Source organism: Solanum dulcamara, chromosome 6 (genome assembly GCF_947179165.1).
Source record: "Solanum dulcamara chromosome 6, daSolDulc1.2, whole genome shotgun sequence".
NCBI classification, from domain to species: domain Eukaryota; kingdom Viridiplantae; phylum Streptophyta; class Magnoliopsida; order Solanales; family Solanaceae; genus Solanum; species Solanum dulcamara.
The window spans coordinates 63,808,035-63,880,123 of NC_077242.1; the positions used below are offsets into that span (position 1 = coordinate 63,808,035).

General features: G+C 36.1%; 1 pseudogene; it reads right to left on the minus strand.

The window, feature by feature from the left end:
- Positions 1–29,235: 29,235 nt before the first annotated feature.
- Positions 29,236–44,135, minus strand: LOC129892895 (uncharacterized; annotated as a pseudogene).
- Between the last annotated feature and the right edge of the window lie 27,954 nt (positions 44,136–72,089).

Below are 72,089 nucleotides of genomic sequence, written 5' to 3' on the forward strand. Positions count from 1 at the left end.
GATGTCCTTCCTGGTACCCAGCCTATCTCTATCCCTCCATATAAAATGGCTCCTGCTGAGTTGAAAGAGTTGAAGGAACAGTTGAAGGACTTATTAGATAAGGAATTCATTAGGCCAAGTATCTCACCATGGGGTGCGCCCGTCCTATTCGTGCGAAAGAAAGATGGGTCCCTTAGAATGTGTATTGATTATATGCAACTAAACAAGGTCACCATAAAGAACAAATACCCTTTCCCCAGAATAGATGATTTATTTGATCAACTTCAGGGTGCCACTTGTTTCTCAAAGATAGACCTAATATCGGGTTACCATCAGTTGAAGGTGAGGGAGTGTGACATCCCAAGGACAACTTTTTGGACCCGTTATGGCCATTTTGAGTTCTTGGTTATGTCCTTTGGGTTCACCAATGCCCCTATAGCTTTTATGGATCTCATGAATCGAGTATTTAAGCCATATCTTGATATGTTTGTAATTGTATTCATTGATGATTTTTTGGTTTATTCCAAGAATGAGGAAGAGCACGCCTATCATCTTAGAGTCATCTTGCAAACTTTGAAAGACCAGGTATTGAATGCAAAGTTTTCCAAATGTGAATTTTGACTTGCATCAATGGCTTTTCTCGGCCACATTATATCTAGATATGGTATTCAGGTTGATGCTCAAAAGATTGAGGTAGTGAAAAATTAGCCCAGGCCCACATCCCCAACAGATATAAAAAGGTTCTTGGGTTTGACTGGCTATTATCGAAGGTTTGTAGAGGGATTATCATCCATATCATCACCATTGACCAAGCTGACCTAAAAGAAGGCTAAGTTCTAATAGACCGATGCTTGCGAGGAGAGTTTCCAGAAATTGAAGACCAAACTGACCATTGCTCTTGTTCTAACTTTGCCTGAGGGAATAGAGGATTTTGTGATCTATTGTGATGCATCTAGAGTTGGTTTGGGCTGTGTGTTGATGCAGAGGGGAAAAATGATAGCTTATGCTTCAAGACAGCTTAAGATTCATGAGAGAAATTACCCAACTCATGACCTTGAGTTGGCAGCTGTGGTATTTGCTCTTAAAATTTGGCGCCACTATTTGTATGGAGTGCATGTTGATGTGTTCACCGATCATAAGAGTTTACAATACATCTTCAGCCAAAAAGAACTCAATCTGAGGCAAAAAAGATGGCTCGAGCTACTCAAGGACTATGATATGAGAATCCTCTACCATCCAGGTAAAGCTAATGTTGTTGCTGATGCTCTTAGCAGGTTGTCTATGGATAGCACTGCCCATATAGAGAAGGGGAGAAAAGAATTGGCTAAAGAGGTGCATAGACTAGCTCAATTGGGAGTTTGGCTTGAAGAGAATAGTGAAGGTAGAGTTAATGTTCGGGATGAGTCTGCATCCTCACTCATGGCAGAGGTAAAAGAGAAGCAAGACCAAGATCCTGTCCTTCTCCAATTGAAGGAAGTTGTTCACAAATAAAAGGTGATGGTTTTTACCCAAGATGGTGTGTTGAGGTACCAAAATAGATTGTGTGTCCTAGATGTTAAGGATGTGCGAAAAAAGGATTAGGGCCGAAGTGCATAGTTCTAGATACTCTATTCAACCTGACTCTATAAAGATGTATCATGACTTGAGAGAAGTTTATTGGTAGAGTGGAATGAAGAGAGATATTACGGAATTTTTTTCCAAGTGCCCAAATTGCCAACAGGTTAAAGTTGAGCATCAAAGGCCATGTGGGTTAGCTCAAAACATAGAAATTCTAAAATAGAAGTGGGAGATGATCAATATGGACTTTGTTACAGGTTTGCTGAGGTCCCAAAAACAACATGATTCAATTTGGGTGATTGTGGATAGGATGAAAAAATCGGCTCACTTCTTGGTAGTTAAGACTACTGACAGCGTATATGATTATGCAAAATTATACATCCAGGAGATCGTCAGATTTCATGGGGTCCCCTTGTCTATCATCTCAGACAGAAGAGCTCAATTCACTTCCCAATTTTAGAGATCCTTTCAGAAGGGACTGGGTACAAAGGTAAATCTTAGTACAACCTTTCATCCCAGACAGATGGCCAAGAAGAGCATACCATCCAAACATTAGAGGATATGTTGAGGGCATACGTACTTGACTTCAAAGGAAATTGGGATGATCACTTACCTCTCATAGAGTTTTTATATAATAACAGTTATCATGCGAGTATTCAAATGGCTCCCTATAAAGCTTTGTATGGGAGGAGGTGTGGATCACCAATTGGGTGGTTTGAGGTCGGTGAAGTCAAGTTGATTAGGACTGATTTTTTTTACCAAGCTATGGAGAAGGTGAGAGTTATTCAAGATAGGCTAAGGACAGCCCAAAGCTGTCAAAAATCTTACACTGATGTGAGGAGGAGAGACTTAAAGTTTGAGGTGGATGATTGGGTGTACTTGAAAATATCACCCATGAAGGGTGTCATGAGGTTTGGAAGGAAGGAAAAGCTTATTCCTCGATACATTGGTCCTTACCAGGTGGTGGGGAGGATTGCGAGTGTCGCTTATGAGTTGGAGTTACCCTCGGAACTAGCCGTTATCCATCCGATATTTCACGTTTTGATGTTGAAGAAGTGCTTGGGCGATCCCTCATTGGTAGTCCCCATTGATAGTATTGGAGTTAAGGATAGATTGTCATATGAAGAGGTTCTGGTCCAAATCCTTGATCACCAAATTCGCAAATTGAGGAACAAGGCGATTGCCTCAGTCAAAGTCTTAGGGAGAAATCAATATGTCAAGGAAGCCACATGGGAAGCGGAGGAAGATATCAAAGCTAAATATCCGCATCTATTTGTGCCCATCGATGAGAATGTTGAAGGTAATGTCCATTTTCTTGATTTGAATTCGTATGTGCATTTTGAGTTCCGATAGTAAATTATTTTTAGAATTTAATTGGTTGAATGACTGAATTCTGATTGTGATTTGTACCTCGATTCCATCCTTGGTTTACTCATCATTCAAGGACGAATGATCCCAAGGGGGAGATAATGTAACACCCCCAAAAAATTTCACTAAGATTTGGACCATTCTTCGTATATGTATAGGATCGTACTAGACAATTGTAAAGTGCATGCGTGAGTTAGGAACAATTCCTAAGAAATTGGAGAGAGTCGGAGGTGATTTAGGGTCATAAGGGATCCCTAGAACCAAGCTAAGTCCAAAGAATTCATCTTGGCTAAGTTTTAGAATGAGTTCGTATAAGGGGTCAACTTCTAACGACCATATATTTTGAAATGTGACGATCTGGGTGGCCTATGACCTATTAAATTAAAGGTCTTTGAGTCTTCTTTCCAATGCCGCCAAGATTGTAATTTTTGGAGTTCGGAGTCAAAAATTATGACTATCCTAAGATGTACTAGTACTATAGGAATTTTAGGCCTGGGTTATAACTGCAGGAAACTTGGACTTGGCGCGACGCGTCACTATAGCACTAGGAATCAGCCTCAGTAGTTTGGTCCCTAGCGCGGCGCGCTACTATTGGATGTGCAGGGTTTTTAAGCCTATTTTCCAGAACCCATAAAAAATTAGGTTTGGCGCTGTAAGGGCGCGACGCACCACTATAGCACCATAAAACAGCCTCAGTAGTTTGGTCCTTAGTGCGATGTGCCACTATCAGATGTGCAGGGTTTAAGCCTATATTTGACTTGGTGCTGCAGTGGCGCGCCGCGCCACTATAGTGCCAAGAGTGTTTTAGCCCATTTTTCTAGATTTTTGGAGAAAGGACAAATTGGCTATTTCCTAAATTATATATACATCAGCCTTGGGATGTTTTGGACCATTATTTTCAGTCCATTCCTCTCTCTAAAAAGCTATAGAAATCCCTTCTCTTCTCCTTCAAATCCATTTCCAACAAGGATTGCCTTCAAGAACTTCAAGAATTTAAGGTTTCTATTGAAGACCCAACATCAAGATTTCTTCAAAGTCTTCACCAAGGTATGTAAGGCTACTTAAAGTATGGGTTGAGTCCACCCATATGCCCTACATCCTCTTTGAGATTGATTGTTCTTAAGAATGGAGTTGGCTGATAGATTTATGTCCAACTAGGTATTTTTCATCTATTATCCTAATTTTTATTATGTTGATGTTGTGGAGTCAAGAAAGTGATGTGCTACATATTGGTATGAGTTGATTGAGATGAGAGGTTGAACATATTTCGTTGATCTTTCTTAACTATGTTGACTATGCTAAATATGTTAATTTTCTTAAATATGTTGCTCACCTTAAATTGTTGATTTAGAATTTTGGAGTTGTGATGAGTCCCAAAGAATTGTCAAATGAATAGAGGAACGATTGGATAGGTTTGTATATTATTACAAATGCATATTTAACTACTCTTGAAAGATACGATTGAGATTGATCGAATAGTATGATTGGAAGAGGTTTGATTGTGATAGAATTGATGATTTGACAAGGTTCCAAATGAGACTTGTTGATATGATTTGATTGAGTTGATTGGATGGAGTTTTATGAGCATTGAGTCTTAGGAGGAGTATCGAGCACCGAATTGGGTAAGAGTAAGTAATAACTTGAATCCAATAACTACGTCGCCAAACGTAGGAGGGGATTAAATCGTTAAAGTCGGATGCTTCCCCAAAATTATTGTCCTGACATGTTAGGACTTGGTTGGATTGGATCCATGATTGGTTGATTCGTTCATACCCTGGCAAAGTATGAACGGACGTGGCAACAACATCGATTTGTTGTACTGTCACTGGCTCATAAGTGATGGTTGTTAGATAAGAGAAACTCCCATATAGGTCTCGATAGTATTCTAAGTCGGATTGGGTTGAATGGTATGTGATTTGTCCCGTCTAAACCATATTCATGTTTAGGCTTAGGACACTTGATTGAGTCGTTCTTCTTTCTGAGTTGAGATTCCTAGTTGGTTTGATTCTCTCTGATGTTGTTTTATTCGGCCATTTTACATACTCGTACATTCTATGTACTGACGCCATTTGGCCTGCATTGTTTCAGATGCAGAGACAGGTACTCGAGATCATCAACCAGTGCACCGTTGAAGATCCACTTACTTCCAGCTAGTTGGTGAGTCCTCCTAGTTTCCGGAGGATACCGAGATTTATCTTGCAGCTTTGATTTGTTTCCCTTATCTTGACTTTTGGTAGCCATGGACTTGTCATTGGCACCTCCTAGATTATTGATAGAGGCTTCATAGACTAAAGTATGGAAATGTTGATTTGTTCATTTTGACTAGTTTATTCTAGCTAATTATTGATTTGATAGTTGTTTGGCCTTTGGCCCTGGATTATGGATAGTAGTCCTATAATAGAGTCTTCTGCCGATAGAATGTGAATGAATGAAAGTATGACTGAACCAAGTGGTTCGCTTGAAGGCCTGAAATAGCTTTTGAGTGTCGGCCACGTCTAGGGTATCCTCCCGGGGCGTGACACAATTCAAGGACCCTTAAAGTTTTTGGTATAGATTTAGGGTTGAACTACTTAAAGCCTTACGAGAGCATGTTCAAACAAGAGCATTGTAGATTTCACAGCATACGGTTACATGACATCATACCTGGTATGATATTGTACAGTTAAAAATACCAATAGAACAACATCGACTTGGGGAGATTCACCAAGTTATTTAGGAATTGTTTTTCTTGATAGTTGAAATCGTGTAACGTGATAAGGAGTTTAAGAAATTTGGTCAAATGATGGACCGAGCTGATATATGACCCAGATATTTTTAATAAGCAAGATATGCTCCCTCCTTACTAGCTAACGAAGTATTTTTAAGGTTAAGAGGTTTTCTTGAGGGTTGGTTAGGCCCTTAAACAACCCTACACATGAGCATTTTAATATGCTTTGAGGTAGTTGACTTCAGTAAAGAGATTGGGAATACATAACATGATAATTGGGCGATCCAACATTCACCCAAACAAAACCAAGAAATCTTTCTATTGAACTTTAGTACAAGTCAAAGATTTGAAAATAATGAATACTTAAGACATTGGAAGCACCTTAACTAATCACTACTCCCATGGGAATATTTTCTTATCTGGATATGTATACAAGCTTGTCAGGTTTGAGTTGAGAGAAGAAACAACATACTAATTAGAATGTGCTTATATCGTTTATTTTGATATGTCGTTGCCTATAAATGGGTTATCTTCATCCAAGAATATTTCCAATTGTCCCAAAAAGATAGTTGTTGAGAAAACTAATAAAGCTATTTTTTCCAAAAGAAGAAGAAGAGAAGAGGGAGTAACGGGAATGGGGAATATTTTTATTTTATTGCAATGGCTTACCAACTAGTAGTAAAATTCATATACTTCCTCTTTATGGTAAAATAAATGGTACGCCCACTTATCAATGGTGAGGCATGAAATAGATGATACACCTAAGGAAATTAAATAAGGTATTTCCTGAATTTTTCATGATTATTGCCCATACGAGAAGTAGACTTTTGGCAATGATTTGACACCTGACGCCTAACTCACATTGATACCTTTGTATCATATGGAATCAATGGAGTAAAGAAAGATAAGAAATAGTTAGTGGACCTACTGGAAAGACTTTTATACAACCCAATAGTACACAAATATTTTTGTCAAAAAAAGGGAGTGAGATACTTGAGAATATATATATTGACTATTAAAAGTTGAATAATGTAACGGTGTGTAATAGGTAGCGATTATCTCGTATAAATGACATATTTGACTAGTTACATGGAACAACATAATTATATATACTGATTTTTTGGGGGGTGGTTATATAAGCCCAAAGTCAAGGAAAAATATATTAAGATCGGAACTCGATATATGCATTGAAAAAAGAGTTCTTTGTGATATCTTTCGGACTTACATATGCTCCAGTTGCATTTATATACTTCAAGAATAAGGTGATCAAGACATTACTTGAAAGATTTGTGCCAAAGTAAAGTGATCATATTTGTGTGTTTTCTCATGGCTAGAATGAACACAAAGATTTCCTCAGTACTTTATTAGTTCAAACATTATAAGAATTCACCCTTTTGAGCTTTACAGTCTTCAACAAATGCTTGTTGGAGGATGTCTTTAGAAGGATAGTGTAACTGACCAAGTTAGCACCAAAAAAAAATTAATACTTTTGTGTATGGAGAAATTTGAGTAGAACTTACTGAAGCTCAATACTAGTTAACCACTATACTAGTGTTAGTGCTACTATTAGGTTCCGGAGGATTCATGGTGCTTTGTGATGCTTTGAGGGTGAAATTCGAATAAATTCTCATATAAAATGATCTTGTGATAGCTTAGTTTCGAGAAAGCTAAGTTAGTAGGAGCAAAACTATCTCACTCACAATTTGAAGATAGTCTCAATAATATGGGCTGTAATAGTTTAGATGCGCTATTTATATAATGAAAGCAATGAGATTTAATCAATCTATGAGTGCTTGTTATTTATGTTCCAGTAGAAAGATTGGATATTTCAATTTACACCATTGGAGAAAACTACTAAATGACTGTAAATTTTATTATTTGGTGTCATCTGAAAAGGAAAATGTCAAGGCAAATACATTGAGAAACAAATCTATGGACTATTTGACATGCAATCTTACTAATGGACTTTTGACGTAAGATGTGTGAACCCTTGATGATATAGGTATTAGTTAGTGTGAGAAACTTAGATAAATTGTTGTCTTATGTTCAGGCCAAGTTTTTATTGGTATAGCATATCGAGGCCACCTAATACTAGGATGAGAAATTGTGTGAATACCGAAATAAAATCCTAGTGAGTAAAGACACGAATATGAGTATAGATTGTTATGTTGCTTTTGGAATAAGAGGCCGTTTATGATAATAGAATATTGATGGTATGCGAGGATATTCTTGAGGAAATCATAACTTTAAGTAATTGTAGATCTTGGATCCACTAAGACGTATCATCACCCGAACAAATTGTACTAGCGGGAACATATAAAGAATGATATTGCTAGCTTTTTTGTTTTCTAGTTGGTTGGCTTGTGAACATGTTAAAGAGGAGTATAAGTAACCTATATGACTACTACTATGAATTGAGGTTGCGAAATGAACATTGGAAGGAGTTGCTATTGAATTTATGATCGAACTACCGCGAACCCTTGGAGGTTATGACCCTACAAGACAGCACACTCCTTACCATTCAAATATAGATAAAATGGAGAAACATTTGCAAACTTTTGACCAAATTTTTATTTTACTCCACGAGTTACAGTGTGCATCATATCTAACAGAGTATCACTTTTGCTACACGCTTTTGAAAAGCTCTCCAAGAAACATTGAATACACGAATAGATCTTAGTATTGCATTTCATCTATAGACAAACGGACATTTTGAGCGTGCATTTTAAATCTTAGATGATATTTTAAGAGCTTGTATTCTTGATTTTTAATGTATTTGAAATGTTTACTTATCTTTAGTGCAATTTGCCTACAATAATAACTTTCAGTCAAGCTTTCAGAAGGCCCTAAATGAAACCTTGTATGATAGGTGATGTCATTTTCCTACCAAATGGTTCGAAGTTGATGAGGATAATGTATTAGGATTTGGGATCATACTTGGAATAGGTTGCTATGTACAAGGTCATTTTAATCAGACAGAAGTTGCTCATAGTTCGAATAGATGATAGCCTTATACATATAAGAGAAAAGGGTATTTAGAGTAAATAGTTGGAGATCAAATTTTCCTATGATTCCCTCCACAAAATGGGTGTGAATCAATTCAAAAGAAAATGAAGGAGGAGGTAATTTGAGCTCAAGATATGTAAGACCATATAAGGTTTCTCAACCAGATGAGAGAAGTGTTGTACCGGTTGAAATTTCCTTGTAAGATGTATTTTACTCATCCAGTGTTCTATGTTTGCGTAAAAAAATGTATATTATACACCTCTCATGTGCTTGAACCACCGACCTTGCAAATTGATAAGAACTTAACATATGAAGAGGAACCAATGTCTATTATTGACAAACAAGTAAGAAGGTTATGGTAAAAGGAAATTGTATCCACAAAAATCTTATGGAGAAATCATACCATCCAAGAAGCTACTTGGTAGTCAAAAAAAATGATATGCTAGTTAAGTACTCCCATTTGTTTAAGTTTCAAAGTACGGACTTATTTTAAATTCGGGGACCGAATTTCTTAAGGTGGGTAGAATGTAATACCCTACATTAAAATAAGGTCATATATGTCATTTAATTTTTTAAAAAAAAAAAAGAAGAAAAAAATAAAAAAAGGAGCCAGATTATTTTATTGACCACAAAGGTATTTTAAAAAGAGAATAACAATGTGCCCTAGCCTATTAACCTCACGCAACAAGAAAAGAGGGGAAAGGGGCATCTTTTAGAAGTTCTTCTTTAGAAAATTATTTTGTATCTACTACTTTGAAAAGTCAGAAGAAAAAACTATGGGTCTGCCTCCATTCCAGTAAAGCTAAAGTATTGGAAAATTTAAGAAGAGAAGTAGAAGAGGAAGGTAAATTTTCTGAACTTAGTTTAAAGATTTAAATTTGTAGATTCCATGGTTATAGAATTGTTGTTGTAAATTTAGGAAAATAAAGATAGAAGAAACTGTTAAATTCTTATGATTTGAGTGAGTACGTTAAATGTTTGGACTAAACTTTTGTATTTTGGCATATACCAAAGAAGAGTAGATGGACAGTAAGGTTAGTTTTGTTTATTATAGTGTGAAATAATTAACAGCAGGGCTGTTTTGCGTGATTTGAAGCACCAATTAGATATCATTTAATAGATTGAGAGTCAATCATGGAACCTCAAGGGTTGGGTATTTAATTTAGTATTAATTATCCTAAATGAAGAAATTAACACGAGATCGATATGATGTGAATTTTAGATGGATTAAAGGAATTCATATGGATTGCTTGAGGTGACGAGTTTGGTAATTCATCATGAGTAGTAATCTTACCACATTTTGTCTTTTATAACTCTCATGATTTATACATGGTTTATAAAGTGAATGTATTACCGAATATTTTAATTTCCATGTGAGACAAATCTTTTACTTGATTTGATACCGAAATAGTTATTTGAGATAATCTCACTTTTATAAGACAAGTTTATTGATAATTGAGATGCGATTACCGTTATTGAAAGGGTTTGACACTTGGAAAATAGTATTTTGACATGTGTTTTTGTTAAGATTTGATATAATATGATTTCATAAGACTTAAATGCCTTGCACTATTTAGAAAATGCTTCTACTATTTATAAAGAAAAAAGTATAGATGGGAGTAGACATTGATGAATCCTGCAGCTAACGGCGGGTTCGTTAGACCTGGTGCATCTTGTATTTATCGATTACCGATAGAGCCCTCGCTAGTGGGAATGTAGAAATAGCATACCGTTACTGATATCCCTAGAGTAGGGACCTACTGATATGAATAGCATACCGTTCGAGTTATAATTAATAAAAGTAAAAATTAAGTTCAAAGCTAATGACATTCAAGTTGAAGTTCTAAATTCAAATATCCTAAAATTCAAGTATTTAAGTTATTCAAATTAGTTCTAAAGTCTATAGAGTCAAAATTTATACAAACCTAAAAATTTCTAAGTTTAACTTTAAAAATCCTAAAGTTCAACTTCGTGACCTTGAATATCTAACTCTACTTAGCTTAATTAGTTCTAAAGTCTAAAGATTTCAAAAACTATTCAAACCTAAAGTTCAAAATTAGTATCTAAGTTATTCTAATTATATTCAAGTAATTTTTCTAAGTTTCAAGCTTCAAACTTTCTATATTCAAGTATTTAAGTTATTCTAATTAGTTCTAAAGTGTTCAAAAATTATACAAACCTAAATTAAAGTTCAAAATTAGTATCTAAGTTTAACTTGAAAAGTCCTAAAGTTCAACATTAGCTTAATTAGTTCAAAAGGAAGCTTAACTTCAACAAAATTTTTAAAGTTAACAAAACATTCGACTTTAAAGTTCTAATTAAATTCAAGTTCTAAATTTAAGTGTCACGACCCGAATCCAGGTGTGATGGCACTCATCTCAACCCACCGAGATAAGTCAGCCTAAAACTCAATGGAAGGTAAATGCGGAAGTAATTGAGATAAAACAAGATTTAACTTAGTCAAAAACAAATAAATAATCTCAAAATCCCCCAAGACTGGTTGTCACGTATACAAGCCACTAATACATTATCGAAGTATGAAAGAAAATACAGTCACAATGTCTTTATCTCTAGAATAGGACTAAAACATAATAAAAGAGTAAGATGTGTCCTCTAGATGGATGTAACAGCTACCTCAACACTCGAAATGATAGCCTCGGATGTAGTAGAAAATAGTAGGAGATCAAGCAGGTCTGGGCTCACAACCTACACAAATGTGGAAGAAATGGATGAGTACCAAACAACACGGTACTCAATAAGTGGACCACTAAAACTAAGCAAAGCTCAATAGATACAAGTACTCCTGTCCTCTCAACCGAACCTCCTTAACTACAACCTGTATGAAACCAGCCCAACTCTATAGTTGTACAATAATAATAGTAATACAGTCCACGAATACTCATCAATAGTCTCATCAATGAATCATATCAAGTCAAGTTCAGCATATATAGAGCAATAAATGGGTAAACACGAATTCACAAATATCAACAAAATGTGATGCAATGCAATGAGATGATGCATGTCTGTCCTATCGGTACACATCCGTTGAATTATAGTCCCAAACCCATGGGAGACATTTCTGTCCATGTAACCTGCCATGGAGCGTGTGGCCCATCCCCTTAATATACATATCTTGCCATGAAGCATGTGGCCCACTCCCTTTGTTTCATAATACCTACCACAGAGAGTGTGGCCCGACCCCTTTATTTCATAATACCTGCCACGGAGCATGTGGCCCGACCCATTTTATTTCATATCATTTTCAGTCTTAACACAATATGTCAGAACCAATGAAATCAATTCATGTTCATATAATTCACGATAATAACATGACAACAACAATAATTTTTCCTATGTCACATCAATATAGTAATTTCACATGTCCAAAATAAATCCATAATCACAACATATCAATTCTACCAATTCATGTCATTAGATCACCATTTTATATCCCTTATCTCTATTTTTAAGGCCAATCATACAGTCAATAACCCAGTCTAATTCTCATTACTTCCAGTACACATAACACGGAAATACAAGCATTTACAAACTTAAACTGAGGTTTAGAAATTCACTTGCCTTAATTAATCAAGCAATTGCTCCGGTACTTAAGCCTTCCCTTTTTGTTGGGCCTCCAAATAAGTATAATCTAATCAAATAAATAATCACAATAATATTTCGAAACTAACAACACCCATATTATTATATGTCTAGCCTTGACCCAAAACCTACCCAAATCTGTAATCAAGTTCCTAATGTTGATGTCAAATAACATGTCAACTCTCATAATTCCAAATTTTTAAGCCTAGGGTTAGGTTTTAATTTCCCCAATACCATAAATTTAATGGAATTCATAAAATATAATATACCTAATATTTAATTGTCTATCTCAATATATCAAAATTCGGGCACTAACGTATTCTATGTCATTGAAGTCAAATCTGAAATTTTCTTTCCGATTATGTTCACTCATGATAAAATAAACTCACATGTCAAATTTCAGCTAAAACGGATCGTTATTCGACCCCCAAATAAAGATTTTATGTGAAGAACCCTAGGTCATATTTTCTTATTTTAGCATTATTTCTCCACCAATATACCCTAAAAATATGTTCATAATCGTATAAAAATTTAATGAAAAGGATGAGAATAATTACCTTGATGCTTTGGAATGAAAATTCCTATTTTCTCTTCTCCTTTATTTTTCTTTTTCTCTTTCTTTTCTTTCTTCCTCCGTATTTTTTTTCCAGTTTGTTTTCTTTTCGTCGGCGTCGCTGTTCTCTTGTTTTTTCTTGTTACATCTGATGGCATTAGGCCATCAGATTTTATATATATATATATATATATATATATATATATATATAATTCTTTTTTTTCTTTTCTTTTATTATTTAGTTTTTTTTCCTTTTCCAAACTAATTATATATTAAAATTTATAAACCCTACTAACCTATTTTAATAAATATAAGAAAAGAGGTATATGGTATTAAATAAATTAACACTTTAGCCCATCAATTAAATTAATTCTCTAAAATTATCCTTCAACTAATTAACCAAAGTTACCGAATAGTCCAAATAACCCATTTAAATTTTACGGGAAGGGTCTCGTATGAAAGGAGGAGGACTCGTTCTCAAAATGACCTAACGGGTCATTATATTATCCACCACTAAAATCATGTTCGTACTCGAACATAAAAAAAAGGAATATACCTGAATATTCAAAAAGATGGGGATATCTTGCACGCATATCAACCTCCGTCTCCCAAGTTGCCTCTCCGACTGAACGGTGCTTCCATTGTACCTTTACTGAAGCTATCTCCTTGGTTCTAAGTTTACGAACCTGCCTATCTAGAATAGCTATAGGCTCCTCCTCAAATGTCAGGTCTGGATCCAACTCCACTGAATCTAGTGATTACACATGGAACTCATCCGGAACATACTTCCAGAGCATAGAAACATGAAACACGTTATGCATAGCCGATAAGCTAGGTGGTAATGCCAACTTATAAGCCACCTCTCCAACTCGCACTAAAATCTCAAATAGGCCAATGAATCGAGGGCTGAGATTTCACTTCCTCCCGAACCGCATCACACCCTTCATGGGAGACACTCAAAGCCAAACATAATCACCCACCATGAACTCCAATGGTCGAACTCTCCAGTTTGCATAACTCTTCTGCCTACTCTGGGCTATCAAGAGCCTACCCTGAATCCTATGAACCTGCTCCATAGCATCTCTAAGCAAGTCTGTGTCTAAGGAATCCATCTCAGCTAACTCAAACCATCCAATAGGGGATCGACACCACCTACCATACAAAGCCTCAAATGGAGCCATCTGGATACTTGAGTGATAGCTGTTGTTGTAGGAAAACTCCGCTAGGGCCAAGTGTTGATCCCATCTAGAACCAAAATCAATAACACAAGCTCGGAGCATGTCCTCCAACACTTAGATCATCCGCTCGGACTGACCATTGGTCTGTGGGTGAAACGATGTACTCATATCAAGTCTAGTACCCAAACCATGCTGTAATGCCTGCCAAAAGTATGAAGTAAATACTGAACCTCGATCCGAAACAATGGATACTGGGACACCATGAAGCCAAACGATATGGCTAATATACAACTGGGCTAGCTTATCCGCTGTGTACCTCACCTTAACCGGAATAAAATGGGCAGACTTTGTCAGTCTTTCAACAACCACCCATATAGAATCATAACCACCTACGGTGGGAGGTAAACCCACAACAAAGTCCATGGTGATTATTTCCCACTTCCAAGTGGGAATAGGCATCCTCTAACTCACACCCCCAGGTCGCTGGTGCTCACACTTTACCTGCCGGCATGTCAAACACTTGGACACGAACTTTGCTATATCCTTTTTCATCCCACACCACCAATAGTGTTGGCCCAGATCATGATATATCTTGGCTACTCCCGGATGGATGGAATACCTTGAACAATGGGCCTCTTCCAAAATAAGTCTAGTCAGGTCACCTACCTTAGGCACACAAATTCTGCCGCCAATCCTCAATACTCCTTCCAAATTAAGTACCGCCTCCTTAGCTTCACCTCTTAACACCTTGTCTCGAATGATACATAACTTCTCATCCTCAAACTGTCTCTCCCAAATCTTCTCAACCAAGGAAGAACGTGCCTTCACAAAGGCAAAAACACCACCATCCTCTGAAATCTGCAATCGGACAAGACTATTAGCCATCCTCTGAACATCTCTAGCCAATGGTATCTCTTCAACTCGGATTGCGCCAAAACTCCCCATACTAGAGGACTTCCTACTCAAGGCATCCGCCACCACATTGGCTTTTCCTAGGTGATACAAAATAGTCATGTCGTAGTCCTTCAGCTACTCAAGCCATCTACGTTACCTCAAGTTCAGATCCCTCTGACTAAATATATACTGAAGACTCCTATGATCAGTGAAGACCTCGCAATGCACACCAAATAGGTAATGATGCCATAACTTAAGCACGAAAACCACAATCGCTAACTCCAAATCATGAGTAAGATAGCTTTTCTCATGGGACTTCAACTGTCTCGAGGCATAGGCAACCACTTTCCCCTTCTGCATCAACACACCACCTAAACCAACACCGGAAGCATCACAATATATAGTAAATCCCATACCTTCCTCGGGTAGCGTCAATATAGGAGCCGAAGTCAATAAAGTCTTTAACTTTTGGAAGCTTGCTTCACACTCGTCGGACCAATGAAAATCCATAGCCTTCTGAGTTAATCTAGTCAAAGGAGCTGCAATAGTGGAGAAGCCCTACACGAACCGTCTATAATAAACGGCTAACCCCACAAAACAACGAATCTCAGTAGGAGAAGTAGGCCTTGTCCAACCTCTAACTGCCTTAATCTTAGCAGGATCTACTCTAATCCCCTCTTTGGACACCAGTGTCCTAAAAATGTAACAGAATCAAAATAAAATTCACACTTAGAGAACTTTGCATACAACTTTTCTTCCCTCAACTTCTGAAGTACCAACCTTAAATGGCGGACATGATTTGCCTCAGTCTTGGAATACACCAAGATGTCATCAATGAATACTATCACAAAAGAATCTAAGTACGGGAAAAACACTCCATTCATTAACTCCATGAAGGCTGCGGGGGCATTCGTCAACCCAAATGACATCACCAAAAACTCATAGTGACCATAACGAGTCTGAAAAGTTGTCTTAGAGATATCTGACGCCCTAATGATAACCGGACCTCAAGTCTATTTTGGAAAACAATGCCGCTCCCTGTAGCTGATCAAATAAATCATCAATACGAGAAAGAGGATACTTATTTTTAATAGTTACCTTGTTCAACTGCCTGTAATCGATACACATCCTCATAGTCCCATCTTTGTTCTTTACAAACAGAACTAGTGCACCCCAAGGAGATACACTAAGTCGAATAAACCCCTTACTCAACAATTCTTGCATCTGATCCTTCAACTCCTTCAATTCAACTGGAGCCATGCAATATGGAGGAATAGAAATAGGTTTAGTGCCAGGATCTAAGTCAATAGCAAAATCAATGTCCCTATCCGGAGGAACACTAGGAAGATCAGTAGGAAATACATCAAAAAACTCCTTAACCACTAGAACTGTCTCTATAGTAGGTGACTCAATACTGGTATCCCAAATAAAGGCCAAATAAGATATACCCCCTCTATCAATCAATCTCTGAGCACGAACATATGAGATAACCTTACTAGGATAGGAGCCACTAGTACCCTTCTACTCAATCCGCGGGGCACCAGGTATCGCTAAGGTAACAGTTTTAGCATAACAATCGAGAATAGCACGATGGGGAGAAAGCCAATCCATACCCAATATCACATCAAAATCTACCATCCCTAGAATAATCATATCTACCCATGTATCATACCTGGCCAAGGAAATAAGACATGATCGATATACTCGATCCACCACTAAGGGTTCGCCCACAGGTGTAGAAACATGAATGGGCACGGATATACAATCACATGTCAAATCAAAATCATATGCAAAATAGGCAGACACATAGGAAAATGTAGACCCTGGATCAAATAATACAGATGCAGGTCGATGGCAAACTGGGACAATACCTATGATAACTGCGTTGGAAGCCTCAGCCTCAGGTCTCCCTAGAAAAGTATAACACTAAGCTCCCCTACCACCTCCGACCTACCCAAAACCTCTACCTCTTCTCTAAGGGACTACAGCACCACCAGCACCCCTACCAGGAGTGCGACCACCTCTACTAGTCTGGGCTCTACCTCGACCTCTGACCGGTGGTGCTGGTTCTCTAACTGAAACTAAAAAACTAGGCCGGGTTCCTCCTCGACCCTCAGATGTACACTGCCATGAAAGATGATCCAGATCACCACAAGTATAACATGCTCTCCTGTGCGAAAACCTCTGCGATGAACTTGAAGAATTTGTATAACCACCCCAGCTAACCTGTCTTTGCTATAACTCCTGGTAACTCTGACCTATACTATAGGAGCCACAAGGTATCTGACCATCCTCAGAAGTTGGCATAGATGCATGAACTGGTCCTCTATGCTGGAAGGAACCACCTCCTCTATAAGACCCTTTACCTCCAGATGAGGTACCCAAAAACTGACACGAAGCACGGGCCCTCTTAAGGTCCCCAAACTCCTCTCTCTCCATTAACTCTGCCTCCTTGGCAGCACCCACAATAGACTGGAAGGAAGCTCCCTCATGGGTGGGTCAAAAAACTGTTGTACCAATGGTATAGTTCAATCCTCGCACAAATCTGCGAATCCGCTCTGTCTCATTAGGAAGGACAGCCATGGCATGTCTGGATAACTGGTAGAAATGAGTCTCATACTTAGCAACTGTAAGACTCTCCTGCCTCAAATTCTCGAACGGTAATTGGCTCTCTTCCTTCACACTCCAGGGGATGAAACGGTCATAAAAGGCACTAGCAAACTCATCCCAAGTCATTTGGGGTGACCCAACTGGCCTGGAACTCGTATATACTCTCCACCACTCTCTGGCTGGTCCACGTAACTGAAGTGTAGTATAACAAACTCTGTGGGTCTCATCTAACCCTATTGCCTCTAACAACTCTCGGCACATGGTCAAAAACTCGTGTGCATCCTCAGTCTTCCAACCCTAAAACTGTAGTGGGTCCATTTTTCGTAACGTCTCATATCGGCGTTGCTCGTCGTCAGTCAATATGAATACGGGTGCACCCTGGGACCCCCCTACCTATACTCTATCCTCATCTACTCTAGGTCCTATAGATGGCTGATGCTACCCTGGGGTCTGAGCTCCTGCTCTAGTCTGAGAACCCTCAGGTGTACTATTTTCCCTCACACTCTGATTAAATCCTTCGAGCGCATCCAATACTCGCATCAAAGTGGCCTGAAGTAATGGTGCAATAGCAGTCTCTGGAGGGACCTATTCCTCTCTAGCATCAATGTGTGGATCAAGAAAAGCCTCTTTAGCACGACCTCTAAAAGGTATCGCTCCTCGGGCATGACCTCTGCCTACCGCCACACCCCGAACACGGACTCTAGCTCGGCCTCTATCTCTACCCCTAGTAGGGGTCCCAATTTCAACATTAGGAAGTGTCTTCCTTCCCCTACCTCTGGCCGTAGTCTTGGTTCTAGCCATCTGTCAGAAAGGACACATGAAAATTCAGTACCAACACAATACGTATGATACAAAGTGAAAGAACAAAGGGAAAATTTCCTAAAAGTCCTCATAGCCTGTTGAAGATAAGTACAGACATCACCGTACCGATCCTCAAGACTCTACTTAGATTCGGCTTGTATACACATGAGACCTATGAACCTGGGGCTCTGATACAATTTTTGTCATGACCCGAATCCAGTTATGATGGCATTCATCTCAACCCACTGAGATAAGTCAGCCTAAATATCAATGGAAGGTAAATGCAGAAGTAATTGAGATAAAACAAGGTTTAACTTAGTCAAAAACAAATAAATAATATCAAAATCCCCCAACACTGGTTGTCACATATACAAGCCACTAATACATTATCGAAGTACGAAAGAAAATACAGTCACAATGTCTTTGTCTCTAGAATAGAACTAAAACATAATAAAAGAGTAAGAGGTGTCCGCTAGATGGATGTAACAACTACCTCAACACTCAGAATGATAGCCTCGGATATAGTAAAAAATAGTAGGAGATCAAGCAGGTATGGGCTCACAACCTACACAAGTGTGGAAGCAAGGGGTGAGTACCAAACAACACGGTACTCAACAAGTGGACCACTAAAACTAAGCAAATCTTAATAGATACAAGTACTCTTGTCCTCCAAACCGAACCTCCTTAACTACAACATGTATGAAATCATCCCAACTCTACACTTGTACAATAATAAAAGTAATATAGTCCAAGAATACTCATCAATAATCTCATTAATGAATCATATCAAGTCAAGTTCAGCATATACATAGCAATAAAGGGGTAAACACGAATTCACAAATATCAACAAAATACAACGCAATGCAATGAGATGATGCATGTCTGTCCTATCAGTACACATCCGTTGAATTACAGTCCCAAACCCATGGGGAATATTTTTGTCCATGTAACGTTCCACGGAGCATGTGGTCAGTCTCCTCAATATACGTATCCTGCCATGGAGCGTATGGCCCGATCCCTTTGTTTCATAATACCTACCACAGAGCGTGTGGCCCGACCCCTTTATTTCATGATACCTGCCGTAGAGCATATGGCCCGACCCATTTTGTTTTATATCATTTTCAGTCTCAACACAATATGTCAGAACCAATGAAATCAATTCATGATAATAACATAAAAACAACAATAATTTTGCCTATCTCACATCAACATAGTAATTTCACATGTCCAAAATAAATCCATAATCACAACATATCAATTCTACCAAATAGATCACCATTTTATATCCATCATCTCTATTTTTAAGGTCAATCATACAGTCAATAACCCAGTCTAATTCTCATTACTTCCAGTACACATAACACGGAAATACAAGCATCTACAAACTTAAACTGAGGTTTAGAAATTTACTTGCCTTAATTAATCAAGCAATTGCTCCGGTACTTGAGCCTTCCCTTTTTGTTGGGCCTCCAAATAAGTATAATCTAATCAAATAAATAATCACAATAAGATTTTGAAACTAACAACACCCATATTATTATATGTCTAGCCTAGACCCAAAACCTATCCAAATCTATAATCAAGTTCCTAATGTTGATGTCAAATAACATGTCAACTCTTATAATTCAAAATTTTTAAGCCTAGGGTTAGGTTCTAATTTCCCCAATACCATAAATTTAATGGAATTCATAAAATATAATATACCTAATATTTAATTGTCTATCTCAATATATCAAAATTCGGGCACTAACTCATTCTATGTCATTGAAGTCAAATCTGAAATTTTTTTTCCGATTATATTCACTCATTATAAAATAAACTCACATGTCAAATTTCAGCTAAAACGGATCGTTATTCGACCCCCAAATAAAGATTTTATGTGAAGAACCCTAAGGTCATATTTTCTTATTTTAGCATTATTTGTCCACCAATATACCCTAAAAATATGTTCATAATCGCATAAAAATTTAATGAAAAGGATGAGAATAATTTCTCTTCTCTTTTCTATTTCTTTTTCGCTTTCTTTTCTTTCTTCCTCCGTATTTTTTTTCCAGTTTTTTTTTCTTTTCGTCGGCGTCGCTGTTCTGTTGTTTTTTCTCGTTACATCTGATGGGATTAGGCCATCAGATTATATATATATATATATATATATATATATATATAAAAAAAATTCTTTTTTTATTTTCTTTTATTATTTATTTATTTTTCCTTTTCCAAACTAATTATGTATTAAAATTTACAAACCCTACTAACCTATTTTAATAAATATAAAAAAAGTGGTATAGGGTATTAAATAAATTAGCACTTAAGCCCATCAATTAAATTAATTCTCTAAAATTATCCCTCAACTAATTAACCAAAGTTACCGAATAGTTCAAATAACCCATTAAAACTTTACGGGAAGGGTCTCGTATGAAAGGAGGAGGACTCGTTCTCTAAATGACCTAATGGGTCATTACATTAAGTATCCTAAAATTCAAGTATCTAAATTATTATTATAAGTTCTAAAGTCCTAAATCTCAAGCTTCTACATTCAAATATTTTTCTCTAAGTTTCAAACTTTAAAACTTCCTAATTTACAATCCAATATACAAACAAACTACAACAAACTAAATGGAATAAACTAATTAACTAACTAATAAATCATAAATTACTATCCAATTTATAATCTAATTCAAAAATCCCAAATCTAACTTAAACCTTAAAATCAAAACTATAACTAGATTCACTAATTTTATAATTCAATATACAAATAAATTACAACAAACTAAATGGCATAAACTAATTAACTAACTAACATCACAAATTACTAAAAAATTTACAATCTAATTCAACAACTCCAATCTAACTTAAGCCCTAAAATCAAAACTATAACTGCATTCACTGACTTCACAATCAAAGATACAAATGAACTACAACAAACCAAATGTAATCAATTAATTAACTAACTAACAAAAGACAAATAAAAAACAATTAGATTTTTTTATAAAGTTTAAGCAATCACCTCTTAAAGATGAATAAACAATCCTAAAGCACCATTGGACGGCGGCAGCGCAGCGGCGGAGGCGTGGGACTGGAGAGGGATAGTGACGGGGTGGTGGGACGATGGTGGGACGAGGGGCAACAACAGGAGTGACGGATTTGTAGAGAGAAAAGAGAGTTTAGAGAGAGACAAAAGAGAATAAAACTCAATCTGCCTCCCAGATATTTTAATAAAAGCAACGAACTGCGTAGCTGTCCGTCGCTTTTGGTTCCTTTGCTTTTTTGCCTCTTTTTAGTAGTGTGATAGAGACAGACTCTGTAGTCAGTTTTGAGTTTAAATTGCATTAAGAAACCATTAATTTTGTCTATCTTTCTCAATAGATATGAAGGAACTAAGTAGTAAGTATTAAGTGAAATTTTGTCCCCCCAAAAAAGATCTCAACTTCTCTATTTATGAATTTAAATAAATTTAATAAAGTATAGAGATCTGATGGACCGAGCTGATATATGACCCAGATATTTTTAATAAGCAAGATATGCTCCTTCCTTACTAGCTAATGAAGTATTTTTAAGGTTTAGAGGTTTTCTGGAGGGTTGGTTAGCCCCTTAAACAACCCTACACATGAGGATTTTAATATACTTTGAGGTAGTTGACTTCAGTAAAGAGATTGGGAATACATAACGTGATAATTGGGCGATCCAACATTCACTCAAACAAAACCAAGAAATCTTTCTATTGAAACTTTAGTACAAGTCAAAGATTTGGAAATAATGAATACTTAAGACATTGGAAGCCACCTTAACTAATCACTACTCCCGTGGGAATATTTTCTTATCTAGACATGTATACAAGCTTGGCAGGTTTGAGTTGAGAGAAGAGACAGCATACTAATTAGATTGTGCTTGTATCATTTATTTGGATATGTCGTTGCCTATAAATAGGTTATCTTCATCCAAGAATATTTCCAATTGTCCCAAAAATATAGTTGTTGAGAAAACAAAGAAAGCTATTTTTTCCACAAGAAGAAGAAGAGAAGAGGGAGTAATGGGAATGGGGAATATTTTTATTTTATTGTAATGGCTTACCAACAAGTAGTAAAATTCATATACTTCCTCTTTATGGTAAAATAAATGGTAAGCCCACTTATCTATGGTGAGGCATGAAATAGATGATACACCTAAGGAAATTAAATAAGGTATTTTCTATGAATTTTTCATGATTATCTCCCATACGAGAAGTAGATTTTTGGTAATGATTTGACACTTGACACCTAGCTCATATTGATACCTTTGTATCATATGGAATCGATGGAGTAAAGAGAGCTAAGAAATAGTTAGTGGACCTGCTGGAAAGACTTTTATACAACCCAATAGTACACAAATATTTTTGTGAAAAAAAAGGGAGTGAGATACTTGAGAATATATATATTGACTATTAAAAGTTGAATAATGTAACGGTGTGTAATAGGTAGAGATTGCCTCATATAAATGGCATATTTGACTAGTTACATGGAATCGCATAATTATATATACTGATTTTTTCTGTGGGTGGTTATATTAGCCCAAAATCAAGGGAAAATATATAAAGATCAAAACTCGATAGATGCATTGAAAAAAAAAGTTCGTTGTGATATCTTTCGGACTTACATATGCTCCAGTTGCATTTATATACTTCAAGAATAAGGTGATCAAGACATTACTTGAAAGATTTGTGCCAAAGTTTAGTGATCATATTTGTGTGGTTTATCATGGCTAGAATGAACACAAAGATTTCCTCAATACTTTAGTTCAAACATTATAAGAATTCACCCTTTTGAGCTTTACGGTCTTCAACAAATGCTTGTTGGAGGATTTCTTTAGAAGGATAGTGTAACTGACCAAGTTAGCACCAAAAAAAAAATTAATACTTTTGTGTATGGAGAAATTTGAGTAGAACTTACTGAAGCTCAATACTTGTTAACCACTACACTAGTGTTAGTGCTACTGTTAGGTTCCGGAGGATTCATGGTGCTTTGTGATGCTTTGAGGGTGAAATACGAATGAATTCTCATATAAAATGATTTTGTGATAGCTTATGTTTCGACAAAGCTAAGAGCAAAACTATCTCACTCATAATTTGAAGATAGTCTGAATAGTATGGGCTGTAAAAGTTTAGATGCGCTATTTATATAATGAAAGCAATGAGATTTTGATCAATCTATGAGTGCTTGTTATTTATGTTCCAGCAGAAAGATTGGATATTTCAATTTACACCATGGGAGAAAACTACTAAATGACTGTAAAATTTATTATTTGGTGTCATCTGAAAAGGAAAATGTCAAGGCAAATGCATTGAGAAACAAATCTATGGACTATTTGGCATGCAATCTTACTAATGGACTTTTGACCTAAGATGTGAACCCTTGATGATATAAGTATTAATTAGTGTGAGAAACTTAGATACATTGTTGGATTATGTTCAGGCCAAGTTTTTATTGGTATAGCATATCGAGGCCACCTATTACTAGGATGAGAAATTGTGTGAATACCGAAATAAGATCCTAGTGAGTAAAGACACGAATATGAGTATAGATTGTAATGTTGCTTTTGGAATAAGAGGTCGTTTATGATAATAGAATATTGATGGTATGCGAGGATATTAATGAGGAAATCATAACTTTAAATAATTGTAGATCTTGGATCCACTAAGACGTATCATCACCCGAACAAATTATACTAGTGGGAACATATAAAGAACGATATTGCTAGCTTTTTTATTTTCTAGTTGATTGGCTTGTGAACGTGTTAAAGAGGAGTATAAGCAACCTATATTACTACTACTATGAATTGAGGTTCCGAAATGAACATTGGAAGGAGTTGCTATTGAATTTATGATCGAACTGCCGCGAACCCTTAGAGGTTATGATCCTATATGGGTATTTTGTAGATAGGCATACAAGCCAGTACACTCCTTACCATTCAAAACTAGATAAAATAGAGAAACATCTGCAAACTTTTGACCAAATTTTTATTTTACTCCACGAGTTCCAGTGCGCATTATATATAACAAAGTATCACTTTTGCTACACGCTTTTGAAAAGCTCTCCAAGAAACATTGAATACACGAATAGATCTTAGTATTGCATTTAATCTATAGACAAACGAACATTTTGAGCATGCAGTTTAAATCATAGATGATATGCTAAGAGTTTGTATTCTTGATTTTTTAATGTATTTGGAATGTTTACTTATCTTTAGTGAAATTTGCCTACTATAATAACTTTCAGTCAAGCTTTCAGAAGGCCCTCAACGAGACCGTGTATGATAGGTGATGTCATTTTCCCACCAAATGGTGCGAAGTTGATGAGGATAATGTATTAGGATTTGGGATCATACTTGGAAGAGGTTGCTACGGACAAGGTCATTTTAATCAGACAGAAGTTGATCATAGTTCGAATAGATGATAGTCTTATATATATAAGAGAAAAGGGTATTTAGAGTAAATAGTTGGATATCAAATTTTCCTATGAGTCCCTCCACAAAATGGGTGTGAATCAATTCAAAAGAAAATGAAGGAGGAGGTAATTTGAGCTCAAGATATGTAAGACCATATAAGGTTTCTTAACCAGGTGAGAGAAGTGTTGTACCGGTTGAAATTTCCTTGTAAGATGTATTTTACTTGTCCAGTATTCTATGTTTGCGTAAAAAAATGTATATTATACTCCTCTCATGTGCTTGAACCACCGACCTTGCAAATTGATAAGAACTTAACGTATGAAGAGGAACTAATGTCTATTATTGACAAACAAGTAAGAAGGTTATGGTAAAAGGAAATTGTATCCACAAAAATCTTATGGAGAAATCATACCATCCAAGAAGCTACTTGGTAGTCAAAAAAAATGATATGCGAGTTAAGTACTCCCATTTGTTTAAGTTTCAAAGTACGGACTTATTTTCAATTCGGGGACCTAATTTCTTAAGGTGGGTAAAATGTAATACCCTATACTAAAATAAGGGCATATATGTCATTTAATTTTTTTTAAAAAAAAGAATAAAGAAATAAAAAAGGAGACAGATTGTTTTATTGACCACAAAGGTGTTTAAAAAAAAAGAATAACAATGTGCCCTAGCCTATTAACCGCACGTAACCAGAAAAGAGGGGAAAGGGAAATCCTTTAGAAGTTCTTCTTTAGATTTTTTTTTTGTATCTGCTACTTTGAAAAGTCAGAAGAAAAAACTATGGGTCTGCCTCCATTCCAGTAAAGCTAAAGTATTGGAAAATTTAAGAAGAGAAGTAGAAGAGGAAGGTAAATTTTCAGAACTTAGTTTAAAGATTTAAATTTGTAGATTCCATGGTTATAGAATTGTGGTTGTAAGTTTAGGAAAATAAAGATAGAAGACTGTTAAATTCTTATGATTTGAGTGAGTACGTTAAATATTTGGACTAAACTTTTGTATTTTGGAATATACCAAAGAAGAGTAGATGGACAGTAAGGTTAGTTTTATTTATTATAATGTGAAATAATTAACAGTAGGGCTGTTTTGCATGATTTGAAGCACCAATTAGATATAATTTGATAGACTCATAGTCAATCATGTAACCTCGAGGGTTGTGTATTTAATGTAGGATGAATTATCCTAAACGAAGAAATTAACACGAGATCGATATGATGTGAATTTTAGATGGATTAAAGGAAGTCATATGGATTGCTTGAGGTGACGAGTTTGGTAATTCGGCATGAGTACAGTGAGTAGTAATCTTACCATATTTTGTGTTTTATAACTCTCATGATTTATACATGGTTTATAAACTGAATGTATTACCGAATGTTTAAATTTGCATGTGAGACAAATCTTTTACTTGATTTGATATCGAAATAGTTATTTGAGATGATCTCACTTTTATAAGACAAGTTTATTGATAATTGAGATGCGATTACCGTTATTGAAAGGGTTTGACACTTGGGAAATAGTATTTTGACATGTGTTTTTGTTAAAATTTGACATAATATGATTTCATAAGACTTAAATGACTTGTACTATTTTTGGAAATGCTTCTACTATTTATAAAGAAAAAAGTATAGATGAGAGTAGGCCTTGATGGATCCTGCAGCTAACGGTGGGTTCGTTAGACCTGGTGCACCTTGTATTTATCGATTATCGATAGACCCTCGCTAATGGGAAGGTAGAACTAGCATACCATTACTGATATCCCTAGAGTAGGGACCTACTGATATGCATATGACTTTATGAGGGGTCCACTATTATGGGTTATTCTTTAAAGAAGAAAGCCGCCCTGATTATATATGATTCGTCCTTGGAAACCTCCGAATATTATAAGATTTGATACGAAAGTGGTTTTACTGAGTTTATTTCTGAATGGTTAAGTTGACATTGCTTATATAAGACAAACAAGATTGATTATGGTTATTGTTTTTTCAGAAAAGAGCATTTATTTTATGATTTAGATTATCATACTAGCATATTTTCTGACTTGTCCTTCATTAAAATGGTTATGGTTAAGTGTTATTACTTACTGAGCTAGCGTCTCACTCCTCGCTAATTTTTTTCTAAGAATAAAGGTGATATTGGCGTGGATTCGTTAACTAGAGGTAGAGAGTTGATTCCATGGTGAGTCCTGCACTTGTTCGAGTGGGAACAAGTTATCTACTTACTTGGACCTTTCTTTGAATTCTTAGAGTCGCTCCATAGTCATTTCTTCTATAAGGGTCATGAGTATTCTTTGTGTTGTAGCCTATGATAAGTTCTAGACTTCTTTTCGTATTTGGAGATGTATTGGTATTATTGTGTTGCGACTAGATTGTCGATGGATACTGTAGCTTAATGTGAAGAGGTTGTTAGTTGTGTTGTGGATATTTGAGACAGCAAAAATTTGGATAGGCCCAAAAACAGAGAAAATTGTGCCCGATTGTTTGTAGACTTCTAGTAAGGCTTGGTCCTCCTTAGCCCCGATCACGGTCTTATTTTGGATCGTGACATAATTAATTTCAAGTTCTAATTAATTCAACTTAAAATTATATTTATATTCTAATTAATTCGAGTTATAATTAATAAAAGTAAAAATTAAGTTCAAAGCTAATGACATTCAAGTTGAAGTTCTAAATTCAAATATCCTAAAATTCAAGTATTTAAGTTATTCAAATTAGTTCTAAAGTCTAAAGAGTCAAAATTTATACAAACCTAAACAAATTCTAAGTTTAACTTCAAAAATCCTAAAGCTCAACTTCCTGACCTTGAATATCTAACTCTACTTAGCTTAATTAGTTCTAAAGACTAAAGATTTCAAAAATTATACAAACCTAAAGTTCAAAATTGATATCTAAGTTATTCTAATTATATTCAAGTATCCAATTTCCATTATTTTTCTATGTTTGAAGCTTCAAAACTTCCTATATTCAAGTATCTAAGTTATTCTAATTAGTTCTAAAGTCTAAAGAGTTCAAAAATTATGCAAACCTAAATTAAAGTTCAAAATTAGTATCTAAGTTTAACTTCAAAAGTCCTAAAGTCAACATTAGCTTAATTAGTTCAAAAGAAAACTTAACTTCAACAAGATTTCCAAAGTTAACAAAAAATTCTACTTCAAAGTTCTAATTAAATTCAAGTTCTAAATTTAAGTATCCTAAAATTCAAGTATCTAAATTATTCTAATTATAAGTTCTAAAGTCCTAAATCTCAAGCTTCTATGTTCAAATATTTTTCTCTAAGTTTCAAAATTTAAAACTTTCTAAGTTACAATCCAATATACAAACAAACTACAACAAACCAAATGGAATAAACTAATTAACTAACTAATAAATCACAAATTACTATCCAATTTACAATCTAATTCAAAAATCTCAAATCTAACTTAAATCTTAAAATCAAAATTATAACTAGATTCACTAATTTTATAATCCAATATACAAATAAACTACAACAAACTAAATGGCATAAACTAATTAACTAACTAACATCACAAATTACTAAAAGATTTACAATCTAATTCAACAACCCCAATCTAACTTAAGCCCTAAAATCAAAACTATAACTGCATTCACTAATTTCACAATCCAATATACAAATGAACTACAACAAGCCAAATGTAATAAACTAATTAACTAACTAACAAATGACAAATAAAAAATAATTAATTTTTTTTTATAAAGTTTAAGCAATAACCTCTTAAAGATGAATAAACAATCCTAAAGCACCATTGGACGGCGGCACCACAGCGGCGGAGGCGTGGGACTGACGAGGGACAGTGACGGGGTGGTGGGACGATGGTGGGACGAGGGGCAACGACGGGGGTGACGGATTTGCAGAGAGAAGAGTGAGTTTAGAGAGAAATAAAAGAGAATAAAACTCGATCCGCCTCCTAGATATTTTAATAAAAGCATCTGTCGCTTTTGGTTCCATTGCTTTTTTGCCTCTTTTTATTAGTGTGATAGAGACAGTATGTGTAGTTAGTTTTGAGTTTAAGTTGCATTAAGCAACCAGTAATTTTGTCTATCTTTCTCAATAGATATGAAGGAACTAAGTAGTAAGTATTGAGTGAAATTTTGTCCCCCAAAAAATATCTCAACTTCTCTATTTATGAATTTAAATAAATTTAATAAATTATAGAGATCTCATGAGGTCTCATTTTTGCAATTTCTGGAAAACAAATCGCAAAAAGTGACTTCATGAGGTCTCTTTTCTGGAAAAAAAAACGGACAGATTATTACTACTTTTACAGCTGTTCACCTACCATTTTAATTCAATATATATTCTAATCAGCTAAATCAAGCTCAAAGAGCTGTCAACAAACATCAATACAACAAAATATATTTACTAAATATTCTCTTCTCAACTAAATATTGAAATCAACTAAAAAGTAACAAATTTGAACAAAAAAAACATAAAAGTCATAATTTATATAATAGGATTTCAAAGTTATCATGCATTCACAGAACACATAATAAGTCTCATAAAATAACCATAAAGTAAGGAATTTAGATTATCTATGACAACTCTAAACTTCAATAATGCGACAATGTGTTTGCCACATGTTCCTCATCATCTTCTTCACAACTAGACTCATCTATCGAATCTCTTTGTTGACCATATACTAGATGTGGAGTAGGTCAAGACTGAGAAGGTCAAGGAGGGCTAGCAACGTCATCATGAGGACAAGAGGGAATCCCTCCAGAAGCAAGTAATGCATCTAATTGCCCTTAAGACCTGCATACTCTATGTCCCTCTACCTTTCCCTGGACTGAGAGGTTTCGACTTGGCTAGATAGCTCAGCTATCTTCTGCTCCAAAGACAAATTAGTCTTCCTCGATCCATCATCATGGGAACTACGTAGGACTTCTAGATCAGAATGATATTCATTAAAGATCTGTTGCGCCATACCATAAGCATATCCATATCTACTCGGACCACCAACAGGGTCTAGCCACAATTTGTGAGCTTGCTATTGGCTAAGTGGCATGCCTTGATTATCTTCTGGCTGAGTCAGGCAGAAAGCGTCTAAGGCTTGAAGATATTGATTTTGTATTGAACGGTAATAATATTAGAATGTAAATTTATTAAAAAGGTAACTATTGCTTTAGATTAGAGGTTTACATAGGTCATTTGAGCTCGTGGATCAACTCAAACGTCTAGATCTCTGGAATTTTTCTATTTTTCCTTATGTGTGTACCCTTGAATGCCTCATCTTCACTTATCGGCCTCCCCAGTTCCTTTTTCTTCAAATGAACGAATTGAGTTATAATCAAGAGTAATTAAATATTAATACCTACAATAGATACAACTTAAGAAAAATAACATGTACCAATTTCCTACTCACATTTCCTTGACTCTTATCCCTGCTTGTGAGTAGAGAACAACCCATAGTAGAAGATTTGGCCTTCTTACCAACCTCTCTCATCTTCTTGACCCTCGCATCGCTCTCTCAATGCCCAAGTAAATTTTTTCAATCTTCAGATAAAATCCACCGAGGCTTCTTACTATTTTTACAAGCTTTCATGAACAAATCAATGAGTACACGCCCGACTTTCTTATGAAAGTTTGCACAAATTTGGGTATCATGTTCCGGACACCAAGCAAACTTTTCTGCAATGAAAAGATAATTTTCTTATTAATAAGTATTATTGAAGACAAGTATTCAAATAGATTTAAAGCGATATATTTTAATATACCCTACAAAAAAAATTGTCTCTTGAAATCGGCTGACATCTTGCCCCAACTCGGAAACAAATCTCTGTAGAGATCTTTCATTTTAGGCTATGAAAATTGTTTAAGACTGTTTCACTTTTTTAAATAAGTCCCATATGCACCTCATTTATACAATTTAGAAAATTCATACTATTAGATTGTAAAATGAGTAATTTCAACTTACGAGAATTGTTGCTCTCAAATGCACATGCAAGAACATGTGGTGGTACAAGTAATATAAGATTTGAGTTCAGATAATATACATACAAAAACTTGTAGGATCAATTGTCTAATTTGAATTTTGATTTTAACTATTCAAAATATTAATTAATTTGGAGTTTGTTATACTAATGATTTATTTACGACAAATAGTAAAAATCACGCAAGTAGGAAAGAATAAAGTTTAGTTAGATGAGACAGAGATCAAACTTCATAGCAACTATCATCCAGTTGAGTAAACCAATTGTACCCCATAATGATATTCCTGAGTTACTAGTTGCGAATTGGTATTATTTTATGGTAACTCCCAAATTTCTTACATGTCTATTCAACCTACTTTAATGCATATATCTCCTTGGTCGTCATGCAATATCCAGATACATTTAAATGTTTGTATTCAACTGAGCGAGGCTAAAAGGTAGATCTCTATACTCATTAGCGAAACGATCCCTTATCTAAAGGTTCACAAACACGCTTTATTTATCCTTGTTATTCTCACAATTCCGTCTCTCGAGTTTAATTAATGATCCACAAATATTATTTGATGATTGTACAAGAAATCAAATAATTAAGAGCAAGAGTAAATAAATAACTCGGTATGAAAACACCAATAGTTATGTTTGAATGTATGCGTCCACCAAAACGTCAAGGACAGGTCCCCTTACTAGAAAATAGTGCAGAAAATTAAAAAACAAGAAGGAAAAATAGACACACGATTTTACGTAAAAACTCCTTGCTCAAGGAAGAAAAACTATGACATGTCTCACAGGATTTCACCTCCAACTTCAGTTATCAAATACGCCAAAGATTTTGATTACAAACACTTGCAATCAAGAAATTTCTCTCCCAAAACCTACTCCCTCACTGCAACAACTCTGTTGCAACCAGATCTAAACAATAACTCTATTTATCCCTAAATCAACGCCCTAGCTAACTTTAGACTTCAAGTAATCTCCTTAATTAACTCTAGTTACTTTGACAAGACAAATAAACAAAGAACTAATATAAATCCTTTATATATTAGGAATATATCTTACAAAGATTAAGACCATGAAATCAATACTCTAAAATGAGAATAAAAACTGATAACTCTACCAGGTCCTGAGAGAGAGAGAGAGAGAGATGATTTTAGAGAAAAAAGCTTCAAGGTTTTTCCTTTTCAGTGATTCTATATATATATATATAAGATATACATTGAGTTAGACATTTCTATTGGATGGACAACTGTACTCCTGTGAAGGACTCCGCCGTGCACACAATAAACCTGCAAATTTGGCAAGATCTGTTTTAAACTATTGTCTTCTTTCACAACAGACCTCCAGATTTGGCAGGATATGTTTTATACTATTGTTTGCTGTCACTATCAACTCATAGTCCTCAAAGAAATCAAGTCCCTTAGTTAAATCATCAAAACCAATATTATGATTTTTTCCCTTTTTGATGGTGATAAACCCTTTTTACACCATTCCCTTTTTAAGCACATTCAGTTCAATCACATACAGAAGCACGTCCCTTTATCACCGGTATTTCCAATTTTATTCCCCCTTTCACTAATATTCCCCCTTTCAGCCAGATCCCTCATTGACCAAACTAGTTCCCCCTTTCAACAATTACTGATTTTAAGATCATACTACAGCTTACAATATATATTACCCCTTTTGACATCATAAAAAAGGAAAAGCAGTAAACTAAGAGCAAAGCTTGCATATTCTTCGAAAAGTCATGGCCACTAAGGGAAATACAAGCACAAGTCAATCAGTAATGAATTAAGAAGTCAAAAGAAGAAACAAAGTCATTCATTCAAAAAATGTTAAAGGATAATATTCAACACATTATAAAATAACTGCAATTGTTAATTATTGTGACTAGATCAAGGAAATAAAAGGAGTTTCAGAAGATGACACTAAGTGGATGTGGGTTTCTTAGTGAGAGACTTGAGAATGATGGACAGATGATCAGCAGAGCTCTCATGGTGTTGAAGTAGTTTGTCCTTAAGAATGGAGGCCTGTGCAGCAAGACTAGCATTCTCTTCTTTAAGAGCCTTCAGTTTAGAAAACCTAGTCCCTTTTATTTTTTCATAGTAAGTTGTGCATTGAGCCTAGAAATTTCTGCATCCTTAGCACTAAACAATGTTGTCATCTCCTCCGATTCTTGCTTCAACTGAGTCTCCTTTATCAGGAGTTCAAACATTTTACTCACTTGCCTTATCTTTGCCTCTACATACTCATATTCCACTAAAGTGTTCATAGAAAAACACTATTTCACAGTTCCTCTTACACTACACTTAAAGGAACCTTAAAATGATTGAACACTTGAGTGAGAAAATACCCATACCCCATGCCATGTTTGCTATCCTTAGCAGTGATTTTTTTTGCATGTGCTCTAAGATAAGAGTTAGGAAATTAATAGCATCATACTTTCTCAAAGCTTCCATGACAAACAGATCAGCAACAGATGCTACTGTCCTCTTCTCATACCTAGGAAGCATCACCTTGTCCACAAACTCAAAATACAACTGGTACACTCCCTTTTAAAAATTCTTTGGAATTCTTATTATATTCAGTTACTGAAGTTTCCCACACTCCTGAACAAACTTTATTGAACAGCCCATTCGTGTCACAGCCCATTCCTGTCACCAAGAACAAATTAATTCAAAAAAAGATCTAAACCTTCAACTTTGGTGTAAAATTCCCATCATCCTTAATCACAACATTATAGTAAAACTTTCTAACCTGTGATTCACGTAACACTGGAACATGGTTCTAAAAATAGGTGAGTCCACCCTTGAAGCTCCACTGTATCAGCCAACTCACTCATTCCTAGTTTGCCCGTGATATCACTGTCGAACACCCTACCATTTAACACATTTTGAGTTCTCAAAATGCCAACTCTTTCTTCTTGGGACAATTCCTTCTCAATGTTTATCCTTTTACTACTTGCACCTGGTCCCTTGTCAGGCTTAGGTTCAAATGCATCAAACAAATCACCTGTATCCAGTTCGTCTATATAAGGGAATGATTATCTCCTTTTTTGAGATAGTTCTAGTGATGACTATTTTTTTTAATTTGCTTATTTTTTTCCTCTCCTTTTCCTTTCCTCTTCTTGCTAATCGACTTTTTTGCAGAGACCTTTCTTGTCCTTGGTGTTTTTGCTCTTCTTCCCTTAAGAAGAGCCTTCCTTGGTTGTCTCTCTATAGTTTCCTCAACTTTATTTGATTCAGTCTCACTATTATTGTTTCCTTTGGACACCTCAATGATATCCCTTCATTAGGAATAACAGTCTTATCAATCCTTGACAATATTTTTTTCCTTCTCTCAGTGGTTATTTCCTTGCCTACGTTCATAACATCACTCATTAATTTCTTAGACGAGATTCTTTTAGTAGGATAGGTTTTTGGCTTTGATTTTGTAGTCTCAACCACTTTCCCCTTCCCTTTGCTTGATACAGGAACCATTTTTCTTTTAATTCCCCAAGACAGGGGCATATTTTACTCATCATATTCATCGTCATTAGCAGTCATGGAAGGTGGGGACAAATCAGAAGTTTTTGTCACGCCCCGGGAGGGTATCCTAGGCGTGGTCGGCACTCGAAAGCCATTTCTGGCCTCCAAGCAAACCACCTGGTCCAGTCACACTTTCATTCATTCATATTCTACCAGCGGAAGACTCAATCATAGGAATACTATCCATAATATAGGGCCAAAGGCCAAACAAGTTCAAATCAATAACTAGATGGACTAAAATTAAACAAAATAAACAATCCAACATTTCCACACTCTAGTCTATGAAGCCTCTATCAAAAATCTAAGAGGTGCCGATGACAAGCCTATGGCTACCAACAATCAAAATAAAAGAGACAAAATAATGCTATAAATATAATCTCGACATCCTCCGGAGACTAGGAGGAATCACCAACCAGCGGGAAGTGGGGAGATCTTAAACGGTGCGTCGGTTGATGATCTCTAGTACCTGTATCGGCATCATGAAATGATGTAGGCCAAATAGCATCAGTACGTGGAATGTACAAGTATGTAAAATGGCCAAAGAAAACAAACACCAAGGAAGAATCAAATCAACTCGGAATCTCAACTCAAGAGAAATAACAACTCAATCAAGTGCCCTAAGTCTAAATAAGAATATGGTTTAGACGGGAACAATCACATATCATTCAACTCAATCCGATTCAGAGTACTATCAAGACCTATATGGGAGTTTCTACTATCCGACAACCATCACTTATGAGCTAGTGATAGTACAACAAACCGACGTTGTTGCCGCATCCGTTCATACTTTGCCAAGGTATGAACGAATCAACCAATTATGGATCCAATCCAACCAAGTCCTATAATATCAGGACAATAAATTTGGGGAAGCATCCGACTTTAACGGTTCAATCCCCTCCTACGTTTGGCGACATAGTTATTGGATTTAAGTTATTACTTACTATTACCCAATTCAGTGCTCGATACTCCTCCAAAGATTCTATGCTTATAAAAATCCATCCAATCAACTCAGTCAAATCATATCAACAAGTCTCATTTACAACCTTGTCAACTCATCAACTCTATCACAATCAAATCTCTCCTAATTATACAATCCAATGAATCCCAATCATATCTTTCAAGAGTAGATTAAATATGCATTTATAACAATATACAAACCTATCCAATCATTCCTCTATTCATTTAACAAGTCCTTTGGGACTCATCACAACTCCAAGGTTTTAAATCAACAATTCAAGATAAACAACATATTTTAGAAAATTAACATTCTTTATCACAATCAACATAGTTAAGAAATTAACAACATAAGTTCAACCTCTCATCTCAATCAACTCATAACAACATGAAGCACATCACTTTCTTGACTCCACAACATCCACATAATAGAAATTAGGGTAATAGATGAAAAGGACCTATTTGGACCTAACTTTATCAATAAACTTTATCCTTATGGACAATAAATCTCAAAGAAGATGTAGGGAACATGGGTGGACTCAACCCAAGCTTTGAATGGCCTTACATATCTTAGTGAAGCCATGAAAAAAACCTTGATGTTGGGTCTTCAATGGAAAACTTGAATCTTTGAAGCTCTTGAAGCAATCCTTATTGGAAATGGAGAAGAAGAGAAAGAGAGGGAAAATTCTAGGGCTTTTAGAGAGAGAGAGGTACTGAAAATGGTCCAAAAACATTCAAGGCTGATGTATATATAATTTGGGAAAATACCCAAATTGCCCTTTCTCAAAAATATCTGGAAAATAGGCTAAAATGCTTTTGGCGCGATAGTGGCGCATCACGCCACTGCGGCGAAAAGTAGAATTTAGGCTTAAAACCTATACATCTGATAGTGGCGTGTCACGCCAAGGACCAAACTACTGAGGCTATTTTATGGCGCGTCGTGCCCTTACAGCGCCAAGCCCATATTTTCGGGTTTCTAGAAAACAGGCTTGAAAACCCTGCACATCTCCTAGTGGCGCGCCACGCCAGGGAACAAACTATTAAGGCTTGTTCCTAGCGCGATAGTGGCGCGTTGCGCCACTGCGGCGCCAAGTCCAGGTTTCCAGCAGTTGTCACCCAGGCCTGAAATTCCTGCAGTACTAGTCCGTCTTAGGAGAGTTATAACTTTTGAATCTAAACTCCAAAAATTACAATCTTGGTGGCGATGGAAAGAAGACTCGAAGACCTTTAATTTAATAAGTCATAGGCCACCCACATCATCCTATTTCAAAATATATGGTCATTAGAAGTCGACCCCTTAAACGAACTCATTCTAAAACTTAGCCAAGATGAATTCTTTGGGATTAGCTTGGTTCTAGGGATCCTTTATGACCTCACATCACCTCTAATGCTCTTCAATTACTTGGAAACTCATCCTAACTCATGCATACACTTCATAATAGTCGGGTTCGATCCTACACGTATATGAAGAAGGGTTCGAATCCTATTAAAGAATTTTAGAGGGTGTTATATTATCTCCCCCTTGGTATTATTCGTCCTCGAATGACGAATAAACCAAGGATGGACTCGGGGTACAAATCACAATCAGAATTCAGTCATGCAACCAATCAAATTCTCAAAATAATTACTATCCAAACTCAAAATGCACAAACGAATTCAAGTCAAGAAGATGAACATTACCTTCAACATTTTTATCGGTAGGCACGAATAGATGCGGATATTTAGATTTCATATCTTTCTCTACTTCCCATGTGTCTTTCTCAACAAATTGATTTCTCCACAAGACTTTGACTGAGGCAATATCTTTGTTCCTCAATTTGCAAATTTGGCGATCAAGAACTTAGGCCGGAACCTCTTCATAGGACAAGCTATCCTTAACTCCTATACTATCAATGGGGACTACCAATGAGGGATAGCCTAAGCACTTCTTCAACATCGAAATGTGGAATACCGAATGAATGGCGGCTAGCTCCGAGGGTAACTCCAATTCATAAGCGACACTCCCTATCCTCCTTACAACCTGGTAAGGACCAATATATCGAGGACTGAGCTTTCCCTTCCTTCCAAACCTCATGACGCCCTTCATGGGCGACACTTTCAAGTACATCCAATCATCCACCTCGAACTTTAAGTCTCTCCTCCTCACATCGGTGTAAGATTTTTTACGGCTTTGGGCTGTCTTTAGCCTATCTTGAATAACTCTCACCTTCTCCATGGCTTGGTGAACAAAATCAGGCCCAATCAACTCAGCTTCACCAACTTCAAACCACCCAATCAGTGACCTACACCTCCTCCCATACAAAGCTTCATAAGGAGCCATTTGAATGCTTGCATGATAGCTATTATTATATGCAAACTCTATGAGAGGTAAGTGATCATCCCAATTTCCTTTGAAGTCAAGTACACATGCCCTTAACATATCCTCCAACGTCTAGATGGTGTACTCCACTTGGCCATCTGTCTAGGGATGAAAGGCCGTACTAAGGTTCACCTTTGAACCCAGTCCTTTCTGGAAGGATTTCCAAAATTCGGAAGCAAATTGAACTCCTCAACCTGAGATGATAGACAAGGGACCCTGTGCAATCTGATGATCTCCTAAATGTATAATTTTGCATAATCTCTATGGTGTCAGTAGTCCTAACTTCCAAGAAATGAGCTAATTTCGTTATTCTATCCACATTTACCCAAATTGAATCATGTTGCTTTCGGGACCTCAGCAAACCTGTAATAAAGTCCATGTTGATCATCTCCCACTTCCATTCTGGAATATCTATATTTTGAGCTAACCCACATGGCCTTTGATGCTCAACTTTAACCTGTTGGCAATTTGGGCACTTGGAAACAAATTCCGCGATATATCTCTTCATTCCATTCCACCAATAAACTTTCCTCAAGTCATGGTACATCTTTGTAGAGCTAGGATGAATAGAGTATCTGGAACTATGCACTTTGCCATAATCCTTTCTCGAAAATCATCAACATCTAGTAAACAAAATCTATTTTGATATCTCAACACACCATTTCCCCCTTTGGTAAAAACCATCACCTCTTGTTTGTGAGCAACTTCCTTCAGCTGGAGAAGGATGGGATCTTGGTCTTGCTTCTCTTTTACCTCTGTCACAAGTGAGGATGCAGACCCATCTTGAACATTAACTCCGCCTTCATTGTTCTCTTCAAGACGAACTCCTAATCGAGCTAACCTATGTACCTCCTTCACCAATTCTTTCCTTCCCTCCTCTAGATGGGCAGTGCTACCCATAGACAACCTACTAAGAGCATCAGCAACAACGTTAGCTTTACCTGGATAGTAGAGGATGCTCATAGCGTAGTGTTTGAGTAGCTCGAGCCATCTCCTCTTCCTTAGATTGAGTTCCTTCTAGCTGAAGACTTATTGTAAAGCCTTATGATCGGTGAACACATCAACGTGCACTCCATAAAAGTAGTGGCGCCAAATTTTTAGAGCAAATACCACAGCGGCCAGCTCAAGGTCATGAGTTGGGTAATTCCTCTCATGAACCTTAAGCTGTCTTGAAACATAGGCTATCACCTTTCCCCTCTGCATTAACACACAGCCCAAACCGATCTTAGATGCATCACAATAGATCACAAAGCCCTCTGTTCCATCGGGCAAAGTTAGAACAGGAGTAGTGGTTAGCTTGGTCTTCAATTTCTGGAAATTCTCCTCACAAGCATCGGACCATTGGAACTTAGCCTTCTTTTGGGTCAGCTTGGTCAATGGTGATGATATGGATGAGAATCCCTCTACAAACCTTCGATAATAGCCGGCCAAACCCAAGAAGCTCATGATCTCTGTTGGGGATGTGGGTCTAGGCCAATTTTTCACTGCCTCAATCTTCTGAGCATCAACCCGAATACCATCTCCAGATACAATGTGACCTAGAAAAGCCACTGACGCAAGCCAAAATTCACATTTGGAGAACTTTGCATACAATACCTGGTCTTTCAAAGTTTGTAAGACGAATCTAAGATGATGGGCGTGCTCCTCCTCATTCTTTGAGTAAACCAAAATATCATCTATGAATACAATCACAAACATATCAAGATATGGTTTAAATACTCGGTTCATGAGATCTATAAAAGTTGCGGGGGCATTAGTCAACTCGAAGGACATCACCAAGAACTCAAAGTGGCTATAGCGGGTCCGAAAAGCTGTCTATGGGATATCACACTCCCTTACCTTCAACTGATGGTAGCCCGATCTTAGGTCTATCTTTGAGCAATAGGTGGCACCCTAAAGTTGGTTAAATAAATCATCTATCCTGGGGAGAGGGTATTTGTTCTTTATGGTAACCTTGTTCAGCTGTCTGTAGTCAATACACATTCTAAGGGACCCAATTTTTCTTTCACACGAATAGGATTGGAGCACCCCATAGTGAGACACTCGGCCTAATAAATCCCTTATCTAACAAGTCTTTTAACTGTTCTTTCAACTCTCTCAACTCAGGCGGAGCCATTCTATATAGAGGGATTGAGATAGGCTGGCTATCAGGAAGAACATCAATCCCAAAGTTGATCTCCTTATCAGGAGGGACTCCGGGCAGGTCTTCAGGAAAGACTTCGAGAAACTCATTGACAATCGGAACCCACTCAAGGGATGCAAACTCAACCTTGTCATCTTTCACTCGAACAATGTGATAAATACACCCTTTTGAGATTAGCTTTCATTCCCTAAGGTATGGAATAAACTTACCCTTAGGCACGATAAGACTACCCTTCCACTCAATGACATCCTCATTCGGGGAATTTGAACTTGACAATCTGAGTCCTACAATCAATAGAGGCATAACAGGCATAAAGCCAGTCCATGCCAAGGATCACATCAAAATCAACCATGTCTAACTCAACCAAGTCAGCCAAGGTATCTCTGTGATGAATTGATAATGCAATCTCTATAGACTTTCTCAGCTACAACAGAATCACCAATAGGAGTAGTTACGTAGAAAGGCTCACGAAGACATTCAGGAATTTTATCAAATTTACTTGCCACGTAACCAGTCACAAAAGATAGTGTGTCACCCGGATCCATCAAAATATAACAGTCAAGAGAAAGGACTCGAATCATACCCTTCACGACATTTGGGGAGTCTTTCTGATCTTGGCGACTACCCATGGCATATAGACGGTTTGTACCTCCGCTCGTACTTGAAGTAGTGCCCCTCTGATTACCTCTAGCTGGTGGTGCAGTGGTAGAATAGTGGGCTTTGTTCCCCCATGTTGGACACTCCTTCTAAAAATGGTCCTTTTGGCCACATTTATAACAACCAACCCTTCCCGCTCTACACTCTCCCAAGTGGAGCTTACCGCACTTGCCGCATGGTGGCTTCCCTTATGAACCTTGACCCACGCTAGCCTGAGATTGAGAACCCTGGCGGTAGATGAGGCATAGTTGGAAGGCCTCTTCTGGAAGAAGGACCTGTTGCCCTTGTTTTGCCTCTGTTCATTCTCATGCCCCATTGATTTTGCCTTCTTGCTGAGATGCTCCTCTCTATCTTTCCTCTTCTCATCCTCCACCTGTTGAGCATACACCATTAATCTTGAAATATCCATGTCGGAGATTAACAATGCTGCTTTGCACTCTTTCTTCACATGTCTTCCTAAGCCGGAGACAAATTTCCTTATCTTCAACCTCATATCTGGGATCATCTCTGGAGCATATCTAGACAGCTGGATGAACTTTAGACTATACTCCTTAACGGTAACACCCTCTTGTTTCAAATTCACAAACTCTTCCACCTTCGCTTCCCTCAATTCTTTGGGAAAGAAGTGGTTAAGAAAGGCTCCCTCAAATTCATCCCAAATAGCAGGCTCAGCATCTTCACCTCTACTTTGTTCCCACTGGTTATACTAGATATTTGCCATATCCTTGAGCTGATAAAATACCAACTCAACCTCCTCGATCTCCGTAGCATGCATAGCTTTCAGGATCTTCCATATCTCATTAATAAAACTCTAGAGGTCTTCATCAACCTTAGAACCAGTGAATGCCGATGGATTCATTCTCAAAAAGTCTCTGATTTTGGTGGCAGCATACGGCTCTTGGGAACTAGAGCTAAGAGTTGGTGAACTCTGGTTACCATTTTGGGCAGCTACTAGTTGAGTGAGCATGACAATCGCTTCTCTAAAGTCTGCTTCCAAAGTTGGTGCAGGTGGAGTAGTAGGCATTTGAGGTGCCTCCGCATACCTTGCAGGTCGGCCTCTATCTCTCAATGGGCGTACCTCTGACTGTGGCATCTCTGCGTTATCAGCGTTTCTCTAGCTAGCAGTATGCTTAAGAGGCATTATCTGTAACGTATAAATGCACGAATTAGAAGGGAAGTTTTATAGAGTGTAACTCTATCGCACAATTTCAGAGTATGAAAGAAGTGAAATAATTCATAATGTCTTATAGCCTCCTGATTATAAGTGTGGTGCAAAACACACCCATAAGCAAGACTCTACTAGACACAGCTTCATAGACTCCCTAGGACTCTTGAACTCTATGCTCTGATACCATGTTTGTCACGCCCCGGAAGGGTACACTAGGTGTGGTCGGCACTCAAAAGCCATTTCTGGCCTCCAAGCGAGCCACTTGGTCCAGTCACACTTTCATTCATTCACATTCTACCAGCGGAAGACTCAATCATAAGAATACTATCCATAATATAGGGGCAAAGGCCAAACAAGTTCAAATCAATAACTAGATGGAATAAAACTAGACAAAATGAACAATCCAACATTTCCACACTCTAGTCTATGAAGCCTCTATCAACAATCTAGGAGGTGCCGATGACAAGCCCATGGGTACCAACAATCAAAATAAAAGAGACAAAATAATGCTATAAAGATAATCTCGGCATCCTTCGAAGACTAAGAGGACTCACCAACCAGCGGGAAGTGGGGAGATCTTCAATGGTGCATCGGTTGATGATCTCTAGTACCTGTCTCTGCATCATTAAATAATACAGGTCAAATGACATCAGTACGTGGAATGTACGAGTATGTAAAATGGCCAAAAGAAACAAACACCAAGAAAGAATCAAATCAACTCGGAATCTCAACTCAAGAGAAATAACAACTCAATCAAGTGTCCTAAGTCTAAACAAGAATATAGTTTAGAAGGGAAGAATCACATATCATTCAACTCAATCCGACTCAGAGTACTATCAAATACCTATATGGGAGTTTCTTTTATCTAACAACCATCACTTATGAGCCACTGATAGTACAACAAACTGACGTTGTTGCTGCGCTTGTTCATACTTTGCCAAGGTATGAACGAATCAACCAATCATGAATCTAATCCAACCAAGTCCTATAATGTCAGGTCAATAAATTTGGGTAAGCATCCAACTTTAACGGTTCAATCCCCTCCTACGTTTGGCGATGTAGTTATTAGATTCGAGTTATTACTTATTCTTATCTAATTCGGTACTCGATACTCCTCCCAAGACTCAATGCTCATAAAACTCCATCCAATCAACTCAGTCAAATCATATCGACAAGTCTCATTTATAACCTTGTCAACTCATCAAATCTATCACAATCAAACCTCTCCCAATCATACAATCTGATCAATCCCAATCATATCTTTCAAGAGTAGATTCAATATCAATTTATAACAATATACAAACCTATCCAATCGTTCCTCTATTCATTTAACAAATCCTTTGGGACTCATCACAACTCCAAGGTTTTAAATCAACAATTTAAGATAAACAACAAATTTAAGAAAATTAACATTCTTTATCAGAATCAACATAGTTAAGAAACTAACAACATAAATTCGACCTCTCATCTCAATCAACTCATAACAACATAAAGCAAATCACTTTCTTGACTCCACAACATCCGCATAATAGAAATTAGGGTAATAGATGAAAAGGACCTATTTGGACCTAACTCTATCAATAAACTTCATCCTTATGGACAATAAATCTCAAAGAAGATGTAGGGAACATGGGTTGACTCAACCCATGCTTTGAATAGCCTTACATACCTTAGTAAAGCCTTGAAGAAAACCTTAATATTGGGTCTTCAATGGAATGCATGAATCTTTGAAGCTCTTGAAGCAATCCTTGTTGGAAATGGACACGAAGAGAAAGAGAGGGAAATTTCTAGGGCTTTTAGCGAGAGAGAGAGAGGGACTGAAAAATGGTCCAAAAATGTTCAAGGCTGATGTATATATAATTTGGGAAACTACCCAAATTGCCCTTTCTCAAAAAATCTGGAAAATAGGCTAAAATGCTTTTGGCGCGATAGTGGCGCATCGCGCCACTGCGGCGAAAAGTCGAATTTAGGCTTAAAACCTATACATCTGATAGTGGCGTGTCACGCCAAGGACCAAACCACTGAGGCTGTTTTGTGGCGCGATAGTGGCGCGTCGCGCCCGTACAGCGCCAAGCCCATATTTTCTGGGTTCTAGAAAACAGGCTTGAAAACCCTGCACATCTCCTAGTGGTGCGCCGCGCTAGGGACCAAACTACTGAGGCTTGTTCCTGGCGCGATAGTGGCGCATCGCGCTACTGCGGCGCCAATCCCAGGTTTCCAGCAGTTGTCACCCAGGTCTGAAATTCCTGCAGTACTAGTCCGTCTTAGTAGAGTTATAAATTTTGACTCCAAACTCCAAAAATTACAATCTTAGCGGCGATGGAAAGAAGTCTCGAAGACCTTTAAGTTAATAAGTTATAGGCCACCCAGATCGTCCTATTTCAAAAGATATGGTCGTTAGAAGTTGACCCCTTAAATGAACTCATTCTAAAACTTAGCCAAGACGAATTCTTTGGGCTTAGCTTAGTTCTGGGGATCCTTTATTACCCCACATCACCTCTAATGCTCTTCAATTACTTGTGAACTCATCCTAACTTATGCATACACTTTACAATAGTCGGGTTCGATCCTACACGTATACAAAGAAGGGTTCAAATCCTAGTGAAGAATTTTGTGGGGTGTTACAGTTTTATCCAAGTTAGAAGGAATTTCTTCAGAAGAAAGATTGGAACTACCTGGTTCTTCTTCTGGGAATAAAGGAACAACTTTGTCCTTCATGGTTGTAAGACTCTATGCAGCCAAGTTTTCAACTACCAGTTCCTCACTATTGCCAGAATGTTTGACTCATTTCCTTTGCTTTCAGGAAGATCCCCTTCAAAGTGTTGCTCTGTAATAGTGGTTGAAGTCAAACCAGATAGAAATAAAGATAACATAGGTTAAAAAGAAAGTTTGGACTGGATAGAATCTTCTAGAGACATGTTCTGAGGCTCATTCAAGTCCGGAGTGTGAGAGACCTTGAGGAATTCTTGTTCGCTGATTTGAATAGAGGCATCAATAACGGGATTTTCAAATACTTCACCCGTAAGAAGGGTTGAAAGAGGAGTAAAAGAAGAAGGGATGTCAGAACTACTTGGAAATATAAAAGGTTGAATGTCTTGAAAAGCCTTAAGCATATCCTAAGTGTTCGAACTAGGGATAGATATTTTTAGGATCTAAAAGCAAAGAATAAGAGATGAAATTTTAAAGAGAGAGATAAATTGCATAGGAAAAAATAGGGTTTTGATTTTTGAAAGTGAAGAATTTGTGAAGGCATATAAAAGGAAAGGAAGAAGTGCATTAGGTCCCTTCGAAAAGATCACGGCGATTGAGTTTTAAATGATTAGACGACAGTCAGCAGACAGATGACTGACACTTGGCAATCACAACAGTTCACATAGTCAATTAATAATGCTATTTAAAGAATACTAACCTTTAGATAGGACCAGGTCCCTCTTTACAAGTTAGGAATTATTTTATTACGCTCCTCCAATTATCCTTTTATTCAAGCTCATTTCTTGTGAGTGTATCCCTGCACAAGTACATGACTGACTTTAATAAAATAATGCAGTGCAAAGATCAAATATACCTGCATCGTAGACATAGTTAATAAGGGTTGTAAGCTTCAGATAAACTGAGATCAGTTCATCTCCAGCATTCCTAACTTCATTTTGTTCTTCTAAAATTGATCCATACTCAGAGCCTTGGTAAAGACATCAACAATTTGATCCTCGGTTTTACAAAACTTCATAGCAATATCTCTCTTCTTAACATTGTCTCTTAGAAAGTGATGCCTGACATCAATATGCTTAGTCCTCCTTTGTTGTACTGGATTCTTTGTCATGTTCAATGCACTGGTATTGTCACACAAAAGAGAAATTGTTTGGGTGACTACTCCAAAATCTTCAAGCTACTGTTTAACCATATCAATTGTGCACAACATGAAGCAGCTTCCATATATACAACTTCAGCTAATGAAAGAGAAATAAAATTCTACTCTTTAGTACACTAGGAAATAAGAGATAATCCGAAGAAATGAGCCAATCCTGAGATGCTTTTCCTATGAACCTAGTACCCAGCATAATCAGCATAAGTATATCCAACCAAGTCAAAGGAATCATAGGACCAGGTCCCCAATTTACTTCAAATATCTCAGAATTATTTTGGCAGCCTTCAAGTGTGATTCCTTTGGACAAGCCTATATACATAGTTTCATCTATTGCAGGATCAGTCCCATCTACATCTAATTTTGAATTAGTCCCCATGTGAGTATTAATGGGTTTTGAATCCATCATATGGAACTTCTTGAGTAGCTCCGTGATATAATTTTCTTGACAGATAGAAGTTCCATTTGGTGTCTGCGTGATCTGCAATCCCCAAAAGAATCTCAATTCTCCCATCATGCTCATTTCAAACTCACTCCTCATGAGATTAGCAAACTCGTCACAAAGGGATTTAGAATTGGAAAGTGTCATCAACATATACATGAACAATAAACAATTCCTTACCTCTAGATTTTAAGAAGAGATTGTTGTCAATCCTCCCTCTCTTGAAGCCATTTTCTAAAAGAAACTTTAACAATATTTCATATCAGGACCTAGGAACTAAAAGAGATACCTCCACCTTAAAGTGCCTTGAGTGAGAGGAAGTTTTCTATCTTTCTGATCATGTGATTTGAGCACCCACTGTCCATGAACCAACACTGACTGTCATGCCTCTCACTTTCCTACAACACAGATTAATTGCTAGATTTGGGAACCATTTCAATCTGAGTTCCCAATAATCAGTCAATGGCATAATAAGAGGTTTTTTGGTCCAATAAGGTAAGGTATTTTTTCTCATACTACATTTGTGTCCATATTTGAGAAACTTTCCAGAGAACTTTTCCAAGATGGACAATCATCCTTCAGGTGGCCATGTCTTCCTCAATGAAGACACAAGATATTGTTAGATACAAATATATACTTGCTATGAATATTGTAAGGAGGATTGATTTCCAGGCTTCCTAGTCCTCTTCCACCATTGTACCCCTGACTGGTAAGATTTTCAAGAATTTTAGATGAGCTGGTCCATTTTAGTGACTTGTTAAACTCTTCTTTTGATTCAGCAAGATCATTTTCCAATTGTGCATTTCTTTCAAGTGTCATAGCCAGTTTCATTTCAGCATCATTTAGCCTACCTTCAAGCTCCAACTGTAAATTACTAGCTTCACCCTTCCCTTTAGAGAATCCTTTGTTCAACTTCTGCTCATGGTTAAGTTCTACAAATCAACTATTAAAACCATTATCTGATGTTCTCGATCAGATATTTTCATCTCAACCTCATTTAACTTCTGTTCAAGCTCAACTTGTTGACTACCAGCTTCATCTTTGTCATTTGCATAGCCTGTGTTCAACTTCTTGAGTTCAAGATTAAGATCTACTTTATTTGCTATCAAAACCATTATTTGTACTTCCAGATCAGATATTTGAGTAACTACGGCAAGCTTTTCATCTTAAAAGATGTCTTTGATGTTATTCAGCATATCCTTCTTATTTGTTAATTTTGTGATTGATCAATCAACACGGTTGCTAGAGTTCTCAATATTTTAGCAAAATATACGTGCAAGTTCTGTCTGAGATCGGCAAGAGTTACCCATGCTTCAGCTTGTTCATGAGTTTCTACTTTAGCTCGTTCATCATCAGACTATGCGATAAAAGCAAATATCAAATCGAACACTTCTTCCTCATCCTTTATTTCTACCATGGAAGCATCTTCAGGATGGTGCACCCTTCAAAATCTCTTGAGGAGTTTCCCCAAACTGCAAGAGACTTCTTGACAACATAGTCAGCTACAACCTTTCTTCCATTTTTATCAAGGACAAGGTCCCTTCTTTTGTCTCCTTCAGTTTTTACATAGTATTTATACTCCCTCTTTTACATTAGGAAGTCTTCGATGAAATGCGTTAGCTTGGCACACTTATGACACAGATTTGTGGCATTTGCAGGTCGACTAGATTTTTCCTTCTTAGCAAACCCTCCGTATTTTCTCACTATCTAGTGAAATCTCTTTGTTAGATAGGCCATGTCTTCATCTTCAACTGACAGTTCACTTGGAGTCACCTTTAGAGTAAGAGACTTCTCCTGCTTGGTCTCTTTCTTCAAACCATCTTGTGCTATGTTCAGTTCATGAGTTGCAAGACTCCCAATCAGGGCATCCATTGTTAGAACCTTCAGGTCCTTAGCTTTAGTTATAGCATCAACTTTGCTGGCCCACGACTTGGGAAAAATTTTGAGAATTTTTCTAATTTGTTTACTAGGATGAATAGGTTACCCAGGCTTCGAAGCTCATTCGTGATAGAAGAGAACCTAGTGTGCATGTCGTAGATTGACTCTTCTTTATTCATGTTGAAATTTTCATATTGTGCGGTCAAAATTTCTACATTAGATTCCTTTAATTATGGGGTTTGGCAAGACCCCTACCATATCCATTTTACTTCAAATCAAAAAAGTACATAAGTTGAAGCGGGGACATCAAACCGTACATCCGTTTTCATCTTAGAATACAAAAAATATCCTAATAGAGTCTATGATCAAAATAGGATCTTAAGATAATAACCTCCCATGTGATGCATCTAAATAGAATACCTAGAATGTAACACACAGAAGAAACAATAGATGAAATGAATCATTGAGGATCGTAATGCTAGTAAGAAGCCTTTTTTGTTCTTCTCTTAAAGGAAGGAAATTGAAGTTTATTCATTCTTAAAGGCCACTGGCCTCAGCCAGAATTTTAGACTCTTGAAAGTAAATGATTGGCTCCTGTATAGTTGTAACATGCTCAGCAAGAGCATCTGCAACTTCATTTCCTTCCCTATAACAATGCATTACTATTATGTTTCTTTGAACAATTCTATTCTTGATGTCTTCAATGATGTTGTGGATTCTCCAAGGTGGTTTACAACTCCCATTAATCATTCGGACCACAATTTGAGAATCCATTAATCATCAACATCCTAGCTCACTTAAACTTCAAGTAGTCTCCGTAATTAACTCTAGATACTTTGACAAGACAAACGAACAAAGAACTGATCTAAATCCTTTATAGATTAAGAATAGTTCTTACAGAGATTTAAGACCATGAAATCAATACTCTAAAATAAGAAGAAAAGACTAATAACTCTACCAGGTCCTTAGAGAGAGAGTTGATTTCAAAGAATAAGAACTTCAAGGTTTTTCCTTTTAAGTGATTCCAAAAAGGCAAAGGGGAAATGTTGTAAAAAGTGTATATGTAAAAGATATAAATTGAGTTGGACGTTTCTGTTGGATAGAAAACTGTCCTCCTGCAAAGGACTCGCACACAACAAACCTGCAGATTTGGCAAGATCTATTGTGTCCTCAAAGGGGTCAGGTCCCTAACTTGTTCCCTTAGTTTGTTAAATCATCAAAACCAACATTATCAAGTTCTAAATGATCTTCAAATATCAACTTTCATGTCAGTGCCAAACCCCTAAAATATTGAAGTTTAGCTACTCATTATTCGAGTATGGCGATAAGAATTCACTAGTATTACAAGATGTAATGAATAAAGTAAGAGCGGAGAAGAAACTAAACCCTCAAAGAATTTCCTTTACTTTGACCTACATCTAATATGCGTTATATCCTTCTAAAAACATGTTTAGGGGCTTTATATAGAGTGACGAAAAGATCCCGAACAAAAACACCCTTAAAAATCAAGATTTCACAACATTGACCCATCAGCCTATCCTGGCACGACACCTAGAGTGTAGCACCGCATGACCTGCATGCAATTATTTAAAGACACACATGCGTTAACATACATAATATCAAAACTGAACATATGGTACATCTACTCCATGCAATTATTCAACATAACATTAATATAAGTTTATTATTGGTAGCTAGGCCACTCTTACACAATACATAAAACCGGTGAAGCTCACATAGTCATAATGTGCCTCACTTTTATTCAAACTACATACTTTTACATGCTTAAGGTAGCCACTGTGTTTATTCTTTTCATAAGTTACACCATATCACACGTAAGTCTAGGACACAACATCTATTGTGTCATACAATAAACTTTTAATAATATGGTGTAATCTAAAAGTGTTCACCGATCAGTTTAAGGTACCATCCTCCAAGTGTTTGCCACTATTGTTGACGGTTTCATTGGAGAACATGGTGGTGGCACAACCTCCACGACAGTTACTTTGGCATCCAGATCCACAGTATTCACAAGTAGTGCCACACCATCCAAACTTACTGCAACACAGCCTGTTGGGACACTTACGCCTACCGCTTTGTCGACCACATTGTTCTGCATAAGTTGTAGTTACCAACAAGGCTAAAATCATAAAGACAAGAGCTAAAGAAAATTTCATCTTTTTTTTCTCTATAATGGAATATTTGGTAATTGCTTATAGATGATATTGGAATGGAAGCAGATTTACTCTTTATATAGGGTGTGATCATGTCCACTATTCAAAATTTTACTAGACATATTCTACTTAAATGATTCATCTTGACTTTAAGGTTTAATACTATAGATTAATTGTGGGTGCATGACTTGACTTAATGGATCTCGTAGGCTTCTAGTTATTAATTACTTAATGTTAGTAAACTGTATTGTAAACAAATAATGAAACAGCAACACAAACTTCTGAAAGTAATAAAAGACAGAATTTGGATTGAAACTGAAAATAATAACACTATTTGGAAAAATTAATGTCAGAACAAAAATCGAGCCCACTAAATACACAGTGTGTCCTTCAGGAAATTATTCCCCTCAACATACTCGAAGTTTTTGGAATCTTTCCTCCCAGGATAGAATGACTTACTCACCAAAATAGAGGTACTGCAAATTCTGGTGTTTGCGAACCACCCGAAGGCAGTATATCACACGAGTGTTTAAGAAGTGCAGAAAAGAAGAAGAAGAAGATGTCAATCAGAATTTTCGTATGGAACAATTCTGAGGATTAACAAATATATAGCCTGTTTGCAGCCATTTTGGAAAAAGTACCTGTTGGGAAAGATTTGCCTGTTGAAAAAAGGTTTGCAACTTTTCAGACAAGATTCCAACCTTTCAGAAACTTATGTTGAAAAAACGGAGGGAAATCCTTTTTAAACTAATCCGGGAAAGAAAGAAACGGGTTGGGTCACGGGTGAGGATTTTTAATTAATTAAGTAAGTAAGTAAATAAATAATATTAATTAATTAAAAAATTAAAGAAAATTTGGTCCAAAAATATTATCAATCAATCATATCAATTGACCAAATCCAAATCCAAATCCAAATCCGTAGCCATAGCCGAAGCCGAGCTGAGCCAAACCGAGCGAGCGAAGACGACGACGGCGCGAGGGGAGACCCTCTTCTTGATCTTTTAGCAATATGAAGGAGTGCTTCTACTTTTAAGTAGGAGACTTTTTCTTTCCACCACCTATGTGGGACAAATGCTTATTTTATACAGCAAGAAAGAATAAATCATTTTTTCCTCCACTTTTTTCCCTCCATTTCCCATTCAACCTATCAATTAACCCAACAATCCCCCACATGAATGGTGAATTGCTACAAGATAAAGGAATACACAGATAAGTGTGTGATATACAAGCGAAGATTAATTGCATTTGGATAAGTAGGTTTTCCTTTGAACTTTTCATAGTGAACTTATATAGGATATACTCGATCAATTGGTAGTGTGATATCTTTGAACCATCGAACTTTGTTGTATAACTAGACAACATAAGTCACACAATTAATCATCAACTATATATGATTCTCACGGTTGTGTTCGTTTCAGCCATGAACACCGCCTGGTTTCGTGAATGCATAGAGAATGGGCCTTCACCGTCATCCCCCTTGAAGCGGCTTATACTTCACACTCACATAGGTGATTTCTAAACGTGTAGTCATATAGATACACTATCTAGTCATTTTCTGCCAGACTTAGATAATCATTAAAAAACTTTAATGCTTTATGAACTCATTAAAAAGCATTAAGGTTTTATCCTTATTTCTGAACATTGTCATTATCATAAGAATGGGTTGAGTTATTTGACAATGTTGAATCGACATTCATAACTTTGTTTGATCTCTTTGAACCTAGTTCTTGGGATCTTCAGTCTACTAAGTAGAGTTATCGCCATGATGACTTGTCCTTAGCCTTAACCCCATTCCCTTCGATGATGTTTCAAATGCCTCTCTAGATAGGCCTTTTGTTAGTGGATCTGATACGTTATCTCTTGACTTTACATAGTCAATAGTGATAACCCCACTAGAGAGTAGTTTTCTAACAGTATTGTATCGCCGTCAAATGTGATGCGATTTTTCGTTATACATAACGCTCCCTGCCCTACCTATTGTCTCTTGGCTATCACAATGTATACATATAGGTGCCAAAGGTTTGGGACAAAATGGAATATCTTCCAAGAAATTTTGGAGCCATTCAGCTTCTTCACTGGCCTTGTCTAAAGCTATAAATTCAGATTCCATTATAGAATGGGCGATGCATGTCTGTTTTGATGATTTCCAAGACACTGCTCCTCCATTAATGGTGAAAACATATCCACTCGTGGATTTAACTTCGGATGATCCAGTGATCTAGTTTGCATCACTATATCCCTTAATTATTGCGGGATATTTATTATAATGTAAAGCATAATTTCGGGTGTGTTTTAAATACCCAAGACTCGTTTCATTGCCATCCAATGAGTTTGATTGGGATTACTCATGAATCGACTCAGTTTGCTAATAGCACATGCTATATCTGGTCGTGTACAATTCATAATATACATCAAACTTTCCAAAACTCGTGCATAGTCCAATTGTGAGTCACTTTCACCTTCATTCTTTTGAAGTGCAAAACTTACATCAATTGAAATTTTTGCAACCTTGAAATTTAAATATTTAAACTTTTCAAGTATTTTTTTCAATATAATGTGACTGTAATAATGCTAGACCTTGTAGAGTTTTATGAATCCTAATTCCTAAGATCAAATCAACAACCCCTAAATCTTTCATGTCAAATTTGCTAGCAAGCATACGCTTCATAGCATTCACATCAGAAATATCTCTACTCATTATCAACATGTCATCAACATATAAGCAAACAATGACTTCATGATTTGGAGTATTTTTAATGTAAACACATTTGTCACACTCATTAATCTTAAATTCATTTGTCAACAATATTTGGTCAAATTTCACATGCCATTGTTTAGGTGCTTGTTTAAGTCCATAAAGTGATTTAACAAGTTTGTACACTTTCATTTCTTTACCAAGAACTACGAAACCCTCAGGTTGTTCCATGTAAATTTCTTCCTCCAATTCTCCATTTAAGAAAGTCGTCTTAATAACCATTTGATGGATTTCAAGACCATATATGGCTGCCAGTGCCACTAATACCCGAATAGATGTTATCCTTGTTACTGGTGAATATGTGTCAAAGTAATCAAGGCCTTCTTTCTGTGTATATCCTTTGACCATAAGTCTTGCCTTATATTTATCAATAGTGCCATCAGCTTTCATTTTCCTTTTAAAAATCCATTTTGATCTTAAAGGTTTATTTCTAGGAGGAAGATCTACCAATTTCCATGTATGGTTATTCAAAATTGATTGAATCTCACTATTGACTGCCTCTTTCCAAAATGCTGAATCAGAAGAAGACATTATTGCTTTAAATGTTTGAGGCTTATTTTCAAGCAAGAATGTCACAAAGTCTGGTCCAAAGGAAGTAGATATCCTTCAACATTTGCTACGCCTTGGATCCTCTTCGGTAGGTTTACTTTCCTTTGGTTCTTCTCGCGGTCGTTTAGATCTTTCACTTGAGGACTCACATTGTGTTTTATACGGATAAATATTTTCAAAGAATTCAGCATTTTCTATTCAATTACCGTATTAATATGAATTTCAGGATTGTCCGATTTGTGAACCAAAAACCGACAAAATTTGCTATTTATAGCATAGCCAATAAAAACACAATCCACGATCTTTGATTCGATTTTTACCCTTTTTGTCAAAGGAACTTGGACTTTTGCTAAACACCCCCACACTTTAAAATATTTCAAGTTGAGTTTTCTTCTCTTCCTTTCCATAGTTCATATGGAATAGATTGTGTTTTGCTGTGGGGCAACCTGTTGAGTATTCGATTAGCTATAAGGATAGCTTCCCCCTACAAGTTCTGTGGTAAACCAGAACTTATTAATAAAGCATTCATTATTTCTTTTAATGTTTGATTTTTCCTATCCGCAATTCTATTTGATTGTGGTGTGTAGGGGGCAGTAGTTTGATGAATAACTCCATATTCTAAATATATCTCTACAAAAGGAGATTCGTATTCACCACCCCTATCACTTCTAATTATTTTTATCTTTTTGTTCAATTGATTTTCCACTTCGTTCTTGTATTGCTTAAATGCATCAATTGCTTCATCCTTACTATTAAGCAAATACACATAACAATATCGAGTGCAATCGTCAATAAAAGTTATAAAATACTTTTTCCCACCACGAGTTGGTGTTGACTTCATATCATAAATATCTGTGTGAATTAATTCTAAGGGATTGGAATTCCTTTCAATAGTTTTAGAAGATGCTTAGGATACTTAGATTCAACACATACTTGACATTTTGATTTATTATACTCAAAGTTAGGCAATATATTTAAGTTAATCAGTTTTCGCAAGGTTTTATGATTGACATGTCTTAAACGTGAATGCCATAAATTATTTGACTCAAGTAAGTAAGAAGAAGCTTGAACTTTATTATCATCAACAACCATTACATTTAGTTTGAAAAGACTCTCAGTGAGGTAGCCTTTTTCTAAATACATTTCATTGTTACTGACAACTATTTTGTCTGAAACTAGAACACACTTGAATCCATTCTTAATAAGAAGACCAGCAGAAACCAAGTTCTTTCGCGTTTCTGTAACATGATAAACTTTGTTCAGCATCACCACCTCGACGGATGTCATTTTCAGAAATACTCTACCATATCCTTCAACCTTAGCCGATGCAGAATTTCCCATATAGATAGTCGCATCAGGTGCAGCAAGGGAATAAGTAGCAAAGGCTTCACGGACTGCCCAAACATGCAACGTAGCTCCTAAATCAAGCCACCATTCTTTGGGATTTCCTAACAGGTTGCGTTTCGATAATATTGCACATAGATCATCCATGCCTTCTTTATTCTCCACTATATTGGCTTGTCTCTTTCTCTTATCCTTTTTTGGGAGACGACAATCTTGGGCTTTGTGACCAGCTTTCCCACAATTGTAATAATTGCCCTTGAATTTTTTCTTGTTCTGCTCCTTATTCTTTCCAAAAGGTTTCTTCCTTTTCTTATTTTTTGGAGAAGCATCTTCAATGATGTCCACTCCCATAATCATTGAATTTCCGTGCAACTTCTTTTCGGCTGTTTTGTTATGTTCCTCAATCTTGAGACGAATCACAAGATCTTCCAACTTTATTTTCTTGAATTTGTGCTTTAGATAATTTTTGAAATCTCTCCACGAATGAGACAACTTTTCTATCATTGCATCCACTTGAAATGCTTCATTAACCACCATGCCTTCATCAATAAGGTCATGAAAAATAAGTTAAAGTTCTTGAACTTGGGTTCCAACAGTTCTGCTATATATCATTTTATAATCTACAAACTTGGCAACCACAAATTTTTTCAAGCATGCATCTTCAGTCTTATATTTTTTGTCAAGTGCATCCCACAGTTCTTTAGAAGTTTTCATAGAACTGTAGACATTGTACAAATTATCATCCAAAGCACTTAGCATGTAGCCCTTACATAGAAAATCCATCTGTGTCCATGCCTCAGTAATCATAAATTTTTCATTGATCGGCATATCATCAGCAGGCACAGGAAGGTCTTCGTTGGTGAACTTCTACATACCAAGAATGGTAATCCATAAGAACACCCTTTGTTGCCATCCTTTGAAGTTGGCTCCAGCAAATTTCCCTAGTTTTTCCACTGGTGGCACAAAAGTCTGGCTTGTTGCAGTAACAGTCGCTGAAGTAGTAGCAGTATCACTTGTCATTTCTTTTCACTATCAAAAATAAACAAACTATCTTAATACTTCAGAATATCAGACTTTTTATAACAACAACGATGAAGTTTTATATTCTTAAAATCGTTGCACAAGTATGAAATTTAATATTCCAATGAAGTTTTTATACTCTTCAAGTCAGAATATTTATTTCATACGGAGTAGAAAATCACAAAGATTTTAGTCTTCAAAATAGAATACAGTTAAAATCAGAAAATAAAAATAATAATAATTTCCGTAAGATTGTTAGCAAACTGTATTGTAAACAAATGATGAAACAGCAACAAAAACTTCTGAAAGTAATAAAAAACAGAATCTGGATTGAAACTGAAAATAATAACAGTATCTGGAAAAATTAATGTCAGAACAAAAATCGAGCCCACTGAATACACAGTGTGTCCTTAAGGAAATTATTCCCCTCAACGTACCCGAGATTTTGGAATTTTTCCTCCCAGGATAGAACGATTTACTCACCAAAATAAAGGTACTGCAAATTCCGGTGTCTGCGAACAACTCGAAGGCAGTATATCACACGAGTGTTAAAGAAGTGCATAAAAGAAGAAGAAGATGTTAATCAGAATTTTCGTATGGAACAATTCTGAGAATTAACAGATATATATAGCCTGTTTGCAGCCTTTTTGAAAAAGGTACCTGTTGGGAAAGGTTTGTCTATTGAGAAAAGGTTTGCAACTTTTCAGATAAGGTTGCAACCTTTTAGAAAATTCTGTTGGAAAAATGGAGGGAAATCCTTTTTAAATTAATCCGGGAAAGAAAGAAACGGGTCGGGTCACAGGTCAGGATTTTCAATTAATTAATTAAATAAATAAATAATATTAATTAATTAAAAAATTAAAGAAAATTTGGTCCAAAAAGATTATTAATCAATCATATCAATTGACCAAATCCAAATCCAAATCTGAATTCATCATATCAATTGACCAAATCCAAATCCAAAACCGAATCTGAATCCAAATCTGAAGCCGAAGCCAAAGCCGTAGCCGTAGCCGAAGCCGAGCGAGCGACGAGGACGATGGCGCGAGGGGAGACCCTCTTCTTGACCTTTTAGCACTATGAAGAAGTGCTTCTACTTTTAAGTACGAGACTTTTTCTTTCAACCACCTATGTGGGACAAATGCTTATTTCACACAGCAAGAGAGAATAAATTATTTTTCCCTCCACTTTTTTTTCATCCATTTCTCATTCAACCTATCAATTGACCCAACACTTAAATGGTTATTCACGGAGTTGTGCACCTATATGATCGCTCAACTTTAATTAATGGGTATATATCCTAAACTTTGTCATTTAGAGCTGAAATAACTCTCGTTATGAAAGTGACTCATATATACCCCTATCGTTACACAAATAACTCGCATATACCCCCATCATTATAAAAGTTGCTCACATATACCTCCATCGTTATAAAAATAGCTTACATATACCCTTTTCATTTTAAGGAAGTAAAAAATTAATTTTTAAATTTTTAAAAAAATTCATGTATGAGGTATTTTCTTTAGAAAGTAAAAAAATAATAAAAAATATATATACCCATACATGTAAAAAACATTTAGCTAAATTTAGGGGTATATATAATTTTTTTCACATAATTTCTTTTTTATTTTTTGTAAATGTGAAACCAAACATAAAATAAAATAATAATTAAATATTCTATTATAAAATTACCTAAAGTTCCCATTTTATCAAACCTAAAAATTAAAATTTACAAAAGATATTTTTTTCCCAAGATATATCCTAATGATTTCTTTAGAGAATAATAAAAGAAAATAAGCGGGAAAAAAATCTCCACACCAAATTAAAGAAAAAGAACAACTCTATAGCTATACTACATAAAGTTTCAATTTGTATCAAATCCAAGAACTTAAATCCACAAACAAATGCAGGAGTGAAATACAAATTTGATAGGAGTGAAATTGTAAATTGAAATTTTGGATTCACTATTGTTGATTTATTGTGATTTGAATTTTATTTTATTTCTTCGCAGAAATTGTGAGTAGTTGATCAAGAAAAAACTTTGAACTCCATTTTCTTAGCTTCATATATGAAAAATTCTTGTGACTTAGATGATTATTGTAGCTAAACATAATTGGTGTATGATTAACTAAACATAAATCAGTAGCTACAAACTTATTTGGAGCTCCTACAGACGAAATTTAGAAGACCACCACTGCAGGACATTGAGAAAAGCTTGAAGAAATTATGAGATGAATATAGATATTTTGTGATATCAGAAAAGGGGAAAGAATTAAAAAAATTAAATTAATTATATAATCTCCAATTTGAGACCGACACATGGACTATTTTATTCCATGTGTTGGCCTTACATACCTGAATCTTAGAAATTATTGGATAAAAGTGTTGAGTTTGGAACCTTGTAGCTTGAAGTTGAGAAACCAATCTATGGATTTATGAAGGAGATCATCAACTTGGAGTCTTTAGATTTCCCAATATTGAAGAAATCCCTTTCTTGAAGTTCTTGATCTTTGGGAGAAGGAGAATTTGAGATTTTGAGAATATCTCTACGTATAAAAATATTATTAGGTTGAAATATTGAGAAAAATCACCTTTTAATAAATTCTGTCGGTAAGTTCAGCGAGCTGGAGGTCTCCTCGCCGAACCATTCGGCGAATCGCCAAATGGTGCTTTAGCTCGCCCAATCCAACAGTTTCTGAAGGATTTTGGGCACTATTCGGCGAGCTAGGTCGTGGTTCGCCGAACTATTCGGCGAGTCGCCAAATATGCTGGTGAGCTCGCCGAATTGTCCTATCCGAACATGCTTCAGTAAAACCACCATAACATTCTACTCCGAACTCCAACTGAGGTAAATTCGGTGGCGTTGGAAAGAGGACTCGATCAAAAAAAATTAATTGGATAGGTCTTGGGACACCTAATTATTTATATAATAGGAGATATGAGCGTTTGAAGTTGACCCTATTTCGGACTCATTCGAAAACTTAGCCGATGGAAATTCTTTGGACTTGGCTTGGTTTTAGGGATACCTAATGACCTAAATTGACACTTTAAATACTTATGAATTGATACTAGATCATATATACAATTTGAAGTCTTCGAGTTCAAGCCTATATGCATACGAAGAATGGTCCGAATCTTAGCATAGAAATTTTGAAGTGAAACATAAACCACATCTAATACCCTTCAAATACCTAGGAATTTATCCTAACTCATATATAAAATTAGAAGTCATTTAGTTTGAGTGTACACACATATAAAAATGGTTAAGTCTTGGCGAAAACAATTTGTGGTGTTACAAAATACCTATATAATATTCCATTTAATCGATAATGAGAGTAGGCTTAAAGCTGTAGTGGAGAATGGAGAATTTTGTCTTAATGAGTATGTTATCAGCTGGAAATTATGCTTTAAGAAATGATAGGGGGATGACCGACACATGGACTATTTTATTCAATTTTAGCCATTTTTTTTTTGTCCTACCTTTACGTGCCAACAAGAGGTGTATTCGCCTTTTTGGAAAGGTCAGCATTTAAGGGTTACAAAATATCGAAAATAAAAAACTTAGAGGGTAATGGGGCTCTCGTGAAGTATAGATATATAGTTGAAAATTGACTAATAAATTAAGGAGGTTATTTGGCTATTTTCTCAAGTAACTTGCTAAATATTTATAAATCATGATGTTACAAGAATATCAAGTTTATTAGTCCATAACCGATAATGAGAGTAGGTGTAAAGCTTCAGTGGAGAATGGAGAATTTTGTCTTAATGAGTATGTTATCAGCTGGAAATTAAGTTTTAAGAAATGATAGGGGCGGTGACTTCTTCATTTAATGAATAAGCCAAGATAATTTTCCGTTCTTGGCGGGCGATTATTGTGTACCTGTTAGGCTGTTAACTGTAGCAAAACTTTTTAACAATATCAATGTTGAAATATTACTCCATGCGGAATTGTATTTTACTAGGAAATTAAGTCAAATCTTCACCAACTATATATTCCACTTTTGTGTGCTTAGGATAATGTTAACGCACTAGAGATAAGAAATTCACTACACTACAAGGAAAAAAGCATTTATTTAAGAACGTTCTTATGATTTACTTAGCCTAGTAATATGAATTACCCCTTTGAATAGGTGTAGAACTTTTAAGTTTTGAGTCCCCAATTTAGTTAATGACACTACTAAAAAACAGTCAAAAAGCGACGGAAAAAATGATGGATTGCGTCGATTCATTTAGTCAAATTCGGCGATAAAGTGACGCAGTCATTTTCGTCGCTTCTCGCATAGACTCTTTTCAATAAGCGACAGACTGCATCATTTCTAAGCGACGAAGTCTGTCGCTTTTATATATTTTTTTTTAAAAAATTAAATTTTCAAAATTGCGATGGACTGCGCTGCTTTGTTCTTCAACATGATGAACATAACGGCGCAGACCGTCACAATTTTAAAATTTTAATTTTTGTGAATTGCGACGGACAGCGTTGCTATGTCCATTGCTTTGTTCTTCATTGTTCTTAATTACGAAGAACAAACCCTGTCCGTCACAATTTCTGAATTTTTTTTTTAAAAAAAATAGAAAAAGCGACGGACATTAGGGCCCTGTCCATCGCTTTTTCTGCAATTTCTGCTGCCCAACCTGCTCAATCAATTCAAATCAATGACAACCCAAACAAAACAATCAAAATCAACTCCATCCATCGGCAAATATCCTGTACCGTTTAAGGTCAAACAACACAATCAATTCTAAATATCTTCCACAACTTTAAAAAAACATTCAAAGATGGAAAATTAATAGACTAAACACTTGTAAAAGTCTTCCAAAGTTAGTCAAATATCCAAACATAACAAAAATATTCAAAAACGATGGGAGTAATGTAGCTAAGGAAGAGTGAGGGCTATGTATTCTTCAGTCTCTAATGAATCATCGCCAGAAGTGGATGCTCTTGAAGAACAGTATGGCCTACGAGCGAGGCTGAGCACTTGTTCTTTGATTTGCTCGACGGTTAGATCAGTTCTGTTTTGTTCAGCAAGTGTTCTTTCCTCAGACGCTGCCAATGCATGTGTAAGGTTTGAGAATTTTCTCGACATCTCAGCTATCTGAACACCATTAAGTGTTTTGGCTATGCGTGATGACCCAATACCTTGTAGACCTAATTGGAGTCGTCGAACGTCGTTTTGAGAGCCCATCCCATAGATCCTGCCCTTATGCATCCCTCCTACCACTTTTTCAGTCCAAATTCTAGTGGACTCTTCTAGCGTGAGCTGAACCGAATCTCCCATTTTATCAATACTCCGTTGGTACATATCCTGCATTTAAAAATAAAAGTTATCATCATAAAATTTTAATTCATATATATGCACTATTTATTTTAAATAACTTACATAACTTTGTGCTAAGGGGAGGAAGCCCCAATTCTTTTTCTTATAATTAAGAATACAATTTTAGATGATATTACTCAAATAATATTTAACGAACTAAATTTATATGAATTAAAATTTCAAATTTATAAAACTTATCATCTCCCTTGTTATCGTCCCAACACATTTTGCACCTCCGGTGCGCAACGAGTCACCCTTTAAACTGCCTCTAGATTTTTTGATTTGCTCGGACATAGCCTTGGATTCATCGGTCTCCCAATAGCGATACAACTCCTCAAAAATATGTGGTAACATCCAACTAGGAGGTGTCATGGAATCCCAGGTCGCCATAAGTTAACTAGACAGTCTAGCACTCGCTTTCCTCTCAAATATGGTCGCAATGACCATATTGTACTTTGGTTGCCAAGCACACGAAGTCTGATTTTTTTTTAGTAATTTTAGATAATTAATAAATTATAGTAAAAATAGATAAGCTAATTAACTAAAACATTTATAAGAAAACATATATACATCTTAAATTCATTAAACATGGCCTGCTATATCCTATTTAGAATTACACTCCATGAGTAATAAGGCTCTGTATAGAGCCTTCGAAAACTCTTTTGTAGAGCCTTGGCAGCTGGATTAGAAGGATGTCACCTGCAAGACAAACATGTTAGTTCAAGTATTATAAATTAACACAAAAGAAATAAATAAAATAAAATAACTTATGATGATCCACCGGGCTCAATCATAACTCTCCCAAGCCTGTCCTTCTGCCCAGGTGCAAGCTCAAGTGGTTCAATGGGTGTAGCATCCGAAGGAGGTGGAGGTGAATGTGATACACCAGGAGGCACATAATGCTAAGTCATTGGAGGAGTAGCAGCCGTAGCATCTAACTCAGTACTCGTGTCTCTTAGTCTCATGGCAGATAGGTGAGGAGATGCCAAACCTAAGAAAGTTGGAGAAGGAGATGACGTCTGTCATGACCCAAGCTTAGGACCTAGATGTGACATGGCGAATGAGAACCTCACCCAAGCCTCTTAGCATTCATAAAATATTTCATTGATAATGATAAACAATAATAAGCAGAAATAAAAACATTTTCCATTTGTGTCCAAACATACCTCTACTAATAGACTTGGCGGGGGCTAAGACATGTCCCTACCTCACCCTCAAAATAAGTGTCAAAAATGACTTAATAAAAGTCTTACTATTCTACATAACATAATCTTAGAATAAAAAGTATGTTGTTCCCAAAACATGGGAACTCACCACAAGCAATCTTCAACTAACTCGAGCTAGCCACGTGGAGGAGGTCGAGGAGCAACGTCGGTTCCTACATGGTGATATCATGTAGACAAAAGTATGCGTTAGTACTTTGAATGTACTAAGTATGTGAGTATGCAATGCAATATATCATTATACAATAAGGTGAAACAATGGACCATACTAGAATCTTGTATTCATTTGAAATACCATTTGGAGTTATGAGGCTTAGTCAATGAAATATAGAAACCATCATGATTCATTAAAGAAACTTAAATATTATAGAGGTAGTCATGAGTCATTATAAGAAATCATATACTTGAAAAGTACCATAAACCTTTTGAAAGAAATATTTATCTTTGTGAGAGCATATACTTTACTTTGTGATAGACATTGTAGACATCATATGATATATCTTAAACATTTGAAGAGGGACCTTATACCTTTGTGAGAGCGACCGTTAACCGACATAAACCATGTGAGCCATAACATGGAGTCCCAATGTTTACCCATACATCGGAGGAAAGTGGGAGACTACTTGCCAAGGTAGACTCCTATATGCCTAAGTGGATCCACTATGCTACTTAAGGAATCAAGCCTCTACTAATGGGTGACCCTTTCTAATAAATCAATCCTCTACTAATGGGTGATCCTTTCTAAGGAATCAAGCCTCTACTAACGGGTGATCCTTTCTAAGGAATCAAGCCTTTACTAACGGGTAATCCTTCTTCCTACGGTGGCACGTAGTTATGGGACAATGGGATCTTTCTACTGGTCTTTTTCCTTTGCTACGGGAGAGAATGCCTATCTCAAGGTCCACTCGGTGCTAGGTAAACTCTCAACGGAATAGACAAACCATGAAACACAAAGTCAATCATCATGTGGTAGGGGCCATATCAAATACCCGTCCATTCTTCATAAGAACAAAATAATAGAATAGCTTCTTAACTTTGTCTAATGTGATGTGAATGTAGACATTTCTTCATCACATATCTTTATCCATAAAAATATCTTTAGGGCCTTAACTCGCCCTATCATTAACTTGCTTGAACATTATAGAATCATCATTCACAAAAACTTATTTGTAAAAAGCACCTTTAAACTCATTTATAGACATTGTCAAACATTCATTTCAACTTTGTTTTATCATAAGAAACTAGGTGGATTCATTTCAAAAAGACCTTCAAATATATTTAAAGAATACTTGTATGCATGAGAATGATATGAATGTATCAAATCAAACAACTTAAAAATAACCCACCATATGCACTTTAAAACTACCTTTCGAACCTTCATATAAGAACATTGATAAATCATCCATTTCATGTAAATAAGAATCAACATAAGTCTATATAGATAAATAACTTCAAATATTCAAGAATCTATACATTTGAAATCGTAGTATGGAAATCCATAAAAACTCATCACTTGAAACTGAGAGTCAATATATATCAATATAAGTAAATAAACTTCAAATATAACATAATCTATGCATTTGGAACCATCATGTAAAAAACCATAAGATTTCATCATTTTTAATTGAAATGCTAGGTTGAGAAAATATTTGGGCTCCATGGGTGGAAGAACCCATGGATGAAAACCCACATACCTTAGAGAGGAACTTGAAGAAAACTTGATTATTGGTCATCAATGAGGAGCTTTGAATCCTTTGAGTTTGAGAGAAAAATTAGAGGGGATGATTTGAGAAAAAGGAGGATGGAGATTAGGGTTCTTTGGAGAGGAAAAAGACTGAAAAATATGATCCAAAATACGTCCAAGTTGTATATATAGGTATTAGGTAATTTTCCATAAATACCACTCCAAAATCTAGAAAACTGGACAAGTCCATGACAGGTCCGCGATGCGGACTTGTCGTGCACCCTTCTAGTCGGCAAAATACAAAATCTGGAAAAAAAAACAAGGCAAGTTAGCGACAGGTCCGCGATGCGGACTTGTCGCGTACCCTTCTAGTCGATTGAGTATAACTTTTTACTCCGAACTCAGAAAACTGCAATCTTGGTGGAGTTGGAAAGAAGACTTAAAGACCTTTAATTTGGTCTATGGGACCCCAATTCATTATATTCTAGGAGATATGATCATTTGAAGTTGACCCTTATATGAACTCATTCAGAAACTTAACTGATAAATATTCTTTGGAATTGGCTTGGTGTTATAGATCTCTCATGACCCTAAAACACATCTAATACTCTTAAAATACTTAGGAATTGATCCTAACTCATATATACAATTAAAACTCGAGACCCCATATGCCTAAAAGAATTATTCGAGTCTTGGCATATAAATTTTCGAGATGTTACAACATCACAGAGGATACCCTATTGGCCGATAACGGTTGTACTCAATGATAAGCCTCCATAGGTAGGATGGTTTAGCGAATTAGAGGCAAGGACTGCGACAAAGAAGAAGCACGCGCTGGTCACCGATAATGAGGGTGATAATCTAAGGGATTTGTTGTCCCAAATGGATTAGCATATGTGTATATCTGTGCTGCGCTGCTCTACATGCTCCGCCGCAGTTAAAACAAAGCCTGGTATATCCTCAGCCTCTATAGGTCTCTTAGAATTTTTTTTCCTACTCAAACTAGGCTTGGTCATCCCAAGATGATCCCGAGATCTATCACCATCACCAGACATCTGTATGCAAATTATATTACAATATATAAAATAATTAAATAAAATTAGTATTAGCGAAATAAATTAACTTACATACTAGCTACAAGCTATTATTTTACCACTCTTCCTCCTCGCTTGTTTCATTTTCAGCAATATTCTCCCACTCTCCCTCCTCGGTCATTTCATTTTCATCGTCTCATTCTTCCTCCTCGAATGATTCATCATATTTTTTATCCTTATTTATTTCTTCATCGACATTTATCATTATCTCATCATTAGAAACATCTTCTATTATGTGTTGAGAACGTTCTAGTGTGGTTTCCAATTCAACATCAACTTGTTGTTGAACAAGAGCGACATCATTTTGGTATGCTACATCTGATACATTTCAATTTCAATTCTACCCACAGGCTTTGTCTTTATTACAATCCACCAATCAGCCTTGTCTCTACACAATGCTTATGGAGTGTAATAGACTTGCTTTGCATTTTGTGCAATGATAAAAGGATCATAACTTCTGTATTGTATGGTGTGCTTAATTTCAATAATGTTATGTTGTTGGTCCACCATTTGGCCTCTATGTGATGGGTCAAACCACTTACACCAAAATAATATGATCTTTTTCTTTGCCAACCCGAATACCTTATTTCAATAATCTCATGAATAACACCAAAATAGTCAATAGTTTGGCCAGAACCATCTTTACCAATTTAGTAGTAATAACAGAACTATTTTCCTCCACCCTGTCTAAACTACTATGCAACAACTTTCCTGAACACAAATATTTAAAGAAAAGACTAATCTCTGTGATTGGTTTCCATATCCGGTCAGGTAGATGGCTAAAAGTGATAGGAATTAAAGTTTTCATGAATAGATGACAATCATGACTTTTCATACCTATCAACTTTCATTCATTCATATCTGCCTGCTTTCCTAAATTCAAAGCATAGCCCTACGGCATCGTCAAATTTTTAACCCACTCACAAATTTGATGTTTCTCATCCAATGTGAATGAAAACCTAGCTTTGGGATTAACTATTTTATCATTTTGTACTTCTTGCAGCCACAACTCCTTTCTCCTACAATATTCCTTTATGTCTATTCTAGCTTTGGCATTGTCTTTTACTTTACCCTTAACATCTATCACTGTGTTAAATAAATTGTGAAAACAATTTTTTTCAATGTGCATCACATTAAGATTATGTATTAGGAGATTATCTTTCCAATACGACAACTCCCAAAATATGTTCTATTTGGTCCAATTATGTTCAACACCATATCCGAGAAGCCTAGAAGGTGAAACTTATGTAACTTTAGGCAATTCAGAAACTCTCTCCCAAATTTGATGCCTTATTAGTGATGGAGGTGGAGGGTCATTTTCAATCCTGTTTTTTCTGAATGCATGTTTCATTTTTCTAAACTCGTGATCCATTCACAAGAACTGACGATGACAATCAAACCATGTATTTTTTCTGCCATACTTTAAGGTGAATGCCTTACTATTTTCCATGCAATTAGTACAAGCAAGCTTTCCAGCAGTCATCCAACCATGCCACAAAACTTTGTCTTCCCCGTGTCCTCTCTTGCACTTAAACAATGTCCTTTATGCCCCTCATCTAGTTAAAAATTTGGTGTCCGCCCGCAAATTTACCACTGATAACTCTGCCTTTATTAATTTTGATCCCTTTAGGTTTTCTGTGAAGGATTTTCAGACAGAGAGACTGGTAATGAGGTGTAACAGTCGGAGAGAGCTTTATCCAATCACTAATCCAGTAACTTCACCATCTACTTTTGCTGTTTTGGCACCATCTCTTTGGCATGTTCGTTTGGGTCACCTGGGAGCACCTGTGTTGAATTCCCTTAGGAAGAATAAATTGATTGATTGTAATTAAAGTAGAGATGTTCGTATTTGTCATTCTTTTTCTCTTGGAAAACATGTTAAGTTGCCATTTTATGCTTCAAATTCTAGCACTCTTATGCCATTTGATATTATACATAGTGACATTTGGATATCACCCGTTTTGAGTTCCTCAGGTCATCAATATTATGTTTTGTTTATGGATGATTATTCTAAATTCTTATGGATGTTTCCTTCATCGCAAAAATCACAAAATTTTTCCACATTTTTAACTTTCAAGACATTTATTCGAACTCACTTTGAGCGGGACATCAAGAATATTCAATGTGATAATGGCACGTAATTTGATAATGGCCCCTTTTGGTACTTCTGTAAACCCAATGATCTGTCGTTTCGATTGTCATGTCCTCACACATCTCCTTAATATGGGAAAGCCGAAAGACAAATTCGTACGATTAATAACATTGTTCGTACCTTATTTGAGGATTTTTGGGACAGTCTTAACATTCAGGACCTCCCGCTTCGACTGCGGAGGTGTGTTAGAATATATGAAAATATATTCTGACAGATTGTAATAGATTGTATATATTTAGTTCCTAATATATAGATATTTAGTTTCCTTAATTATAGACTAATTATACTCTTGTATTTTGTGTATATAAACTGATGAGGTTAATGAAATAAATCAAGAGATTAATCTCTTTCAGTGCAACAATAGAGAAATACTCTAAGTTTATGGTTGACCACGTGAAAAAATAGTTTTGCGAAATCGAAGTTAAAAAATAATGGCATTATGAACGTTTCTCAAACGACTATAGCATAGATGAGCTAATCTTTGAACGGATAGCATAAATACATTTTTTTTAAAACTTCGATGGTATATTTAAATCTTTTCTCATATTTAAATATTATCAATCTAAATTAAAGTAATAAACGAAAAATGATGTCAAAAATTAAATAAAGCAAAAAAGAAAAGGAAGAGACAACCAGTTCTATTAAAATACTATTGAAAATATTCCAGCAATTTTGCTCAACTTCAAGGAATATTATTGTGGATTTCTTATAATGTATAAAGTTAATTGAAGTTTCATATTTTTGAGGTCAAGTTTAGAGATTAGGGATGGGCTTGGTATGAATATTTTTCAATTGGTCAAGTTTGAAGTTAATTATTCTCAATTTTCAAAGAATGTGCGTTAATCCCAAAAAATTAAATTAATAATTAAATCAGTTGAACACGCTTTAAAGCCGCCTTCCACAGTGGAGAATGTCTCTATCAACCTTTCTAATCAATGCTTTAGTAATAAAATTTGTCGCTTCGCTTCTCAATGCTTACATTATTTTGTACGTACCAAATATAGGCGATAATAAAGGAATGTCGACATGATTTATCCGCATATAATAATAAGGTATAATAATAATAATTCTAGTTTACCTTAAAAGTGGAGATAAATTCGGATAAAATTATCACAACTTAAGAATAAAAATTAGAAATGGACCAATTTTATAATTAAATAATAAAATTGATCAATAATATTATTTAGTTATAGATTATTATAAGTTTTTGTTAGCTATGAATAATTTATTAATAGATTAATAAGTTCGAAGTTAATTTCAGTTTTTATAGAATATCCAACTAGGAAAATGGTACTAATAGTCTTTTTTTTTTAGAGGTTCAAAATAGTTTCTTAATTAGAACGGCTTTCGTCCTTTGAAATTGTCAAAAAATGAATACTTTTGATCACTATCAAATATTTATCAAATCCTGATTGTTAAAATTTATTTATACTATGAAAAGAAAAAATATTTAACTCGAACTCATAGTTGAAGTACAAATTTTATAATTTATTTTAATTGATCTATTTCAATAGTCTGCTACAATTTTTTGTGTCCGTTATAGTTATTGATATTGAGATTTCTCAAATTTTGATAGAATATTTTATATTGTTGGTAAAAGAGAATCACAATTTTGATTAAATTTAATGACAAGAAATTAGTAAATATTTGATCAAGGCAGAAAAATACCCAGTTTTAGCAGATTTGAAAGATCAAAATTATTAAATTAATACTTGAGGAATTATTTTGAACCTACTACTAAAAAACAAAGGGATAATTTTTGTTATTTTCTTTATCTACTGGCACCTATAATTTATTAAATATACATAAGTTTCCGTTGGATTTATTAAGGATGCGTGTTCATCTTTGTCAAAAGTTTCAATCGCTCATCAAATCAAAATCCTCCGAGATCAATTATTTTCTTAATTCAAATTGATCAATCATAGTCATTTAGACTCGATAATTTCTCATTTTCCACATTTCTCCTACTAACCGTGCTTTTGTATGGTTTCACATGTCACAGCAAGGGTTTGCGGGGCGTAGATTAACAAAGACATCTCTGAATCAACTAGTCTTATTTATAATTATTCACTTGTTTTAATTTTGTATGACACACATTTCTTTTTAGTTAATATAAAAAAAGGACATATTTATATATTTAGTAATAAATTAACTTTGAAGTATTCATTTTATCTTTAGTAAAATAATTTATAATCACACATACATCTATGATTTATTTTAGGCATAATACATACATATGACTCTTAACTTGAATTTAGTTGTCAACTATGACCTCTAACTTTACTAGTGCATAAGTAGGCACTTTAACTATCCATACTTGAACAAATAGACGTATCATCCTACATGACATCCTATATGGCAATTTTGTGTCCTCCGTGGCATTCTTCATGTATTGTGCCATGTAGGACACGTGTGTCGGCTTGTTCAGTTTTATGCAAGATTAAGTGCCTACTTGTGCACACCCAAAGCTGAAGGGCATAAATATAAAATGAGGCCTAATTAAAGCACATATTTATGTATTATGTCCTTATTTTAGACCTTGATCAACTCTCATGGGCAATCGTAAGGAGAGGGACCATGATTATGAAGGGTCATCAAGTGGCAATTCACAAACGCGAAGACATGGCCTGCGATCGTGAAGAAGACCCTATAGCTATGTATCAAAATTTCGAATTTCAAATCAGTCCAAGTGTGATTTTTGGTATTGAATGAGATTTAACACTTGAATTTGAGAAAGCAAAAGGTGAAATTCCTCCCCAATATTATGGGTATGGATTCATAAAACTAATCTAACCTAGTGATTATACTTCATTTTCATGAAAATTTGAGCCACAGGTTCATGTAGAACATGAAGAATTAGTTGGGTAATTTAGTTCCAATCTCAAAAGGGAAACCCGTTCATTTGAACTAGTAGATGATATCAAAATAGGATTTTGATTATTGCATTGAATTTCCTAGCTTATGGATAACACATTCATGGATTCAATTTTGAAATTTGAATTGTTGATCCATGATCAGATTTGAGTTGATCAAGAGTTGACTTTGACTCAATGACGTCTTAAAATTATAGGAATAGTTCCTCCAAACTAGTTTGGGATCGTTATTGATGAATTTGAATAGATTGAAGCAATGGATCTCGTTTGGGTGGATTATGACTATTCAAGTAAGGTTTTGGCTAATAGAACTCAAACAATTGACTTTGTAACTCTTAATTTGCTTTGTTTTCTCAAAAAAAAACATGTTGTATATATTTTTTGTTTGCATTAAAATCATCTAATTTGTGTGAGTGGACAAACATCTAAATAGGCTGAAATGATTGCTTATTATGTTTCTTTTATTTTTATTAACAATTTAAGGTTAACTGGGTCGGAATTACAGAACCAGTCAAGCATACTGTCACGGACTTAGACTTCAACTAAGACCTTCGTGCGGCACTTGACAACTTACTCACGAATCTTTCATGATTTTGCAAGATCAAGCAGGCCTTTGAGACTAGATCGCTAAGGGAACGCTTGATTGTAAGAAAGACAAGAGAACTTTTATGAAGAAGGTTTTATATTACTTGGAAAATGCTTGATTTCTGGATGGTTTATTAAAAATGAATGCCCCCTCTATTTATACTACTTTTAAGGGTCTTAAGTGTAAATAAAATTTGCTATACAAGTACTTCCATATTTACAAAGAAGTCCCTACTCTATGTCTTCCAAGACTTCTTTGCCATATTCTACTAGAATCTTGAGTCTTCTATAAACCCATCCAAGACTCTAAGTTCTTCCTCCTTCTTCAAGATCAAGTGGCGGGTCATAACATTCTCCTCCACCTGATGTGATGACGACCGCGGCGCACTACTTTTGCAAGAACTCCTGGATTTTGTCTTTAAACTGCCACAAATCTCCATATCTCTCCCAAGTGGCCTCCTCCGGAGATTCTCCCTTCTAATGGACTAGGAACATAGCAGTGGCCTGTTGTGCCCATTTTTTCTTGACTTGGTAGTTCATAATGGCCTCAATGTCTCGATCATGGGAGGTGGTAATTGTGAGTGGCGCCCGACTTGATTCTCCTTGACTAGGATCATCCTTGTCCTCATGGTATGGCTTGAGGACACTACCATGGAAAATAGGCTAAACCTTAAGATGCATTGGTAGATCCAACCTATATGAGATCTTGCCAACCTTGGCAACGATCTTGAACGTGCCCTCATATTTTCACACTAAGTTTTGATGCAGGCTTTGTAATGCTTTAAATTGCCTTGGGTTGAACTTGACCAAGACCATGTCTCCAACTTTATAATCCGTGGGACAACGCTTGTGGTCAGCAAACTTCTTCATCTTTTATGCTTCCTTGTGCAAATAAGACTTGGCAGTGTCGAACTGCTCCTCAAAACCTTTGGCCATGTGATAGGCCCCCAAACTCTTTCCTTCAAACACGTCTGGTAGTGAATGTGGAATTTGTGGTTGTTGTCTTATGGCTAGCTCAAACGATGTCTGCCTTGTGGCCTCACTCCGGTGTAGGATTTATGAGAATTGGGCTACGTCCAATAGCCTCGCCCAATCCTTCTGATAGAAGCTCACAAAGTGCCTCAAGTATTATTCCAGCAAGGCATTGACTCGCTCCGTCTGGCCGTCTGTCTGTAGGTGGAAACTAGTGGAGAAATACAATCTCGTTCCAAGAATCTCGAACAATTCTCTCCAAAAGTTCCCGGTGAAGCGTGGGTCTCTGTCGCTAATGATGTGCCTTGGAAATACACAATACTTTACCACATTTTTGAAAAATAGCTTGGCAGCCTCCTTAGAAGTGCAACCTGATGTGGTGGGCATGAAGCTAGCATGCTTGGAGAACCTGTCCACCACGACCATAATCATCCCATACCCATTGAACTTCGGCAGACAAGTGATGAAGTCCATAGTCACTCTCTTCCATGGATGCTACGCTACAGGCAAGGGCTCCAAGAGCCCTCCTAGTTGACGCTGCTCCACTTTGCCTTGCTGGCACACAAGATAAGTCTGCACATAGTAATTGAGATCATCCCGCACGTATGGCCAGTAGCAAATTGCCTCAATCAAAGACCTTGTGCGATGCTGCCCTGGATACCTGGCCCACAATGTGTCATGGCTTTCTTTCATGATCCACCGCCTAATGGTTCCGAATTTTAACACGTAGATTCTCCACCCGATGGTAAG